The following is a 72,089-nucleotide window of genomic DNA, read 5'->3' on the forward strand; positions in this document are numbered from 1 at the left end:
GCGGTAGAAACCGCTATGGTAATGAAAGGGTTAATCCCTCCCACTATCCACCCGAGGAAACTTCCCACCCTGGCACAGCTACCCCCGTCACTTACCCCTTTTACCCCCCAATAAGCATTATAATACAAACACCAATAAAATACATTGAACCCGCCCACCCCCCTCCTCAACACATACAGTAATGAGCAAATCCCTATTATCCATACCTGCATAATAGCACATTTGCCCATTAAAAAATAAAACATAACAAAAGTATTACCTAGCCAGCATATAGTAAATTACAGTTATACTTACCCCTTCCAGGATAAAGGCAGCCCTCTCGTCCCCCTTGTCTTCCTCTTTTGGGTGTACTGACAGTAAAATAAAAAAAATAGATTCTGGCCACTAACCCTTTAATCGCTTTTCCAGTTACTATGGTAATTAACAAGTTAAACCCCCTCCTGCTGCCCACCGGGGAGGCCTAACAACCCTCCCCGGGGAAACTACCCCCACCCCTCTACCCATTGATTGGCACAGTGGTACTCCATCCCCATAATATAAACATGGTTTGCCACTATTGCTGTCAATGGGCAAGCTACACACAATAAAATAAAGCAACAAATAAACAACAGTAAATTTGATAAAAAAATGCTGATAAACCAATTGATTGGCACAGTGGTATACCATGCCCTTAATCTGAGCATGGTTTGCACTATGGCAATGAATGGGCAAGCTACAAATAAAAAAATACGTACCAAATAAAATAAATTTGAATAAAACCAAAAATGCCAATAAACCAATTGATTGGCACGGTGGTACACCATGCCTAAAATGCTAGCCGCTAAGGTAATGAAGCTGCTTTTATTTTAATCCGATAGGCCATTCATCTGCATTCAAATAGCAGAATATTTTAGATTTTTGCTGGGCTAGCAGAAGAAAACATCCGCCCACATCTGTATAATGAAAAAACAATTTGTCTCCCCATGGAAATGTTAAGCTTAATCAAAGACATTACTGTACCTCTGTGGTTTCTGAAATGATCTAACAGCAGACTCCCAGAGGACGGTATGCAATATAAATATTCAGTAATGATTTTTCAACTGCCATTACCACGGACCCCAGTGTCCAGGTATGATGGTTTCAGTCCCGGCACACAGGTATGTAGAGATTTGTTCTTGATTTTGATCCCTATTAATTTTAACCACTTTCAACTTCATTGAATCAGTATTTTCTTGAACGGGACAGATTGGTAGTCAAGTGGTGTTTTAGACAAATTGAATAATTACAATTTTTTTTATTTGTAGATACACTGTATGAACAAGTTTTGCGGAAAACTTAATGTACAGTAGAGGCAACGTTTATTCTAACCGTTTATTCGTTTATTCGTTTATTTGCCGTAAACTAGCCGGGTTACATTCTGGGTATGTGCTGGGTATGTGCTGGCTATGTTCTGGGCTAGTTTGAGGCACATTTAAGGCATTTCTGCACTGACTAACGACCCAAAGGATTAACACAGCAGGGATCCCTGGCAGTCCAATTCAGCTTGAATGGGACTGCCAGGGACCCCCGCTGTTAATCTGATAGGCCATTAATCAATGCAGAAATGCTGGGGCTAGTTTAAGGAAAGTTTAAGGCATGTATTCAGAATGTACCTGGGTGTTTCCTGGTTTTTTTGGGGAATTGCCACTGGTTTTTGTTAGAATAAGAGTTGCCTCTACTGTATGCAATCTTTGTTGATTTGTGATTGCTAGTTAATGTAAGATGTGAAAACTCACCTGAAACATGACTGGCAATTAGAAGAGAATGAAAGAATTTGCCGTGGATCACACATGGATTAAGCATTGTTGTCAATTCCTCTAAAAAAACAACTTTGCATTGTTTGTGTGGCATAAAAAGGAGTTGAAAACTGATTAGAAAAGTTTTCCGTTTACATTTTTGACTATTTGTCTATTTAAGTAAATCGTATTGTGTGACAAATGGGGTTATTCATTAAACTGTGAGTGTGCCGATGGGGCATAATCGCTTGAAAACCTCATATACTGTACATCAATGGGAGTTTCCATGCAATATCGCCCCTATTGGCCCTATCACAGTTTAATAAATACCCCCTCTATGAATAATTTGTTGAGTAGCAAAATGTTTGACAAATGGAAAAAGATCTAGACCCTTATTTACAAAACATGTTTTACAAGTAATATAAGTGATAGAAGCATAAAGCAGGTAAAGTGTTTTTTGTGAATAAAACCCATAGAGGGGAGTAGTATATAACTAGCAATATTGGTAGTGATTAGTCTAGTGGGAAAGAAAATATTCTATATTCAATGAAGATACAAAAATATATACAATAAAGTCAATAGTTCGCTAAGGGCTTATAAAGGGTTATTTATCATGACAAATTTTATTTTTGATTACATTTCTTACTCCAAAAATACATGTACATTTCTTATACACAATTTAATTCTTAAATTAATTGTTTTCCATTCCAATTTTGAGTGAGAAAATCAGCCTACATTGTAATTAATAAAAAAAAAATACCTTAGCAAATTTGACCTGGATTAATTGGAGAACCATAATTACTAAGCAGCTCTGCAAAATAAAACATTTTACCACATGACATTGTAAATATGAACTGTTAAGGCCAGGTGAATTGAAAGATGTCTCCTAGCATTGGAACGTTTTTAACGGAGTAGCATTACTTGGCAAATATGGTCTTCTATATTTAATGGAATAATTAATGCAGCATCACCTTAATAATTTAGCTTGCCAAATCAGCATGCAGGCCTTTGCATACATGATTGTTTTGCCACATCTATTGGTGCCATGTGATTGACACTGGTTCCTAAGTTAGGGTATTGGAAATCTGAACACCCTGTTTAACGCACACGGAACCGCAGATAAGGAAGACCCGCCATCCAATGCGCACACTGCTACATCTGGCTTCTTGAGCAGCAGTAACATATTAACCTGTGACAAGAAATACTGGTAAGATGAATGGAGCCATGGGATAAATGAAGTACTGTATGCAGAATGTAAACTTTAACTAGCAAAACACTGGTGAGAATGACTCAACTACGTATATGTAATTTAGAATAAGGCATACATGCAAATGAAAGTTTAATCAAACTGGTACAGTACAGATGTAACATTATACCCACTTGTGTGCTATGGTGGGATGTGTTATGATATTTTGCACCAACACTGCCATGACATGGAAAATCTGTGATAATCTGTTATGATGAGTAGAGATGGGCAAATCCGGTTTAAATCCGTGTCCTGGATTTTCTCGCATTTCCCTCCCCCTCCCACCCCCCACCCGCCCAAATTCATTTCACGGTGTGAAATCCGCAAACGAATTTGGTCTGATTGAATCTACACTGATTCATTAAAAATCGCCATTACACACAATTCTCTGAAGGATTTGTAGAATCTAATCCCCGGATTCAGCAAGAATTGCAGGACCCGCAGATTGGATTCTACAAATTTGTCAACGGATTGTGGAATTCGCGGAGTGTATTGGTAATAATAATAAAAAAAATCTGCCAAACGCGAATCCAATTTTTGAGATTGATCCGCTGAAATCCGCGGACCAGAGGATCCGTCCGATCCATTGTGGATCCAAATCCACCAAAAAAATATGCCCCAAAAATATACCCTTTTTAATAATGAGATATGTTGTGTTATGTGCTACATCTGGAAACAACAGATGATAGGGGCGTCCTTACATCTACATAAAGTGAATAATGGATCCAGCCGTTGCTCAGCACATGGAAAGAGGTAAATAAAACAACATAGTGTGATACTGTTATGAGACAATGCTCCTAATATTAATCATATGAAAAAAATGACCATAGAGAATAACCAAAAAAAAAATAATAATAATAATTCAGAGTGATAGAGCAAGCACTAAAAAATACTGAATAAAAATCTATTTATTAAAAAGACAAAAATCTAAGAACACAAATCATTAAAAATCATTAAAAAAAACTAAAACATCCACTTGTCCTGCATCCGGCAACTATAAGAATCCTACTTACAAGCTGCAAGTAGGTCAAGCGCATGTGAATATATTCTGGATGACTGCTCCTCCGCCTCAGATATACTGCAGGAATGTCCTCTCCTTCTCCTGCCCAGACCTGCTGGGTGTTCGGAAGGGACCTCCGTCTGCTGGGGAGTTGTTTGAAAGCCACCAGACCTCTCCTGCTCAAAACCTCGGCTCCACTGCCAGCAAAACGCTCTGCCTCACCCTCTCTTGCGAGATTGCGCTGTCGGAGGGAGCTGATGCTTGCTTAGCTCCAAAGATCCTCGATGGTAGAGGGTATTAGAATAAGTGTTTGAAGCCGAGACGCAGGGTGTGTGACGTCACCCTACGCGTTTCGCAGATTGATCCGCTTCTTCAGGGGTAAGACTTATTCTACATCTGTATACTTTTTTTATTTTTGTTTTACGAGGTTATCCAGTTTACATCCTACTGTTTTCATATTGCTATCCAAACATAAGAAACGCTAACCCCAGTGACATAATAAGTGCATTATGTTACATTCATAGATATATTCAGCTGCAGCAGCTGTAATTCAAACACTTCACGCGTTGTGTACATCGGAATACCGATGTCATGACATGGGATGTCTTACAACCTTACCACCTTAAGACGCAAGTGCGGCGAGTGCAGAAAATGGCATTTTAGAATTCTGTTTTTTAAACACCTTAAATTGACACAGTAGGACAGTAGCACAGTGACACAGTAGCACAGTAGCACAGTGACACAGTAGCACAGTAGCACAGTAGCACAGTACTGTACACATTACAATTCATTAATTTCATTGCACACAAAGAAATAGAATCCATGAAATTCAAACAAAGCAATTGGGATAAGTGCGCGTGCCTTGGGGTGATTGGCCGTGCTCATGCTGCGTGGAGTACAGCAGAGCACATGAAATCGGCACCGCGATTTGTTTGGATAACGGCCGCTGTAGCTGTACATACATGTTGATAGTGAAATTAGGGTAATGTGATTCCAAAATCTTTCCAGAAATCAGTAAAAGGATTTCTTGTTGTATAAAAATGTTAATAGTCAAATGTAAAGTGTAGTTGCAGCTCGGGCCTGTAGCAACCCAACATAGGAAAATAGCTACTGTATAGTGAAGTCCATTTAGCAACAAATGATATGTGTGAAACGAGCCCAATAGATACACTCACATGGGGTCAGGATAAAGGAGGTGTTTTGGTATACTGTAGATCCGGCAGCTTGAAACTGCTCCTCTGTGCTTCCAGATCTTACTTGCTGTGTTTCACTTAGAGAAAGACTAATTTGTGAAAAAGATTTCCATACCAATGATATAGAGTTGATAAGCCTAATGCACCTAATGGCTGGAATGGTGTCCTGGTGTCCGTCAGACATAGCAGGACTAGATCCCACAACCACTGCTTTTCTAGGCAGCAGCTCTAGCAATGTGAGCTAAACTAGCACATGGGTAACATAACTGTGGCATCATACTTTTGATCTGCTCACTGCTCACACATGTAGCTAATCTAGCTATTAGTATAACTCACAAGTATCTTAGGTAGGCTCCACAAGGAACATTAAACTGGCAACCAGAATGTTGAAGTGGTTTATTAATGAAATCCGGGGAGGGAGCAACCACAGGGATGAACACTCATTTTTAACTACATGGCGGATATGCACAAATGTGTCTACAGTATAACATAAAAGGGACAAAAATATTGACTATGCCATCTCCAAGAGTGCCAGACACATCCTGAATTTAAATACTTTATTTTAAAATAAATAAAGCCCTGCAAATGGCAGGAAGTGGTTGCTTCCCATAAAGCACAGTAAACAATTTGCAAAGAAACCTGTAAGGGTTGGCTACTTCCCGGGTCTGCCGAGGTCTGATCTGCTGAGCTCTAATCCGTCTGATCTGCTGAGGTCTAATCTGCTGAGGTCTAATCTGCTGAGCTCTAATCTTCTGAGGTCTAATCTTCTGAGGTCTAATCTGCTGAGGTCTGATCTGCTGAGCTCTAATCCGTCTGATCTGCTGAGGTCTGATCTACTGAGGTCTAATCTGCTGAGCTCTAATCCGTCTGATCTGCTGAGGTCTGATCTGCTGAGGTCTAATCTGCTGAGGTCTAATCCATCTGATCTTCTGAGGTCTGATCTGCTGAGGTCTAATCTGCTGAGGTCTAATCCATCTGATCTTCTGAGGTCTGATCTGCTAATGTCTGATCCATCTGATCTGCTGAGGTCTGATCCATGTGATCTGCTGAGGTCTGATCTGCTGAGGTCTGATCTGCTAAAGTCTGATCCATCTGATCTGCTGAGCTCTAATCCGTCTGATCTGCTGAGGTCTGATCTACTGAGGTCTAATCTGTTGAGGTCTAATCCGTCTGATCTGCTGAGGTCTGATCTGCTAAAGTCTGATCCATCTGATCTGCTGAGGTCTGATCCATGTGATCTGCTGAGGTCTGATCTGCTGAGGTCTGAAGCAACAGACACTTGCAGATTTCCTAACAAATTGTTGCATATTTTCTCATTTTATACTTGATACCTTGTGATGCATATTAAATATATTTGTTGCTATATAATATATTATGCCCAGCTCTCCATTTTATTTCTGAGTGAAACACTGCAGGTACGATCTGCAAGCACAGAGGAGCAGTTCCATGCCCCAGGTGCTTTACTAAAATGCTTCCTTTATCCTGACCTCATATGAGTGTATCTCATGGGTTTGTTTCCCACATATACTTTGGTGACAAATGGACTTCACTATATTTCTTTTTTCTATTTTGGGTTGACTCACCTGCGCTCCCCATATACAAATCATGTTTTGTTAAAAATGTTACAACAGATAACGTGCCCTTTATCATTTACCCACAATTATAGTCGAGTACATTTAAGAATCTTATTTGGTGTAGGTTATAATAGATCAAAAAGAGAGTTCTTTATAATTTAAATTATAGCATATATAGATGTCAAATATCTCTATCATTATAAAATGGTTTCTACAGTACTAAGCTTTGGCCACTTACAGTACCTAAAATAATTTTATACTCTTGTATTGATGCACCGGACCAGTTCTTTTTAGTACACCTTTGGCCACTAAATATTCTTTTCAGAAAATATAGCAAAGGAAAATTAGAACATATTAATTAATAACTCAAATATCATAGTGTAGGATATTTTGATTGTATGTATCTATGTATTCTAATGTATGTTTTCTGTTCCCTCAGGTGCTGTAAATTATGACTGTGATTCTGCATGACTCCAATAATCCAGCATCTAAAGTGGTTTCATACTGTATTTAAAGAAAACTAATTATTACAGGTCGTTTGCAATTTTTAAACTACATTATCAATATAAAAAACAGATTAATAACCCTAATTAATAAAATATTACATTAGGTTGCATCAGAAGGGAAAACATGTAAATCTACAATACATACAATATATGGTCTATCTAAAACAAATGAAAATGCTTCTGTGATACTATTAACATTTTAATATTTCACAGAGTTTTACACAACAATATGAGTGGTGGGAATACAACTCTAGTGACCGATTTTATTCTTTTGGGGTTTTCTGGTAGTTATGGTTTTACGTTAGCTTTGTTCATTATATTTCTGTTTATCTATATCCTGACAGTCATGGGGAATACTGCTATCATCACCACTGTCTGTAGTGATACTCGCCTGCATACACCAATGTATTTTTTCTTAAGTAACTTATCATTTTTGGAGATATTGTACACATCTAACATTATTCCCAAGATGCTCTCAAATATCATTACAGAGAACCGAACTGTGTCTTTCATAGCATGCATTGTACAGCTGTATTTCTTTGGGTCCTTGGGTTCTACTGAATGTTTCCTTTTGGGGGTCATGGCCTATGACAGATACCTAGCAATATGCCAACCATTTCACTACTCAGTACTCATGAATACTAGGGCAAGTGTACAACTTGCATTCTTTTCCTGGATCACTGGTTTCATAGCTACGTTTGGGGCTATCATCTTGGTCTCTCAGCTGCACTTCTGTGGCCCTAATGAAATTAAACATTTCTTCTGCGATCTTAGGCCAGTCTTGAAACTCTCCTGCAAAAACCCATTCACCATGGAAACTGTGGCTGTGACCTTAGCTTCCACAATTCTGTTGGGCTCTTGTATTCTCACTTTGGCATCTTATGTGCAGATCATTGTAACTATATTAAGAATCCCCTCTTCTGAAGGTAGACAGAAAACCTTCTCTACCTGTGCAGCTCATCTTACCGTGGTTGTCATCTTTTATGGTGCTATGATCTTCATGTATGTCACTCCAGAAACAGTTTACAGCTTTGAATTCAACAAGCTCCTAGCCTTGTTATATACAGTGGTGACTCCATTCATGAATCCCTTCATCTACACACTGAGGAACAAACAAGTGAAAGAGGCCCTTAGAAAAGCAACTATGAGATTGAGACTGCACTACAGTTAAAACAAGATTTATGTGAATTTGTCCCCAAAAAGTGTGCACCTCATCCACAGAGTCGCCATTCACCACGCCGCACAGAGCCCACACTGGGTCTCCATGGACTTTGTTTGTGGTCAGACAGAATTATTATTTGTGTTGTTGCAGTTCAGTGTGTGTCCAGCAGGTGGCGCACTGAATATGTTTTCCAATGATACTCTGAATGCTACAGTAGAGGTGTCTAAGGAGGAGAATGTACATGTCTCTTTGTCTAATGACTTTATACAGTACTGTACATATCTACTGTTGCAGTTTTACACTTTATTAAAAAAAAATATGCATTTAAGTAATCTGTGTCATAACTTTTGTGCTGTGCATGCCATGGGACATGGCGCTTACTCCTTGCCAAACAAGACCAGCTTGTAGTTATGCCTATATTATATATTGCGACATTTACGTCAGGGCAGATAAGAGTGCAACTCTATCTGAAATCTATGAGTAAATCTTTGACAAGTACAAATTCTACAAAGAAACACCAAACTTTGATGGGTGGAGGAATTCAATTAGACACAGATTGGCCAGGACCAAGAGATTGAATAATAGACCTTCTCAAACAAGTCTGGCCAATCTGCCTCCAACTGAGTACCTGCTCAAACCTGTGTCTGCACCAATACCATTACCAGTAGGGACCAACCATCTCTGAAAACAAGTTGAACCTATACAGTATATAACAGTGGTTGTGAAAACATTATGATTTACAATTATTATGTACTGTACTTTGGTATAGCTGTCAAGAGATAGAATATATATTAAGTGATTCCCCTGTCTTTGGTAGTACAACTTTACACTATATTCTTTGGTGGATTTAAACACCATTTTTATTTGAGGGAGACAAATGTGATTAGGTTTGAAAGGAAATACCACAGGTTCCTTTTGGGGTCTGTGGGAATGGACCTGAGGAAGGGGCATTCTGCCCCCAAACTTTGCCCCCCTTACTCTACCACATCAGCTCTGTTCAGTTTTGGCTTTCACTGAATACCCTTTACCCTTCACTCTTTTTCCCCCTTGTGAGTCCCGTTCTCTCCCCCTCTCACCTCCCTCCTCAAACCCACCAGTATGGCAACTGTATGTACTCTTAGATCCTAGGCATGATATTTCTGTAGCATACGTGACATTGTATTTTATATATTTGTTTCTATACAATATTTTTTTGGCATATTCCAGTGTTGAATCTTTATTTTTTTTCAGTGCTGGTAACACCCCCAATTTCTTATAAAGCGAGCTGTCCATGTAAGGAAGCCCTCAAATGTCTCTGAGTTGAAGCAGTTCTGTAAGGAGTAATGGTCCAAAATTCCTCAAAACTGATGTGAGAGAGGACCAGCAGTTGCAGGAAATGCTTACAGTAGTTAAAGTCGTTGCTGCTGAAGGGGGCGCCACTAAGTACTGAATCTAAAGGTTCACCTATATTTTAACACATGGATATTGAATGTTGAATCATTTAAGATTACACGTTGAAAAATGTATCATGTTTTTATGTAATTTGTTTAATCAGGTTATCTTAATTTATTGTTAGGATAGATTAAGATTTAATAAAATGTTATGTTTGAAATATGTGAAATATGTGAAATATGTGAAAATCCTAAAGCATTCACATGCTTTTACTCCAAACTGTACAGTACATGCACTTCTAAAAGAGCCTGTGGAACAATCCCTCCTCAGTCTCTCAGTGTGAGCATCACAAGAACCCCTGCTGGCCCTGCAATCACTCTCGATAAAAAACAAAAATAATCTCTCTCTTGTGATGTTCTGCTCCCTGCTTGTTACCTCCTATGCATGCCTGTCCCGACTCCCTAAAGTCCTTACCTGCTGAGTGAGATGGAATGGGGTATCCAGTCTTCATAATAAAGGTGAAGCTCGACTGGTTACCCTTGAAAATTGTGGGTCCCTGGCAGCTTAAGTAGCACCATAAGCCAGGGACACTATAATGTATAACTAAGACATGTCCTTTTCTGGGTTTTACCTGTTCACCTTTCCCAATAAACATGAGACTTTGGGAGTGGGAGTTTTAGGTGGGATATTGGGTCAAAACCTATCTTGTTTCCAGGAGTTCGGGGGACAAAGTTACCGGTAGTCCCGTAATTCTCCATGCCGCGCAGTCATGATTTGTGGGTCAGCAAGGTGAATTACACCGGGGCAACACAGTGTTCCCCAGAGTCCTGGTTTTCGAGCTCAAATGTCCTAGACCCATATCCTCCACATATATAAGGTTCCCCAAGAGATATATGTTTAATAAAGCAGTGTAGTATGTTTTATAAAATATGTAGAGCTGAACCCCATTATAATGCGGTACTCCGGGTCCACATAATGAGACGTGTTATATTTTTTGGGGGCAAACTTTAATAACACATCACGAGGCTCTGTCAGGCAGCGAGCATGCTGGGAGATAGTCTTTGGATGTCAAAAGCCATAGGGGAAAGGACAGGCAACAAGAGCCTTATTTAAACAGAACACACACACTCGCCGAAGCTGATGAAGCAGGAAAGAGCTGCAGATGCCAGGTATGTCCTCACATAACACCTGATCGCGGTGGTCATTTTGTTTAAAAAATATATATATATTTTAAACGGGAGCTAAGCTGAGACTGCATTATATGCGGATCCGCGTTGTAGCGGATCGTGCTATAATGGGGTTGAGCTGTATTAATGTCTATACAGTCAGCCCGGGCATTAATGTATTAATGTCTATACAGTCAGACCGGGCATCACCTGGTGGAGCCTGCCCAGTAGAGGGCAATGGGTTGACTAGGGGAAGATATCTCATTGGCCGATTCATATTTCCCGCTCGCCTAGCTTTTCGAGCCAACTTGGCATGCCCCTTCCTCTGACATCAGCAGCCAGATGATCCCCATTCTGAGTGGCTGTTAGGGAAATTTCCCACGCTCTGACTGGTCACCGCTCCAACTTCCATGCTCGGATGGAATGTAAGGAGACGCCTGATCAGAGAACCAGATGATCTGTGGCTTGAGTCGGTGAAGCAAAGGCAGACTTTTCAAAGTTGCTCTTTACTAATTTATTTATTTATTTTACCAGGAAGTAATACATTGAGAGTTACCTCTCGTTTTTAAGTATGTCCTGGGCATAGAGTTAAGATGACAAACAATACATGGTTACAAATACAATTACATAAGTGAACAGAGTATACATTATATACAAGACACAGCATGCACAGTTAGAGATAATATATATTATAAGCATATGTAACAGTTACAGACCAGATTAAAATGTGAGACAGCTTTAGTTTTGAAAGAACATAGACTGCTGATTGCTGTGAGAGTCTCCGGTAGATTGTTCCAGTTTTGGGGTGAATGGTAAGAGAAGAAGGAGCGGCCAGATACTTTGCTGATCCTTGGAACCATGAACAGTCTTTTAGAGTCGGATCTCAGATGATAAGTGCTGCATATGGTAGGGGTGAGGAGCTTGTTCAGATAGATGGGTAACTTGCCCAGAATCTATTTGAAGGCAAGACAGTGTGAAAAGCGTGAATAGATAAGAGTCATCAATCTGAGGATCATTTTGCAGAATAACAAATACGTTTATTGCGGTGTACGGTGCACACGCAGAGGAGAGTTTCAAAATAAAACTCCCCCAACGACATGGTGGCATACAGGCCTTATTTATACACAAAATACTAAGACCACGCCCCCTAAACGAGGTTGCATGTGCGTCACTACGTACTGCTGCGGCCGAGTTTATTCGAGCATTTGCCCGTTCTCGGCCGCAGCAGTAACCTGGCGCGCGCCGGAGGGTGCCGGGCGCGCGCCGAAGCAGCGGAGGAGCGCCCTCCGATCGGGGCGCTCTCTCTCCCGCTGCCGGGTCCGCCGGGTCCCCCGGAAACCCCTGCCGCCGTCCCCCACATCGCGGGACACCAGGGCTCCCTCGGGGAGTCCTGGACGCGCGTGCAGGGGGCGCAGGCACCCGATGACGCGTGACCGCACATCGGTGATGCGCGGCACGCTGAGGGAGTGCGGCTAGCACGCCGGGGCATCCCCCGGCTTGCGGTGCTAGCCGTGCTCGGATAAAACGTGTCGGTAGTGTAAGCATATAAGATAAACAGAATATGAATATGAACACATTGAGTTAACAGTATTATTATGGGATTCATATTAGAACTGAAATGACTCAGCTAATATTCCTTATACGGGCCGGTGACTTTTCCACTACATACGGGACTTCATGGGCACCTTCCTCGGAATGCGAGACATGGTGTTATCTATCTTTTATTTTCATAACATTCGCACTTTTGTCTCCTCTTAAAGGTCTTGTGGCTTAGTTGAACAGCTTAATATCATTTAAGACTTCAGGAGCAGGAAAAATAAAAATGTCTTTAAACTAACTTCCATACCAACTTTCATACAGACAATAGACAATATCAGGCACCTAAGATGGATGCTGACTTAAAATGGCGGCGTAGATCCCAGTGCTGTTTATGTCAGACCTCCCTCCCCCCCTCCTTGCATGATATTCTCACTTTGTCAGTTCCCTACTTTTTTATTCTAAAAACATGCTTTTGAGAATTAAGTTTATGATGTTAGTCCAGGGGTACATAGACAGACTCGTATTGTATACTGGGGTGCTCCATCATCTGATACTGCTCATTGGCATGACTCAGAGGACAAGGGCGCACGCCCTTCACTGTCATAGTCTCGTAAGGCGCTGTGGCCAAATTATTTTCCAGAGGTAGAACACTGTACTTGGCATCTTCTTTCTTCAAGGGATTGCTGTTTCTGGCATCAGCAAAGAGTGGCATCTGATTGGAGGGGGTGGCAAATTTGTGGATCATACCTCTGCAACACGTGACACACACATATGACAACAAGTAACACTCCCACACACACCAAAGCATTCGTACGTTTTTGCTCCAAGTGATTTAAGTCATCCATCTAACCCCAAGGGGTGATATTCTGTCCCTTCCCTTTGTAAGCCTCTTTTGAATCTCTTTATTTCATCTAGTTCATGCTGCACATTGCTACTCTGATCTTGAATGAAAACACAACATTGTTCTTCAACTAGGACACATACCCCTCCTTTTGAAGCTAAAACATAGTCTAAAGCAATTCTGTTCTGTAAGGCCATAAGCCTAATCTGAACCTGTTCTTGGTTTAATGATGAAATTAAAAAGTGCAAAATTAAGGCCACATCCTTCCTGTAAATTGTTATCTGACTAAAAATTCATTTTTACACAGGTTTCATGGTTGGTGGAGACACTTGACCCATAAATTGATTCTTGTTCCTAGTGTGTGATACACCCTTAAAAAAATGGGAAAATACAGAAATTATACACATAATACTAAAAACCTTATTTTATGCAAGCAACCTTTCTTTGGGTATGCAGTTGCTAGATAAAAGAAAATGGCATCTATCTCTATCATTATATATTTTCAGAATCATCACAACATTCTATTACTGAGAATTGAAGGGGTTTGGTATCTGTGGAAGCGGATGCCTGATCATCACCCCTGCATGCACTGTATACATCATTCACTCAGAATATCAGAACAGACGATGTCTGCGATGGGTCAAAATGGCTGACTTATGATCCCTTCCTTGTGGCTGACACAGGCCCCTGGGTGACCCCCTCCTTTCGGTGGAGGTGCAACACACTTCTGGATCAAAGTTTTGCTGCACATGACACATACATAGAGAGTGATGAGTACTGCCAAAACACATACAAGAGCTTTCACAAGCCACAGTTCCAGGAAACCAATCCTCCCATCAAGGCTCAATTGTAGCTACATCTTAAATTTCTAACTTAACACACTCTAAAAATAAAAATATTGAGTCTTTGAAAAGTGAAGCTAAATGTTCGGATTAAGACCGGGCCTTAGCCTGGTGTTTTAATTTCCTCGTTGGTTAACGGTTAGAGTTTTGACTCGGCAAGACGTTAACTTGATGCGGCTGTGCTTTAGGTGACTTTGGTCTTTGGTGGAGCTGAAACGAGCTTTACTGTACTTTGGGTCCAGTGAAAGAACTCTGCCACTTTAATTGCTGTATTGATGGTTAGTATAGGCCTTTTCACCTGGGATGAAGAGCATGCTTACGTAGGACATATTTGACTATTAACCCCACCTCGAGTAGGTGCACTTTCAACTTTGCCTAGAGAGACTCAAAAAATGTATTAGTTGCATCCGACTTATTGTTTTATTACCAATAACATGGTCCTTAATTCGTTCCTTTGGACTGCTGATAGTCATAAGTCATCCCATAGTTTCTCATAGGGAGATAATTTATACCTAGGAATAAATTCTTGTATCAATGTGTTTACTTCTGTCTTAGCATCCGCATATAGACAGAGGTATTCCCTTTTAATGTTCCTCAAATTAAAACTAAATAGCCAATGTGAACCTGACTTTGATACAATCTAAGTTCATAAGACTTGATGCCCCATCCATTGCCCAACTAATTTGTATATTCCTTATACGGGCCAGTGACTTTTCCTCTACATACGGGACTTCATGGGCAACCCCCTCGGAATGCGAGACATGGTGTTATCTATCTTTTATTTTTATAACATTCACGCTTTTGTCCCCTCTTCAAGGTCTTGTGGCTTAGTTGAACAGCTTAATATCATTTAAGACTTCAGGAGCAGGAAAATAAAAATGCCTTTAAACTAAATTCCATACCAACTTTCATACAGACAGTAGACAATATCAGGCACCTAAGATGGATGCTGACTTAAAATGGCAGCATAGAACCCAGTGCTGTTTATGTCAGACCTCCCCCCACCCTCTATTCTCACTTTGTCAACAGGAAAGGTGAACTTTGCGCCTAGACTCAAGTGATGGCCACTCTAGTTCTTTGAGTATTTCGCAGTTGTGTGTGTTGCAGTTACATTGGAGGACAAAATGGCATATTGAATTGTAGAAGGTATCAAGTTTGCTAAAGTGGGTTTGGGGTGTCGAGCCATAAACTATGTCCCCATAGTCGATAATAGGCATTAGCATCTGCTGTGCGATACGCTGTCTGACCAGCAGACTTAGGTAGGATTTGTTCCTGTAAAATACACCTAGTTTGGCGTACGTTTTGGATGTGAGGGTATCAATGTGCATCCCGAATGTTAAATGGGAGTCAAACCATATGCCCAAGTATTTAAAACTAATAGCAGGGCAACCAGCTTCATTTTTGGAGCTAGGAAAGCCTGCCCACTGTAGCTGAGGCTGTCAGACGCGAGGACCAAGTTCTCAGAATAAAACGTAGCAGTCGTGGTTGGGTTTTCTACCCAAAAAGAGTACCAAGAAACTTGGGACGTGGTCCCGGTCAGGGTAAGCTTTCTGAAGCAGGCCCCCTGCACCTATTTGAGGCTAGTTTTTGACCCCTGACCCCCAGTAAGTTTGTATTCTCTCTGTATTTTGTATATCCATTGTGTGTATGTGGGTTTCACCTGAATAAACCTCATTTTTTTCCACTATCTTGTTTTGCCTATTGAATTATCCCAGAAGGTATAAAGTGTTAAAAGTGCTGTTCCTTCGTGACACTGACACACAAACCCAGCCACTATGCCACACCCTGCTCTCTTCACTCTCAATCACAATGTGAACAACAGTGAGAAAGTTGGAGGGCCTTAGCGCGTGTGCATGCGAATCACAAACAAACAAACAAATGGGTGGATTTTATGACATTCTTAGTGAAAGGAAAATGCAAGTGTAATCAAGAGCATTCATCCGAATCTGTTACTGTCCAAACTGCCTACTAATACAGTATCCATTTGCTGATTACATTTTGGTCAAAAGTCTGCAATGAATTTGTAGTTTTAATTGTGACATTTACCATCTCTATTAAAAATGTTGTACTCAACTGGGAAGTGAAATTTCCCCAATGTTACCTCTTTTCGTAACCCAAACTTTACTCCGGGCATGTCCTCTCTGGATTTCATGTTATAGAGCTGAAGTAGGGTCAATAAAATGTACAATCTTTTGTCTGATACGAGAGTAGGACAATTAGGAACTGTATATCCATTTCTCTGCTGAAGGTGTCGGACTAATTGTTCACCTTTTCCCTGTGCGGTTGACTTTGTTGAGGTTTTTTGCATTTTTTGCAGGGAGTTTTTTACATGGTCAAAGGAAGTAGAGTACCATTGGACTTTATTTTTTGCCCTTTGGGAACGGGCCTGAAAATGGGGTCCTAACCCCGAAATGTTACCCCCCTTTCCCGCATCTTCACGTTGTTTGCACCACCTCCTCCCCCCTGCAAAGCCCTCCCTTTCCCTTCACGTTGTTTTTTCTTTCTCCCTGGTCACATTTGTTATGGTATTGTGATTTACTTATACTCCTTATGGGTTTGTGCTTTTCTTCTCCATTAAAACATTTGGCATATACTGTACCTTTTCTATTTATCTTTTATGAGTGCTGGGAACATTGGATTTTACATATATTTCATGTTTTGATTGTTATAAGTTAACTGTTGGCAGGAGTTTTATGGCGAATGTTAGTCTGGTGTGTTAAGTGTTAACTCTTGGTCGTAAGGCAAAGTAAAGCTTTGTCTATCTATCTACAGTATCTATCTATCTATCTATCTATCTATCTATCTATCTATCATCATTTACCTTTAGGCCAGTAAAGCTAAAGTTGGTGATGCTTTTTTTTTTATTATTAAAAATGGATATATATTATTAATTAAATAAAATTATATTATTAATAAAGCTGTCAGCTTGGATATTTTTGAGAAATTGTATAACAGACTTGTATAAAGATGTGTAAATCATAATCAGGTCCCTATTTTTCAATATAGTGTAATATTTATGTTATTGTTTCCCCTTCCCTTGTGTTAATGCTCAGAACCCCTTCACATCAAATTTTAAAAACCTGCAATAAAATATGAGATTATAACAGGTTTTTCCTTATTTAAAATCTCATATATAGTATTGGTGGGGTGGGAGGGGGAAGCTATTTTTGCTTCTGTAGAATTTCTGCCGAGTTGTTGTATGTTCTCAAAATCACTTCAGAGACACACATATCTTCTTTTTAAATTGAATTTGCCTGGCTGGATCTATCTCATCAATACAAATCCTTTTATTTTACTCTCTAGGTTCAGAGAAGACCAGAAATGTTCTATAGTAGGTTCAGTCTTACATGGGACCACAGAAAATGTTTGACAGTTAATGGTTTGGTGGGTTAAATCTCTGTGATTAGTACAGATTTACATGTAGCAGGCTTCATGTTTCCACCAAGAAACACAATACACAGTAGCCCACTATAAAGCAGTATATCACAGAGTTTGCATAGTGTTCAATGGACAATGAAAAACAAACACCCCTGTTAATATAAATCATTATAAATAATTATGGGTGCCAAATGTGACACACTTTTAGGATGACAGTCCTTTATCCCTTCTTTTATTTATTTGAACTATATGGATTGTAGATTTATGATTAGCCCAGAGTACAATCAAAAGGATCGGGCAAGAGATATACTGTAGAAATGTACTGTAGCCATACTACGTTTTTTTTTCTGATGGGAATCCTCACTTTGGGTGGTCCCATTCAGAAATAAAGAACAGTCCACAGTGTTTTGCTTTTTATGTCACGATTTAAAGAAAACACAGTCTAGCTACATCTGTAAATGATAATTTTAATATAGAGGTAAAGAATCCCCTATAAACATGCAGTACTAAGATTATTATTCAGGTGTGGGACAATTCCTGTTTTTATAACCCCATAATTATGTAATTCAATTCACATAAGTCCTTTCTGTGAGAAGTCAAACTTACTTAAGTAAGAGATCACTGAAGCAAGTCACAGGAAAATTGAGAAGATTAATAAAACAAACTCCCTAATCTAATGTTATAACATTTACAAACAGTTACTGTACAAACCAGCATTACAAATGTTTTACAAATAGTTATACAATACTTATCCAACCAACGGCAACTAAGACTTAAACAATAGAACATATTATATAACTGCCAATGTTAACATGATCCTATTTGGGATAATGATCGCCCTTCTGTAAAAGATGGTTTAATCCAGTTTTTACATCTTGGATTTAGGGCCATAATTACTAAGCAGACTTATGCTACCCTGCACTTTTTGGCATTGGAAAACACCTTGCAGCACATTGAAGTCAATAAGCTGTAATGTGTCTGTCAGTGCTGCAAGGTGTCTTAAGGCAGGAGACTGCTTAGTAAATATGGGCCTTTATTAAATTGTGCATAAGGTTTATCTGGTATCAAGGTGTGCTTCCCTTTATGGTGAAAGAAATGAGTACATTATAGTACAGAATTTAGGATAAAGCTGATCCGGTGCTACCGCACAGAAAACTTAGTTGTCTTCGATGTGGCTTTCCGTGCAGTAGAGCCAGGTCAGTGTTATAGCACTTTATAGAACAAGCCTCAAAAATGAATTTTTCCATATTACCTTTCAAATTAGTTCATTTATCACTGACAAATTATAAGAGGAAGATATTATTTCATTAAGATATGGAACATATTCGTTACATAGTAGATGAGGTTGATAAAAGATATTCCATACATCCAGGTCAACCTATGCTAAATGTAGGCGACATATACTTTATCCTATATCCGTACATACAGTATTTTGATCCAGAGGAAGGCAAATAAACAACCACAGTGAAATATCATCCAATGATAGCTCATAAGGGGGGAAATAAATTCCTTCTTGACTCCAAACTTTGCAACCAGATTATTCCCTGGATCAACATCCTTCCCATGTTTACTTATTTGGTATATCCCTGTATACCTTTCCTTTCTAACAAAACACAAAATAAACAATATAAACCGGCGCCGATACAGTCCAAAGGTGAATATTAAAGTCCAATGGTATTAAAGTCTCTAATGGTGGATATCTGTTTGTATGACTTTCCAGCTTTTCCTCAGGATGTTACTCCATACATGCAGAAAAGAGACAAAGAAAACACATCATAGTGCAAAAACGCAATGTTGTAACATGCAGGACAAACAAGACAAGACAAACACTACATAGAACAAGCAAGGCTGACTAATATTAAAGAGTTGATTTATTACACACAATAAAAAGCTGTAGCAGATGTGGGGAAACCTCTCTGGCAATCTGACTCCCCTGCAGCCTCTGTGTGTGTCTCAGCAGCTGCGAGTTGTTCCAGTGACATGTTTCCGGCGGCAGGCTGATTGACAGTCCCTGGAGAGCTACAGAGTCGCCTGGAGCGACGTACTTCCGGTCGCAGAGCGAAGGAGACCCCTGGATGTCACGTGCTCGGACGGAGCTGCAGCCGGTCACCGTCCACCCATACCTCTGCTTATGATCTGTGGCAGTTCTGTAAGTAGGACTCTGGTTTTAACACACCGGATCCCACATCTGCTACAGCTTTTTATTGTGTGTAATAAATCAACTCTTTAATATTAGTCAGCCTTGCTTGTTCTATGTAGTGTTTGTCTTGTCTTGTTTGTCCTGCATGTTACAACATTGCGTTTTTGCACTATGATGTGTTTTCTTTGTCTCTTTTCTGCATGTATGGAGTAACACTCTGAGGAAAAGCAGGAAAGTCATACAAACAGATATCCACCATTAGAGACTTTAATACCATTGGACTTTAATATTCACCTTTGGACTGTATCAGCGCCGGTTTGTATTGTTTATTTTGTGTTTTGTTTCACTAACTGTGTCTTGGAGTTAGTACCACCTGGCAGCCTAGTTTAATTATTGTATTATTAATAATTTTTGATTCTGTGCAGGGTCACATATTATTTATCACATACACTGTATTGTTATTGCATTATCTTATAGCGCTATTTACACCAATCTTTTTCTTGTTCTTTCCTTTCTAACAAGATTCTTTAAGATATCTATGGTGTCTGTAAAAATCTATAACATCTTTGTCAACCAATATGAAACATTTTGGCTTTTTAAATAGAAATACAGTACGAGCAAAATTGTACTTTTTTTCTTTAATAAAATAATAGAACAGGCACAGGAGACGTTACACACTCACTACAGACGTTTTCTACAGTATCTTGTTTTTGTCAATTTCACTTCACCAGTTTATACTGTATATACTGTATAAAAAAAATACAACTTTTAACATTATTTTGCAGTCAAAAGCTTTCCTTAAATATCTGGAACTCTCTATATAAATCTTCAGTATCCTTTTTTGAAGCCATTGACCAGGACACATTTATACCACTGCACATCTTTAATATCCCTTCCTCAAACAGCAGCAACGTTTGTCTCTTGTTTCCCTACCCAATATTATGAGAAGAAGGATAGAGAACAGATCTTGAAGCATCATCCCTCCACTTGAGTTGAAGTTGATGTATCATCACCTTTGGATTACCCCAATTTTCATCATACTCAATAGGTCTTAAGCCACTTCTCAGTCTTTTTAACAGCTGTAGTCGTGGACAGTAATGCAGCTAAATTCTCTGTCCTTCTTTAGACCTGTATTCTCTGCTGCGGAGGTCATTGGAAACACATCAAGCAACTTGAGAAAACATCTACCCTTGCTTAACAAGGAAAATAAATAAGAGTATTTTTTTCATGGCCACTTTCACATCTTTGTTTCTCAGGGTGTATATAAACGGATTGATTAATGGAGTCCCGACACAATATAGAAGTGAAACCTCCTTTCTCAAATTTAAAGAAGGACATACATTGAGGAAAACATAGCTGAAAAGACCTGTAAAATAAAAGATCACCACCACGATGAGGTGGGAAGAGCAGGTAGCGAAATGTTTCTGCAAGTTCTTGGAGGTTGACATCTAACAGACTGTGCAAGTTATCCGGACGTAGGAGAGGATGGTTACACAGCAGGAGCTCAGTAACACAGCTGCCGCAAAGATGGAACTCACAAGTTCAGTGTTACCATTGTCATTACAGGACAATCTCAAGAGAGGAGCCAAATCACAGAAAAAATGATCAACTTTATTGGAACCACAGAAGATCAGCTTGCATGTCATTACTGTTGGGACAATAGGAGCCATAAACCCAGCAATCCATGAACCAGATGCCAATTTCAGACAGGCATTATTGTTCATGATGGCAGAATATCTTAGTGGTTGACAGATAGCCATATACCGATCAAATGCCATAGAGGCCAAGAAAAAATTCTCAGTGCAAGCCAGCGAAAGAAAGAAGTATAACTGAGTCATGCAAGCTGTAAATGATAGAGATGTAGTTTGCATTAGCAGCGCCTTCAGCATTGTGGGGAAAATTACTGTAACATAACATATTTCTAAGAAGGATAAATTGACCAGGAAAAAGTACATTGCTGTGTGAAGAGCCCTTTCTGCCTTGATGACAATAATTATCACAGCATTGTTGAAAATGGTGATAATGTAAATAACAGAGAACGCTGTTACAACTAAAATCCTCAGATTCTCGTGTAATTCAAAGCCTAAGATAAGGAATTCTGTCAAAGCGGTTTGATTCTCCATGATGATCTGACAGTCTTCTTCCTATTTTTTTTAACTCTAAATTGAGAAGTGAGAGAAACTAACACAGAGGGAAGACACAATAGGCCCAGACAGTGATCTCAGATTCTAAATCTACAGTATAGTATTCGTCCTATTTCTAGTTGAGTCTCTGAATTTCTTCATATGATTCTTGATTTGATTACTGATATAGTGAAAAGATGTAGTAGCTGGTTCAGTTCTAGAGAGCTGGAGATCTTTTGCCAGCTCTGATATAATTAGATCAACAAGACAGTTCTTCTTACATGAACCCTATGTACATCGTTTTTAAAACACTGCTGAACACCACTGTTTACAAGGAACACTCTAAAATGAGACCTATATGACAGATATGGAGACCGATATCATACATGCACAAATTCAAGGCAGTAATAAAACGGCATCTGTTTTCGTATTGCAACATTCAAATCTCACTTATATTCCTATTACTAAATTATGTTTTACTACGAGTGATGAGAGGTTGACTGGAGAAAATACAGCACAAGCATAGAAATGCTACTTGACTGCTGATTTCGGATTCATCAATAGTCATCTTTCTAAAGTTTTCTGAACAGTCAATGAAATCTGCTGAAACAGAAAATAAGCAAAAAAAAGAAATAGCTACAGTTGAAAATTGGTGCATACACATTAAAATACATGTACTAAGCATTAAGCAGAATTAGCATTACAGTGCCTAAGCATACTGTATATAGTATGCCACTCTTATGTCGTACTGTGGATAAATGGGCATCAACACTTAACTTTTAAGAAGATACGTATCCGTGGTTGCAGATGGGATTTATTCTATTAAGATGATGTTTCATTTGTATTGTGATCTATGTCATTAAGCTATACAGTGGTTCTTGGAGCTAAGAGACAAGCTTTCCAACACAATATTATATTCCAATGTACAGTATACTGTAAAAATGGTATGGTGGCACACATTCATATAAAATAACACTTTGCATTGCATTACAGGGCAATCCCCAGGGTAAATTGATATAAATGGAAATTGTTTTTATGTGGTAGTTTACTTATTACAGTTACATTTACAATGAAACACTGACTTTCTTCTTTTGATGCAAATACTAATATCTAAACCTTAAGCCCTACATATAGTTACAAAGTTACATAGTAAATTAGGTGTAAAAAGACTTACTGTACTTCCATCAAGTTCAACCTATGCTAAATTTAGACGAAAGACCACAGCAATCATGCACATTGCAGTATTCCCTTTGATTTCCTCAGATGTCACACTGATGGTGCATTTTTAATGTACTATATAGTGATATGTTTATTATTTGAGCTCACTTTTTTAGATTTAATTCCTACTGATCTCTTTTTTTTAATCCTGTGGAGAGAGGAGAGAGAGAGAGAGAGAGAGAGAGAGAGAAAGAGAGAGAGAGAGAGAGAGAGAGAGAGAGAGAGAGAGAGAGAGAGAGAGAGAGAGAGAGAGAGAGAGAGAGAGAGAGAGAGACAGAGACAGAGAGAGAGACAGAGAGAAAATATATGAATAAAACACACATACATGACATAGGGAGAGAGTAATATGCCACTGTATCAGAACAGCCATTTATTACTCCCAATGGTGTGTTGCAAATGGACATACACAACGCATCAGAGGGAGAAGTGGCCTTTGTTTTGAATCAGCCGTGAAGCAGCAGGGCTGAACTTGCTATTTCCCAAACTAGCACCCCAGCAGGAATAATAATGCCTACATATGTAAGTACAGTTTGCAGTAACCAGTTTTACTGAAAGAGGAATATCCTGTACTTTAAGTATCAGACAAGATACTATACAAAGATATTACTTATTTAACGATACGAGAGATAATAAGCTCACCAGATGGAAAGAGTAAGCCTATATACTGTACCATACAGTAGTTTTATATCCAATCTTCTTAAGCAAGAGAAGCTGTGTTTCACCCTTTATACATTGGAGAAGGTCTCTCTTGGGAAGAGCTAGATAAAAAAAATATCTGCAAGAGGAAAACAATAACACAAATGGGAATGATGCACTTTCTCAATAATAAAACAATACAACACAATACGCAGAGTATTCAATTATGATTAAGTGAAAATACTGTTGTTATGGCAAATTATGTTGTCTCTGCTTGTACAATAGAACAATACAGAATATATATATATATATATATATATATATATATATATATATATATATATATATAACAAAAAGCAGCAGCCAGCACTCCAAGCAACAAATGTAAAGTCAAGGTGCATGCTCCATAGAAATCAATATAGAAACCCTGTCTTCCCATAAGAGAAGGCACAAAAGCAGCAACACTCAGATAAAGCAAAAAGACATGTATTAGCAGTTACAAAACAGCACACTATAAACCCAAAGGGTTTATAGTGTGTTGTTTTGTAACTGCTAATACATGTCTTTTTGCTTTATCTGAGTGTTGCTGCTTTTGTGCCTTCTCTTATGGGAAGACAGGGTTTATATATATATATATATATATATATATATATATATATATATATATATATATATATATATATATATATATATATATGCATTAAATAAAATCATTTCTTGTTTGTTACAGCTTCAGTATATGTCATGTTTTGATGGTTATAAGTTAACAATTGGCTGGGAGTTATAGGTCAGATGTTAAAGTCTGGTGTGTTAAGTTCAAACTCTTGGTCATAAGGCAGAGTAAAGCTTTATTTATTTATTCATTTATCTATTTATCTATCGTCATTTACCTTAAGGCCAGTAAGGCTGAAGTTGGCGATGAGTTTTTTAAGTGAAACTTCTTTGATGGCACCTACTGTACCAAACAAAAATTTCTGTTGGAATAAATCGCCTACATGGTGACAGAAGTGACGTCACTGCTGGCAGAAGAGGCCGTCGGCGATGTCGGTGTTGGCAGCCAGGCACGCATGCGCAGAGGCCTCCCGTGCTTGGCGCGCATTTGTAGATGCCTCCCGCGCTTGGTGTGCATCCACAGAGGCTTCCCGCGCATAGAGCGCATTCACAGAGGCCTCCTGCTCTCCACACGCATGTTGTGCATGCGCACAGGCCTCACTCCCCCAGCGCACATGGCGCAAATGCGCACAGGCCTCCGACACTTGACACGCATGCGCAGATACCTCGTGCTCGGCGCACATGGCATACATGTGCACAGGCCTCATGCGCTTGGCACGCATGCGCAGAGGACCCCACAATAGCAGCATAGGGACACACAGAGAGAAAGAGACACACACACATACACACAGAGATACACACAGACAAACACACTGACAGACACACAAACATAGAGAGGCACACACTCATAGAGAGACACACACACATAGAGACACACACACACAGACACACATAGAGAGACCCATACACAAAAACATTGAGAATCACGCAGACACACACACACACATATAGACACACACCCACAGGCACACACAGACACACACACACAGAGACACACACACACAGAGACACACATAGACAGACAGACACACACACACAAGGAATTCACAGTTAGTATAAATATAGAAGTGCAAATAGCTAAAACAGGGGCGGTTTGCCAAGCACGCTCATTCTAAGTCATACTTTTTTGTGTTTTGTCACTGAAATTGTGTTTTGATTTTTCATTGAGAACAACACCATCACAAATACAATTTCTGTGACAAAACAGTGACAAAAGGCAAAGAAGTTTCACTTAAAATGCGCATGCTCGGCACACACTTTATTACACCATTTTCTATATAATTACAGGTTTGTCTCATTATTTATTTAAATTTAAGGTGCACATGTGTTCAGGGCAGGACCTACAAATCTAAACTGTTCTCTGTGGCTGGAGGTCCTAGCCAGAGTTTATATAATAAGCTTACGGTTAATGGTAAGTAGTTAGGATATTTCAAAGAAATTGTATAACAGAGACTTTTATAAAGATGTGTAGCCAAGATCCCTTAGGCTACTAATTCTCTGGCCCCTCTAGCACTTTAAGTCCCAGTAAAGAGTGGGCAGTGTTTGGGAGCAAATCCTGCATGGCCTGGTTGTAGTGTTATGTGTGTGTTACCTAATAAAGTTCAGGAGTAGCCAGGTATTACAAGGGGGGCCTATGATTGATAGGAGACTGCTTACAAGCCACTCTCCTTTGAAGGAGGGTTTTTTTCTCTTTGGGTTAGAGATAGTGTTTCTGGGAGTTTGTTTGGTGCTGCCCTCCCTGCTATGAGGATGCAGCAGTTAGCCTCTCCTGGGAAGGGAGTAGGCGGAGGCCTTGCCCTTTTAGGGGGCAAGTTATGATGAGGAGGGCTGCTAAGGGCCTCATTGCCTTATGGGAATGATGCCTGTAATATTGTACTGAACCAAATAATGCCCAGTTATATCATCTCGGAGGTGATGCATGATGAGAGAACAACATTAGAAGAGTGCCCCTGAGGTTCATCCTGGCTGCCCCAGGAACTTCATGGGCTGGAGGCGCTGCGCTGACTTAAGAACCATCCCTGATAGCCTGTCCTGATGTCTAACCCATACCATTGCGGAGATCACAGGCCTTCTGTTCCACCTCACAGGTATGCACCAGCACCAGAATACAATTGGTAGCGACATAATCTCACTTAGGGAGGGGGAAAGGTTGCTACAAATGGAGGCGCTGCTGAGATAGCATCAGGACAGGCTTTTACAGCAAGTGAGAACAGAAGGAATTCACCTATTATGCCAAGTCAGAGGGCCCATGGGTGTGTAGTGTCTATAAGGGAACCCTATGGGATCTTAAGGACCGGGCTCCCCGGCCAAAATGGAGCTTTCCCATGAACCCCTCCTATTCAAGTACATGCACATGTAGTATGTGTAAGAACTGTGTCATAACTAAGAAGAGGTGCAGGGATAGTGTCTTGAGGCTTCCCCGAGAAGACTATGGCCTGACCGTGCTATTATAACCAAGAAGAGGTGTGGGGGTAGTGCTTTGAGACTTCACCGAGGAGACTATGGCCCACCCGGTGCTATTATAACCAAGAAGAGGTGCGGGGGTAGTGTCTTGAGGCATCATTGAGAAGACTACGGCCCGACCATCCTATTCCATTTCCCTGGGTACATGCCTACAGGGAATGATGCCTGTAATATTGTAATGAACCAAATAAAGCCCAGTTATATCATCTCAGAGGTGATTCTAGATGAGAGAACAACCTAAGAAGAGTGCCCCTAGGTTCATTCTGGCTGCACCAGGATTCTCATGGGCTGAAGGCACTGCGCTGACTGAAGGGGAGTTAACCCCTTCACTACCATAGTGGTGGGAACGGCTATAGTAATGAAGGGGTTAACCAGTCCCGTTACCCCCCCGGAAGGCCTAAACATCCATCCTTGGGGCTACTACCCCCTTCACCCAATCCTTCTACCCCCAAGAAACAAAAATAAACACATTAACCCTACTAACCACCTCTTCTACTCCCAACAACCGTGCCAAACACATGCAGCACAGTAATGGGCAAAATGACTATTATCCAGATGTAACCATGTTTCCCCCAGAAAACAGGAAACTACTAGTGCTGCTCTTATACCTATTGGCTCCAGGAGCCTGAGCCTCTGCCACGAAGAGCCTGGGGTGTATACTTACTCTGGTGCAGCGCCTCCACCTATGAGGGATCCCTGGAGAGCAGAAGCAGCCCCTCACAGTACACAATAATTACACACACACTGTATAAAACTAACGGAACCTTTACAGTAAATGAATAGCATATGCAAAAGGAGGACTCTCCCTTATGGTTAAGAATATATATGTGCGCAGAGATATTACCCAAAACCGTGTCGCACACCGTGTCCAATATTGCATATCTCACACAGAGTTCCCAAGAGTCCCACAGTAATGTTTAATCCCTTGGTCACTAGTCCCACAGTGTCCCCAAAGAACCAACCCTTATAGACGTGATCAGTGCCTGGGTATATACCGGTATGTTGGTGCACTTGTTGACTTTTACCTGCCAGGCACGGCAGCACCTGGTCTGATGAGACTTCGCAAAGGATCCGCAGATACTCACTCCTACACCGACGTCGTCAGGGTGATTCCTCCCAGGTAGTGTCTCTTTAGTCTCTTTGGTGAGGCCTGGTCCCAGACCTCTCTTCAGGGAGTTCAGCGTCTGCTGTGTCCCTAGCTATATATACTACAGAGATCTGTTCCCTATAATAGGGCCTGTCCCTGTAGCAGCCCCAATCTAGATTGACTCAGGGCCTATCTTGGTCCTAGGGGGTATTTGCTGGCCTAGTGCAGAGGCTTTTTGCCTCTTTCTCTGCATGGACCCTCTGTCCCCTACCTCTGCCTGTGTTCGCACGCTTTTCCACTGCGCCTGCACAACATAGAATGGCTGCCGCTGCTCATCTGCGCATGTGCAAGCTTCCACAAAATGGTGGCTCCTTCCGCAACCACCAGAGCCCCCAGCGACGCGATTGCTGTCCCCGCACACACCGCATCTTGTCACCGCATGCCCCCTCCCACGGAGCTCCTGCGACACGTGCACGTGCCCCCGCACACCCCCAGCAACCGGCCGCAACTCTTCCAACCGCATGGAGGTAATTACTCACAAAGGGGGACCTGGCTACACCAATATGGATAATAGTGCATTTGCCCATTATAAAATCATACATTCGCCAGCCAGCATTAATAAAGTATATAAAACGTTCAATTACCCCTGCCATTATGAAGGGTGTCATTGTCAGCATACTGCAGGTCCATGTCCTCCGATGCCAGCAAGAACACAAGAAAAAATACAATCTAATGGACCCTAAACCCTTACTCAACTTAGTGGTTAATAACCGCTATAATAATTAAGGGGTTTACCCACACTCAACCTCTACCCACCCGGGAGGCCTAACCACCGACCCTGGGACCACGATACCCATCTTGTACCCATTGATTGGCACAGTGGTATCATACCTACAGTATATAATATAGGCATGGTAAGACACTATATCACTCAATGGCACAGTGGTATATCATACCTATATAATATACGCATGGTAAGCCACTATATCAATCAATGGTCAACCTAATACAGTAAAAATAGTGACTGGGTTTATTTATTTAATTGATTGGTTGGATAGATGTTTATTTATTTGTATTCTTATGTTTTGGAATAACATAATTGTAATTCTTTTGCTGTTTTAGTGATACTGTAGATTATTGTAATTGATGTGTAGTTGAAGCTTTTTAGTTCTTTTATTGTTGGGTGTTTAGGTGCTTGAGTATTTCTTTGATTATTGTAGACTTTTGGCCTTAATTATTTTTATTAGGTTGACCATTAAGTGATATAGTGGCTCATAATGCCCATATTATATGGGTATGATATAGCACTTGCTAATCAATGGGTACAGGTTGAGTATAGTGGGTCTGGGTGGGTGGTTAGGCCTCCCGGGGGATGGGGGTTAACCCTTTAATTACAATAGTGGTTATTAACTGCTATCGTGGTTAAGGGGTTAGGGGCCATTAGATTGTATTGTTTCTTGTATTCTTGCTGGAGGACATGGACCAGGAGTATGCTAACGAGGGCGCCCTTCATGATGGCAGGTGTAAGTTGAAAATTGTATTTACTTTATTAATGCAGGCTTGCTAATATTTGATTTTATAATGGGGGGTAGGTTTTTTGGGGGGTAGAGGAGGTGGATAGTAGGGTTGTTGTGTTTTATTGCGTGTAGCGCGGATGGGTGAAGTTTGCATTTGGCCCTTGGTGGGTGTGTATACCTACCAGGTGGGTAGCAGGAGGGGTTAACCCTTTCATTTCCTTAGCACTATTAATCACTAGGGTAATGAAGGGGTTAACTCCACTTGCAACACCCACCAAGGTCCAAATACCACCTTCACCCACCCCCACTACCCATAATAAACATGCAGTGGTAGCTAACCTCTTCATTGCCTTAGCGGTTAGCCGTTAGCGGCCTCCAGTGCTGACATTAATGGGTTTCAGCTCCGGAGACTCCCGGCATGAATCTGATGCAAATAAAAAGTATTTTTTTTTTTCTAAGTCCTCTCTCACCGCCTTATCGGCAGGTTCTCACCACCATCACGCCAACTTTTCCTGAGCTTTGATTAGCTAAGATAACCTATTCGAGGTTACTAGAATTGCACACATGTAAGAACCTGACGATAATTAGCTTATATCGGCTTGCCTGGCAATTTTTTTTTTTTGGAGAAAAAAAAATGCAGATAAAGGTTTTTATCGGTCACTTAGGCTTACTGAATAGCAGATTGCCTTTTTGGTTAAAAGGCCTCGATAAGTGGCTTATCGAAGCTTATGGCATAGGCCCCTAAGTCTTGTTGCTGATGAGAATCCTCACTTTGGGTGGTCTCATTCAGAAATGATGAACTGTCCACAGTGTTTTGCTTTGTATGCCACGGTTTAAAAAAAAACTCAGTCTGGCTACATCTGGAAATGAACATTTTAATATAGTGGTAAAGAATCCCCTATAAACATACAGAATTAAGATTATTATTCTGGTGTCGGACATATCCTGTTTTAAAACCCAATAATTATGTCATTCAATTCACATAAGTCCTTTCTGTGAGAAGTCAAACTTACGTAAGTAAGAGATCACTGAAACAAGTCACAGGATAAGAGAGAAATGAATTTAAAAAAAACTCCATAATCTAAAGTTATAACATTACAAACAGTTACTGTACGAACCAGCATTACAAAAGGTTTTACAAATAGTTATACAGTTCTTGTCCAACCTAAGTCCAACGACTACTAAAACATAAACAATAGAACAGATTATAGAACTGCCAATGTTAACTTTATCCTATTTGGGTTAATGATAGTCATTCTGTAAAAGATGTTTTAATCCAGTTTTTACATCCTGGATTTAGGGCCATAATTACTAAGCAGCTACCCTGCACTTTTTGGCATTGGAAAACACCATGCAGCCCATTCAAGTCTATATGTCTGTCAGGGCTGCAAGGTATCTTATGGCAGGTGACTGCTTAGTAAATATGGGCCTTTATTAAATAGTGCATAAGGTTTATGTGGTATCAAGGTGTGCTTCCCTTTATGGTGAAAGAAATGAGTGCATTATAGTACAGAATTTAGGATAAAGCTGATCCGGTGCTACCGCACAGAAAACTTAATAATAGTACATTATAGGCTAAAGCTGTAAAATTCCAGGCATTATTGAAATCCCTGCTCTCTGATTGGTTAAAATTCCGGGCATTATCCAATCAGTAATGCCCAGCATTTTTGCAGACTGCAATGTGTTTGTTTCCAGCCAATCAGCTTTTAGAACAGCTCTGAGACAGGGCAGGGGATTGGCCAGGAAGAAGCAGAAGGCAGTGACTCATCCCCCTCTCTCTGTGAACACAGCTGCCAGACTTAGTTGAATTGGGGAAGGAGAGAGAGAGTGTGTGGCTGCAAATTAAGTGGCTGTCTGCAGTTTGTTTGTGGCTGCAGTTTCTCTGTGTGTGTGTCAGCAGTAGCAGCAGCAGCAGTAGTGTTTATGGGTGTAGCAGTAGCAGTGTGTGTGTGTGTGTGTGTGGCAGTGTCAGCAGTAGCAGCAGTAGTGTTTATGGGTGTAGCAGTGTGTGTGTGTGTGTGTGTGTGTGTGTGTGTGTGTGTGTGTGTGTGTGTGTGTGTGTGTGTGTGTGTGTGTGTGTGTGTGTGTGTGTGTGTGTGTGTGTGTGTGTGTCATATCAGTGACATATCATTCAATGATTACTCATAAGGGGAAAAATAAATGCCTTCCTGACTCCAATAATTGGCAATTGGATTACTCCCTGGCTCAACATCCTTCCCATGTTTACTTATTTGGTATATCCCTGTATGCCTTTCCTTTCTAACAAGACTTCCAACCTTTTTTTTGGAAGATATCTATTGTGCCTGTAAAAATCTATAACGTCTTTGTAAACCAATATTACACATTTTGGCTTTTTAAATAGAAATACAAGCAAAATTGTACATTTTTTCTTTAATAAAAGAATAGAACAGGCACAGGAGACGTTACACACTCACTACAGCCGTTTGCTACAGTATCTTGTTTTTGTCAATTTCACTTAACCAGTTTATATATAATGTATAAAAATAAATATAACTTTTAGCATTATTTATCCTTTCTTGAAGCCACTGACAAGGACACATTTATACCACTGCACGTCTTTAATATCCCTTCCTAAAACAGCAGCAACGTGTGTCTTTTGTTTCCCTACCCAATATTATGAGAAGAAGGATAGACAACAGATCTTGAAGCATCATCCCTCCACTTGAATTGAAGTTGATGTATCATCACCTTTTGATTACCCCAATTTTCATCATACTCAATAGGTCTTTAGCCACTTCTCAGTCTTTTTAAGAGCTGTAGTCGTGGACAGTAATGCAGCTAAAGTCTTTGTCCTTCCTTAGACCTGTATTCTCTGCTGCGGAGGTCATTGGAAAGAATTTGAGAAAACATCTAGCCTTGCTTAACAAGGAAAATAACTAAGAGTATTTTTTTCATGGCCACTTTCACATCTTTGTTTCTCAGGGTGTATATAAACGGATTAATGAATGGAGTCCCCACACTATATAAAAGTGAAACCTCCTTTCTCAGATTTAAAGAAGGACACACATTGAGGAAAACATAGCTGAAAAGACCTGTAAAATAAAAGATCACCACCACAATGAGGTGGGAAGAGCAGGTAGTGAAATGTTTCTGCAAGTTCTTGGAGGTTGACATCTTACAGACAGTGCAAGTTATCCGGACGTAGGAGAGGATAGTTACACAGCAGGAGCTCAGTAACACAGCTGCAGCAAAGATGGAACTCACAAGTTCAGCGTTACCATTGTCATTACAGGACAATCTCAAGAGAGGAGCCAAATCACAGAAAAAATGATCAACTTTATTGGAACCACAGAAGATCAGCTTGCATGTCATTACTGTTGGCACAATAGGAGCCATAAACCCAGCAATCCATGAACCAGATGCCAATTTCAGACAGGCATTATTGTTCATGATGGCAGAATATCTTAGTGGTTGACAGATAGCCATATACCGATCAAATGCCATAGTGGCCAACAAGAAAGTCTCAATGCAAGCCAGCGAAAGAAAGAAGTATAACTGAGTCATGCAAGCTGTAAATGATAGAGATGTAGTTTGCATTAGCAGCACCTTCAGCATTGTGGGGAAAATTACTGTAACATAACATATTTCTAAGAAGGATAAATTGACCAGGAAAAAGTACATTGCTGTGTGAAGAGCCCTTTCTGCCTTGATGACAAATATTATCACAGCATTGTTGAAAATGGTGATAATGTAAATAACAGAGAACGCTGTTACAACCAAAATCCTCAGATTCTCGTGTAATTCAAAGCCTAAGATAAGGAATTCTGTCAAAGCGGTTTGATTCTCCATGATGATCTGACAGTCTTGTTCCTATTTTTTTTTAACTCTCAATTGAGAAGGAAGAGAAACTAACAAAGAGGGAAGACACAATAGGCCCAGGCCTGTCATCTCAGATTCAAATCTATAGTATTCCTCCCATTTCTAGTTGAGTCTCTGTATTTCTTCATATGATTCTTGATTTGCTTACTGATATTATGGAAAGATGTAGTAGCTGGTTCAGTCCAAGAGAGCTGGAGATCTTTGCAAGCTCTGATTCAATTAGACCAACAAGACAGTTCTTCTTACTGTACATGAACAGTATGTACAAAGTTTTCAAAACACTGCTGAGCTCCTCTGTTTACAGGAAACACATGAAAATGAGACCTATATGACATACATGGAGTACGATATCATACATGCACAACTTCAAGGCAGCAATAAAACTGCATCTGTTTTCGTATTGCATCATTCAACCCTCTCTCATTTTCCTATTACTAAATGACCCCTGCTACTAAAATAAGCAGAACAAAATGTTTTGCAGTTTCTTATGTCCTCTTTTTCCTGATTCTAACACTCAAAACTATACAGTATGTCACTCTGTTTTTCTATGAGCGATGAGTTTGACTGGAGAACATACAGTACAATACAAGCCCAGAAATGCTATCTGACTGCTGACGTAGGAGTCATCAAACGTCATCTTTCCAAAGTGTCTGAACAGTCAATGAAATCTGCTGAAACAGAAAATAAGCACACAAAAAAGAGCTAGTACAGTTGAAAATTGGTGCATACACATTAAAATACATTTATTAAGCACTAAGCAGAAATATTAGGATTGATGCAACGGCAAAAGTGACAGCTAACCCTAACCCTAATAAATATCTTAAGCGGCACTGAAATGTACTGCAGATAAATTACATAAAGTTATTTGAATAAAATGCTAAAATGACACAAATAGCATTACAGTACCTAAGCATACTGTATATAGTATGTCACACTTATGTCGAACCGTAGATAAATGGGCATCAAAACTTAATATTTAAGAAGATACGTATCCGTGGTTACAGATGCGATTTATTCTATTAAGTTGATGCTTGGACCATCAATTTCATTTTCATCCTTTACATTAATGTGTTATGTGATCTATGTCATTAAGCTATATACAGTATGGAGTAGTTCTTGGAGCTGTTAAGGGACAAGCTTCTCAACACAATATTATATTGCAATGTACAGTATAAACATGTTATGGTGGCACACATTCATATACTGTAGTATTCCCTTTAATTCCATCAGACATCACACTGATGGAGAATTGTTTATGTAATATATACAGTTGTGATATGTTTATAATCTGAGCTGACCTTTTCAGATAGTTACATTCCTACCGATCTCTTTTTTAATCATGTGCAAATCTGAGAGAGAGAGAGAGAGAGAGAGAGAGAGAGAGAGAGAGAGAGAGAGAGAGAGAGAGAGAGAGAGAGAGAGACAGAGAGAGAGAGAGAGAGAATAATACACACATACATGACATAGGGAGAGAGTCATATGCCACTGTATCAGAATAGCCATTTATTACTCCCAATGGCGTGTTGCAATTGGACATACACAATGCATCCGAGGGAGAAGTGGCCTTTGTTTTGAATCAGCCATGGAAGCAGCAGGGCTAAACTTGCTATTTCCCAAACTAGCACCCCAGCAGGAATAATAATGCCTAAATGTGTAAGTACAGTTTCCAGTAACCAGTTTTACTGAGAGAGGAATATCCTGTACTTTAAGTAACAGACAAGATACTATAGAAAGATGTTACTTATTTAAAGATATGAGAGATAATAAACTCACCAGATGGAAAAAGTAAGCCCTACAGTAGTTTTATTTCCAATCTTCTTAAGCAAGAGAAGCTGTGTTTCACCCTTTATACATTCAAGGAGGTGTCTCTTGGGAAGAGCTTGATAAAAATATATCTGCAAGAGGAAAAGAATAACACAAATGGGAATGATGCACTCTATCAATAATAAAACAATACAAAACAATAAGCAGGGTATTCAATTATGATTAAGTAAAAATACTGTCGTTATGGCAAATTAAAAAAAATGGCAACTTATTTAAAAAGAAAAAGGTCACATATGAAACTATACTATATAATGTTTGGCTTTGAGCCATTTGTTGCAGTTTTTTTTTCTTGCGTGCTTACCCTGGTTTTGTTGCAACAGATTTTGATACATTAGCACCAAATAGGGCAATTTCATGAAATTGTGCTGGTCTCATAATATCCAAATTAGAATTTAATGGGGATAATTTATTAAAGTCTCCCATTTGCAAATTGGTGCCATAAAAAGAAGCACTAATTTAATCTACAAACACCTTTACCATTAAAACTAATACAGTTTTTCTCTTTGGTAAATCTAGTGTATTTCCTTTGCATTAATTTTGCTTGAGATTTGCTGTTGGGAAACTTACTCCCAATAAATAACTTCCAATTACTTCAATTGAGATTAATTACATAGTTACTGTACATACAGTAGGCCATGACATGTATTGATTGTCACTGTGGCTACCTAGGCCCTTAAAGGGGGCATAGATAGCCACATTGGCAATCAATGTAGACCTTAAATAAATAAAAGTACTGCTTACTCCTGCTGGGATGAAGGCCATCCTCCACATCATTAGGGGCACCAACAGATGAATTCAATAGAGGGCCTATGCCCAACTATAAAACCAAGAAACAATCACTTCCTAATGACCAATAAAAACACATAAAACATGCAAAATAATCATGCTATTGGACAATAATATAGAGGGGAGGTAGTTTTGTTTGGGGGGTATTGGGAAGGGGGGTGGGTGAACTGGGTTATTGCCCCATGGAGGGTGGTTAGGCCTCCCAGGAGTATGTCAGGGTTACATAGTTACAAAGTAGATGAGGTTGAAAAAAGACATACGTCCATCTAGTTCGAGCAACTACCCCCTTCACCCAATCCATCTACCCCCAATAAAATTTAAAAAAACAACAACAACACATACAGTACAGTAATGGACAAAATTGCAATTATCCAGATATGGATAATAGCTCATTTGCCTGTTCAAAATAAAACATTATGCAGCCAGCATAAAGTAAATAAAACTTCTACTTACCCCTGCCAGGATGAATGCCGGCCAAATCACCGCCCTCCAAGTCCATGTCCTCCATGGGCTAAAAAGGTATAATAAAAAATACAAACTAATGGCCCTTAACCCCTTAATCACCTAACAGTTAGTAAACACTATAGTAATTAAGGGGATAAACCCCCCTTTGCTGCTATCCACACAGCCTCTACCCATTGATTGGCACAGTGGTATTTCATACCCATATAATATGGACAACAAAAGACTGAAAAGCCAAATGCTACATCCAATATGACAAAAATACACAGTAAAATTCCTATACTGTATATTCTCTTGAAAAAGGTAATTTAGTTAAACCCTTTGGTCAAAGTGTTAAAAGCCTGCAAGCCACATCAAGGCATGACCATTAGAAGGTCCTAACACTACCTGATTAAAATTCTCATTTACTTCTATATTTGGGGGGAGAATGATCACAGTGGATCTGTCCAAACCCACTAACATGAAAAAGACCTGAAAGACCTGATACCTAGGAAAGTGGGGAGGGGCAAGCTTAAACCCTGGGGGGCATGGGGGGCACTAGCCTACAAACATCTGAGATCAGCTGGAAAAAAGTTAATAAACACACAGAATCCCAGCAAACTCAAGAGACCCCAAAACCTAACACTATATATATATGTGTGTGTGTGTGTGTGTGTGTGTGTGTGTGTGTGTGTGTGTGTGTGTGTGTGTGTGTGTGTGTGTGTGTGTGTGTGTGTGAGTTTGTGTGTGTGTGTGTGTGTCAAAAGGAGTGCTACTGGGCCCTGGTAGGATCGAAACCTAAAACATCTGCCGTTGCAATCACTGAAAGGCTTGGTCATTTTGATCCCCAGTGATACCCAGGGTATGAAGTGGTGAAGCTTGAGTTTCCAAGAAAAAAACTGGAGTAGAAGGAACATTGATGGTGGTGGTTCTGATGTCCAAAGCAAGGAATAAACTGGGGCCATAATGTCATGAATACCAATATTTTAGGACAACTAGCAAAATGGTGCCAGACCATTGGGGATTACCAGACGATTATGGTCAGATATTGAACATCCATCTCTTGTGTTCGAGGGCATACCAGCGGATGGTACAGATGGTGCTCCATCCAGAAGCAGAGTGGTCTGTTAAGAGCAGAGCAGAAACTAGCCAGTGGGGGTTGGGAGTTAGCGCAGCTGGTGTCTGGTCAAACGAAGAAGGACATATGCAGGCTTTGACCCCCATATGCAAAGAGAAGAATGACCAAGCAAGGGCTGAGCAGGTGAGCCCACAGAAGAGGTGGCGGAATTGATGAACGCCATGCGAATGGATGGGAGAAGTAGCTAATACGAATAGCAGAGCGGAACACCGGGAAGAAGCACAATTGTAATCCCATAAAAAGCAAAACTCTAGGTGGGGAGGAAATCGTGGAGAAAGCCTTGTTCCAAAACCAGAAGGCCAGATTTCTGCTCTGGGAAAGAAGGACACTATGCCAGTCATTGCAGGAAAAGAGAAAATCTTCCTCAAGTGGTGAAGCAGTTAATCCGCTCTCGTCATGCCTCGGGAAACAAATTTGGGAACCAGTGATGGAGCATACTGGGCCTTGGGAGCAGAAAGGCTCTCTTAGGATGGCACCAGCAAGAGATCACTCTACCTCCAACTTATCCTTGGGACTACTGAGGCCATCAGCATGAATAATGGTGAAGATTGAGGGACAAGTATGCAATGTCCTCTTGGATAGTGGATCGGGGAGTGGCTCAGTGAGTAATGACACTGAATGCCACTGAGAGTTTGAAGCAGGGGAGCCTGGTTCAATTCCTGGTGTTGGCTCCTTGTGACCTTGGGCAAGTCACTTTATCTTCCTGTGCTCAGGCACCAAAAACATAGATTGTAAGCTTCACGGGGCAAGGACCTGTACCTGCAAAATGTCTCTGTAAAACGCTGCGTACAACTAGCATCCCTATACAAGAACATGCTATTATTATTATCACAAGTATCCATTATTTTAAAACCCTGGTAGGATCAAAACCTAAAACATCTGCCGTTGCAATCACATTTGGGCCTCAATGAAGCCAGCTACCCTTATATAGGATATGTAGTGGTGAAGCTTGTTTCCCAAGTAGAAAACTGGAGTAGAAGGACCATTGATGGTGGTGGCCCTAAAGTCCACAGCAAGGAATAAACTGGGGCCATAATTGTCATGAATGCCAATATTTTAGCAAAATGGTATACAGAAAATACATATGACACTCAACACTAATGTAGTGAATAACTAAAATAAATCTTTAAAAGTGTATTAATCGTGAAACATAAATATATTATGTGTTGTATATGTGAAGTGTTTAAAATATAGCAAATGTGATAAATGTGAAAAATCACTAGAAAGTTGTGAAAATGGATGAACCCCAGTGTAATAACAGATAGGTTCAGAAAAAAATTAGGAAAAGAAAATAATTTTGATACATATACTCCTCCACTCAGAACTCCTCCACAATCAGCATCCAAAAAACAGGGGGGTGGGGGTGTATAACCAATGGAGAAAGAGAAAAAAACAAAACAAAAAAACAACATACTGTAGAGCAGTATTGCAGAACCCAGTAGGTCTTTAGTTAATCAGTAACCTCCAATGGTTATACTCACGAATAGCAGGAAAGTAAAGGGCAAGCATGGATGGTGATAGGCTCAGTACAGTAGAACTCAAGAGAAAAAGAAGGGAGACCAAATATATATATATTTTTTCAAAGCAAGTATAAACCAACCTTACACTGATGATACCCATCAAGGTTGAAACATGTCTGTGAGAGTTTTGTACTTGCTTTGCTAGTCCCATGCTGTGCTTAAAAGCTGTGTGAACGGCAATGCATCTGCTTAAATGGGCTCCATGTGAATGTATATTCCAGGCAAAAGGTGACACATTGTGTGCTCATTTGCATGTCATTTCCCAGAATCCCTTGCAGCAGTGGAAGCACTGTATGCTAGGTGATAATGGTTGAAAGGCAGAATTGCAAACCTGTCTGAGACATGTGAATGTGCTCACAAGTTATATTCTTTATTGGTTATGTTAACGGTGGAGGTTTAATGTCTAATGGTATACACCATTGTGACAGCCAAGAACAGTGAAGAGACAACGTTTCAGGTCCCATATGGAAACCACCCGTTGAAAGGTTCATATGGTACCTGAAACTTTGTCTTTCCACTGTTCTAAGCTGTCACATTAAATAGAGAACTTCATTATGAACCTGTAAGAATTTGTATCTCTGTCTTAGAGGAGAACTGCATTTTAAAGACATGGTTTTTCTATGTTGTGTTGGCTGCACAAGCAGGATTCTCCTCGCCTGAAACTGTTTTGCTGCAATTTGGAATTATGCTATTCCACAAGACATCTTCCAGCACTGGAAAACAACTTACAGCCTACTCACTTGAATGGGTAATAAGCTGTCTTCTGGTGTCAGACAGTGTCTTTTGCATAGAACCGCTTAGTTAATATGTGGCTGTATGTCTTGTAATACATGATGTATAATTAAGGCTAAAATAGCTCGGAACAAGACTTTCCAAGAAGTTTTGCCATTTGTCATTTGAGAGTGGTAACAAATGTATTAATTAATATGTGAAAAAATATACAACTGTACAGTAAGTACAGACTCAAGTTTGTGCCATCAAAGGTAAAATGGTTTGCCATTGAATACATACATTATATTATTGAGTTGTTTATAATGATGCTAAATGCATGAAAAAAGTAATTAAATTAAATATTTGTGTTAAATAAATGTTACATTGTTCAGATAATAATGTGTTACTGAGCATTCTTGTCAATTCAGGGACACAATTAAAATGTTGAGAACAGGATACAGATTTACGTTTCTTTGATTATGTGGAATTAAAAGTGTTATGACAAATCAGGAATATTTCAGATCTGTTTACTTTAAAGGAGTTTGCATTTTCCTGAGCAAGAGAAGATGGTTTCACAGCATATTGAATAGAGAGTCCTATGTGTGCATATTGCATTATAGGATAATTTTGTGCAAGCATATTTTTACTTGTTAATATCCCATTTGTACTTCAAAATACACTTGCATCTAGGAAGTAATAATACAGTTCATTCACACTGTTTGCTAAAGATATAGTCTGTGTACTGTATATCCAGGTGCTTGTGGGATGTCCACACTTCTTTGACACTATACCTGAAGTTGAGAATTACAGTATTTTTCCATGAAATGTTTTGCATTTTTCTGCTACTGTATATCAATCAAAATTCTAAAATGTCTTGATAGACTGGCTTGTGTTTTTTTTTACAGTTGAACACTTACATCTGGAGGTAAGACAACATGCGTGTGTAACCGGTAATCTAGTTTAAAAATAATTTTTTGCAAGAACAACCGTACTGCAATTCATATAATTTATCCTTTTTCTCAATCGGTACTGTAATGCAAAGAATAGTCTGCTGGTTAACCTGTGTTTGTGTCTAGTTACTACAGTACTTTAATCAACATGGCGCATTAGGAGCCCACCTGTCCCTACCCCCAAATAATGACAGACACGTTGTGTTTGGGGGAAAAACAAGGCCACACCTTTATTTAAATTTTAACCTGAGTTTTATCAACTCTTCTTTACCACTTGCCAGGCTGACTGTAGTACAGAACCCCCACAGCATTGCCATGGCCCGTGACTTGTAGTCCCACTTGTAGTACAGAGTCCCAATGGCATTTACGTGGCTCATGACTAAAGAGCACCAGCGCCATCGCTGTGGCTTGTGACTACCACTGCTCACCATACCAGGTGTAGCATAATTATTCCAACCAGCCCCAACGAGGGCGCCATTATAAGAGGTATCCTTATACCTCTTAGGCTGCGATTAAAGTGGCTGCGTGCACGCACGCGATATCTTGCGCATGAATGCAAATGTGTGTTCCTAAATGAGGCCGCCATAGTGCTTGCGTGCGAGCGCTGCAGAGTGTTCACGAGGGCGATTTTTGAAAATTCATTTGTTTTCTTGCACGACGTCCGCGTTATAGCCGCTTCACGTGAGTGATTCAGCCAATGAGGGTGAACCAGCCTGGTGACGTACTAGCCAAGCCTCCACCATGCGTCTCCATCACCTCCAGATTGCCTCCAGCTTCAGTGCATGTTTCATGTGAGCGACAGGCCCACGTGATATCATTCCCCCCCATTGCTTGCACGCGCACTGCAACTATAATTGCTGTCTTAGTCTCATCGAGCCTGGCAGGCCCACCACCCGCGTACTGCAGTGACAAAACCTATAACGAAATACATATTAGTATCAAACCCCCCTTTTTAAATTATTATCATTATTTTAATTTAATTCTATATTTCTTTTCTTAAAAAATAAAATACAACATCTAAACAGTAACATTATAACAATTAAATACAAACATAGGGAGAACGGGTGGGAATCTTCACTCTCTGGCGGGCCGCGTGGAAATAGGCCCCCCTTCTAGCGCTTTCCATACATATAACCTCCCTTCCTTATTACATCACTGCCAGATGGGAGGAGTGGAGCAAAGTGAGGCAATGTGGAAAGTCCCGCAGTGGAGAAAAGGGGGGCTCGCACCCGCCATGAGGCCCCTGCCTTAGTGTAGGGGGTCGACTTTATAGCTGCTACGGGTATTATCCTTTTATACAGTATGTGTTTGATTTTCTGCTTGTCAAAAAACATTCTGGTGTCAAAATTAAAAAAATATGCTACAGTACTTTATTGACATTTGTACTCTTGGGCAGTGATCAATGTTACAGTAGTCACATGACCATTGGTTTCACTCTTCCTTAGCCTGAATGCAAGAAGAAGTTATTCTCATATGAGCTGCTGGAGTGCATATAAGCTGGAATGGCACAAAACTGTGTGTCATTCATAGAACTAAAAGGACAAGTGTGTCTTGGCTCTGATTTCTTGACTTAAAGATGCCCCATTAACCCCACCCCCTTCTCCCCTAAACCAATAATGGACACCAATTATATGCCACACTTTCTGGGGTTTAACGACAACAGCTTTATTTATATAACAATCGTCGTGACATACCCATTTAACACCAACTCGTGCAAGACTGCCCATTGCTTTATCTTGAGCCCATGCATACTCGTTACCTCCAGCTGTCCGGATAACCAGCTCAGTCCACATGATTTATATTACATTGTGAGAACACCCATTCCATTGGCCATGCTATCTTCCACCAAGCCAATGTTGACTAAACTGTGTCTAATTCTTTGTGAACTGAACTGTGACACATTTGCCCATCTCAACTCATTATACAGTACCAGCAATCTATTTCAAAAGTAAATATCTATCTATCTCTTTAAAGTATATGTTTCTTCTTGGGCTCCATACAGTATGTGTGTAGGATTTCTAGTATTATACTGAATGCAATTATCTTAGGCAAAAAAGAGAGAAACCAACAAGTTATTAAAGCAATATTATATAAAAAGGAGCATATAAATAATACAATAAAAAATATGTAACATTGATCACTGCCCAAGAGTACTTTTACACTGCTAGTGTACATTGAGACAATGTTTGAAGGGAATCATCCATACTAACTCCATGGTCTGTTTTCTGGATTGTAGTAGGAATAGTAAATGTATACCTTATAACACTCATGCACAATTGAGGTTACATTTGCAGATTTCTATACTTCCATCTGGTTGGTCATCTACAAAGAGCTACTGTAGGACCGACCTCTGAGGTCCATGACTGGGGGTTGGAGTCCAGGGAGCATCTTAAGGCTGGAGATCAGTGTTATAGTATGCAGTAGCTGTCTGTTTGCTGTACTCTTTATGGTGAAGAATAAAGACTGTTCCTGTTATCAAATATACTCCTGTCTGGGTTTGCAGTCTGTCAGGGGGTGTCTGTATGAGAGAGTTACTTTATTTCGCAGGGACTGACTTTAGCAACCTTTGAGTATGCAACAGATGGAGGCGCTAACCAAAGAATGAAAGGAAAAAAGATATCACCCCTAAAGCCTGTCATGTTTCCCCAACAACATCAGTGGGATCTCAGGCCTTATGTGCCCCAACAGGAACTCAACATCACTATACACCTGGTAGCCTGGGAAACTCCCAGGGGGTTGGGGAAACACTGCTACATATGTTTTATCACTTTTTATCCTTTTCTCTCATTAGTGCATTTTATCACATTTTATATTGATATTTAAATACGAACTGAGTGTGTAATAAAATCAATCTTAATTTTATGTGGTATATTTTTGCTCTCTACCACCATCTTGTGGCCTTTTTGCTAATTACATTAAAGTTTGAATTCAATATGATAAAGCTTCAAAAATCTACCATTCCATTTATTTTTTTTAAATTGAATTAATTAAAGGTTGTTTTATCACAGATATTAGGTACTGTACATACATTCAATAGTCCTTGTCATCCCACAATCCCTGATGAAGCTCTTCCCTGAGTAAAATGCATTGGATTAAGACTTTTGTCAAGTTTCTCTGACCCTGAGCGTCTCTCCAAAGTGTTCTACCTCCAGCACTGAAACACAGTAAGTATCAAGGTACCAAGCTGCATCACAGAGTCACGTTACTCCAATCGGACACCAGATCGGAGAAAAGCGCCAGCAAGGCAGTGCGCCACACAGAGACGCAGGGAGAACCGGCCAAACCAGAATAAGGCTGCAACAAGAAGGACCAAAGTGATAGACCTTTCCTAGGTTTATATACCGTAATGCTGTTTTACTGTTATATGGTATGGGGTGCTGGTATCTCCTTAATTATTTAAATCCCCCGGACACGTGACCTGGATTATTTAAAAATGGCGGCAATACGGCACACGATGCCCTATACCGGGGCCTGTAACTTGGGAAGCAGGGGGTCCCTGAGGTAGAAATCAAAGTGATTCTATTCCGGAGACCTCCTGCTCCCACACACTACAGACAAGACAACGAGTATTCCAAAGCTTGCCTTAAACTAGCCCGGTTACATGCTGGGTACATGCTTGGTGTAACCTGCCTAGTTTAAGGCAAGTTTAAGGCATTTCTGCATTGACTAATGACCCATCGGATTAACACAGCAGGGGTCCCTGGCAGTCCCATTCGGTTGAATGGGACTGCCAGGGACCCCCGCTGTTAATCTGATGGGCCATTAGTCAAGGCAGATATGCCTTAAACTTGCCTTAAACTAGACACAGCATGTATCCAGCATGTACCTGGGTCTTTTTGGTGATTGCCACTGGTTTGTGTTAGAATAACCGTTGGCAATACAGAATTAATAAAAATAACATTAAAGCAGCTTCATTACCTTAGTCGATAGCTGCTAAGGCAATAAAGGGGTTAAGACAAAATAGCAGGTTTATTGAAGGAAGAGGGGGTGAGTGAAGGAGGTACATGGTCCTTCACTCACCCCCTCTCCCGAAAATAAACATTACAATATTTACTACCCACCAATACACAACCCACTCACTCCCTATGCCCCCACATAAAAACATTTGTATTTTTTTTCTGCACAGGATTGATGCCAGAGACCGGCGGTGGTCCCTGGGTAGTCCCTGCAAGTGTCCGTGGGCCTCCAGGTGGTCCCCACAGGTGTCCAGGGACCCAAAAGGAGTCCCCGCGGGTGACTGGGTGTCCTCGGGGGGTCCTCACGGGTCCCTGCTGGCCTGCGGTACCAATCCTGTTGCAAATTTTTTTTAGGAATACATTGCAATAAATATACTTCCCCCCACCCAACACATACAGTACAGTAATGGGCAAAATTACTGTTATCCAGATATGGATAATAGCTAATTTTCCCCATTATAAAATTAAACATTAACCAGCCAGCATAAATAAAGTAAATAAAATTTTCAACTTACCCCTGCCATCATGAAGGGCGTCCTCATCAACATACTGCAGGGCCATGTCCTCCATTGCCAGAAAGAATACAATAAATAATACAATCTAATGGCCCCTAACCCCTTAATCACCATAGCGGTTAATAACTGCTATAGTAATTAAGGGGTTAACCCCCGTCCCCCTATACCCACCCATGAGACCAAAGCACCCACCCCGGACCCAATATACCCACCCAGATTAGAAATAATGTAAAATTCTATGCATTGTACAATAAAGTATTTAAGATACCAATAATCGTGTTGTAAAGTATTTATAGATACGAAAATTGGGAGCCACGCTTGCCCCGTGTTATAAGCGGATTCGCGTTGTAATGGGGTTGAGCTGTATTGTAATGTTTATTGGGAGCAGAGGGGGTGAGTGAAGGGCCAACTACAGTACCCCCTTCACTCACCCCCCCTGCCCCCAATAAAGCTGCTGTTGTTCCTTAACCCCTTCATTGCCTTATCAATGGGTATCAACTCCGGTAGGGGTATCAGCTCCAGTGACCCCCGGCATCAATCTGATGCAGGAAAAAATGCATTTTTTTTCTAAGTCCCTCTCTCGCCGCTTATTGGTGCTTCTCATCACCTTCCTGCCAACTTTTCCTGGCGGAAGGATTTTGAGAGGAAATATCCATTCTAGAGCTGCGATTAGCCCCAATAAGCTAATCGGGGAAACAAGAATTGCACGAGTTTGAAAACCTGTCGATAAGATGCTCATCGCTGCTTGTTTGGCGATTTTCTTTTCTCGGGAAACAAAATGCTGAAAGGGGTTTTTATCGGCGACTTATCGGCGCTTACTGAATCGCAATAGGCCTTTTTGGTGAAAAGGCCTCGATAAGTGGCTTATCAGTGCTTAGTGCATAGGCCACTTTGTCTCTTTGGGAGCTGCACAGCAACCACATACTGTATGTTTATATCTAATAACCTTCTTTTAGCCATATTTTGTAATTAATTTGCGCTTATTTTTCACTTCACTCCTATTGTACTTTTGTTTCTTTTATAAGCTGCACTAAATTATTTAATTCTATAAGCCAGGTTGCACCCTTGTGCTTTTTTCTCCAAAAAAATGTCAGCGGCGGAACGTAACTACGATATCAGTAATCGCAAACTTTTGGCTATGAAACTTGCATTAGAAGAATGGAGACACCTTCTAGAAGGTACAGAGACGCCTATTGCAATCCTTACAGATCACAAAAATCTATTATACAGTACATCGAAGGAGCTCGTCGTCTAGGATCCCGCCAAGCCAGATGGTCACTCTTCCTTTCAAGGTTCAACTTTGTCATCTCCTACCTTCCTGGGACAAAACATATCAAAGTGGGTGCTCTGTCCCGTCAATTTTCACTGGAAGATAACTCCGAGGATCAACTCAAGTCTATTCTTCCCTCTAAACTCATTCTTTCCTCCACGAACTTTGAGGCTTTAATGGACATCGTTCTTCAGCAAAATCAGATCCCTGATAACCTTACAATCCCAGAGGGTCACCTTTTTACTTCTCCTCTCCGCAAACAAGTCCTAGAATGGGGACACTCTTCTAAATCGGCGGGTCATACCGGGGCAAAGAGGACATTGGATCACATCTCTCGGACTTTCTGGTGGCATCCGATGCAGAAGGATGTTAAGGACTTTGTACTTGCGTGCCCAACTTCTGCCAGGACTAAGACTTCTAGAACCATTCCTGCTGGATTACTTCAGCCCTTGCCGGTCCCGGTTTGGCCATGGACACACTTATCCATGGATTTCATGGTGGATTTACCTAATTCCAAAGTTATGAACGCTATTCTCGTAGTAGTAGATCGGTTCTAAAAAGCAATCACATTTTGTACCTCTCAAAGGTTTGCCTAGCTCCCCCAAAATTGCTGAAATATTCATCAAGCACATCTTTCGCCTCCATGGGGTTCCCACAGCGATTGTATCTGATCGAGGATCGCAGTTCATATCTAAATTTTGGCGCTCTTTTTGTCTCCAGTTAGGCATATCTCTTCACTTTTCTTCGGGGTATCATCCGCAGACCAATGGACAGACAGAAAGGACTAATCAGTCTTTAGAGCAATTTTTTCGGTGTTTCGTGTCTGATTCCCAGGATGATTGGTCGGAACTTCTTCCAAGGACGGAATTTGCACATAATAACCTTCTGTTACGCTTTGCTCACCACGGACATGGAGGGACCCCGAAACTGAGGTGAGATGGGTAACAACTGCACCCACAGCTACGGGGACACGCCTGGAAAGTGGAAAATAGGCGTCTGGAACCGTCTGGGAGTATAAGATAACGTAAGATACTCGCCAGATGAGAAGGGAGGTTCCAGAAGATAGCTGGTACCGAGAGCCTGGGGTCCAGAGCCGGGGGGTAGGTCGGAATCCGCAAGCCGAGGTAAAGGGACAGAGAGTTCAGGAGGTCAGGGTACAAGCCAAGGGTCGAAGCCCAGAGCGGGTCCACAGCAAAGCCGGTTCGGTACACAAGGGATCACTAGGGAAGACAAAGAGACAAGAACTGAGGCAGGCACGACCGTGGGTAACACAGGTCACACAAAGCTATGCTCAGCCAAAGAAGGAATGGCTGAGCAAGGTATAAATAGGAGGAAGGACCAATAGGAAGAGGGGGGGTGACAAGGGAGCGGGCCCAGGGAAGATAGGGATTGGTGGGGAGAAGATTGCCACAGCTGCGCTTCATTCGAGGCTTGTGGGCGGTGCACGCGCATCAGGCGTGTGCGCCGTGCGGCCTGAGCTGGGGGCGGGAACTCCTCCTGAGGGAGGACGTAAAAGACCTCGATCATGCGCGCGCATGCGCGCTTTCAGCAGCCACCGTGGGAAGCGGAGCGGAAGGAAGATCCTGCCCGCGGCGGTGAGGGAGCAGGACCGGAGCGGGGGTAGGTAAAGTCGCGGGAGGAACCCCCTTAGAGAGAGGTGTTCCCCCGGACCTTACAGTATCCCCCATTGAGGAGCGGCCTCAGGATACCCAAGGGTACCCAAGACCTTTCCTCTGGGCCAAAGCCTTTCCAGTGAACCAGGTACTGCTCCGAACCCCTCGGCCTCCTGGAATCCAGAATAGACTGAATCTCAAACTCCTCCTGCCCCTGAACTATGACTGGCTTAAGGTCAATCGGTGTCCTATGGAACCGCGGCATCTGGGACACAGGTTTCAGCAGTGACACGTGGAACACAGAGGGTATCTTCATGGATGGAGGAAGTTCCAGACGATATGCCACAGGATTGATCCGTTCCACTACTGAGAATGGGCCCAAGTACCTGGGGGCCAGCTTGTGGCTCGGAGTCTTCAGTCTAATGTTCTTGGAGGAGAGCCAGACCTTATCCGCTGGCTTGAAGACTGGTGCCTGACGGCGGTGAAGATCTGCCTGTGCCTTTTGTCTGTGGGTTGCCTTTCTCAAAGCCTCTTGGATCTTTTTCCAGGATTCCTGAAGATCCTTGATTCGGTCATCGGCCCTGGAACCCCGGAAGGAACTGAGGTGATGGGCAGTTGACCCAGGTGAAAACCATAATTAATGAAAAAAGGGGATTTCAACGTGGAGCTGTTCTTTAAAGAATTATGGGAGAACTCTGCCCACGGAAGTAGATCTACCCAATTGTCCTGGCTGTCTGCGATGAAGCATCAGAGGTATTGCTCCAGAGTCTGGTTCATTCTCTCGGTTTGCCCATTAGTTTGGGGATGATACCCGGAAGAAAAGGGGAGGGTGATATCCATCCTGCGAGCGAAGGCCCGCCAAAATTTAGAGACGAATTGTGTACCTTGATCGGATACGATGGAAAGAGGAACTCCGTGAATGCGGAATATTTCCTTAACAAAAACGTCTGCCAGGGTGGCGGAATTGGGTAGGCCTTTAAGAGGGATGAAATGGGCCTGCTTGGAAAAACGATCCACGACAACCAAAATGGTGTTCATCCCTTTAGAGGTTGGAAGTTCCACCACAAAGTCCATGGACAGATGACTCCATGGGCGTTCTGGTATAGGGAGGGGTTGTAGAAGGCCGTACGGCTTTTTACGAATGGTTTTAACCTGGGCGCAGATTGGACAGGTTTTTACGTACGCCGAAATGTCCTGCAACATGGTTGGCTACCAAAAGGTACGACCAATGAGGTCAGAAGTTCTGCTAATGCCTGAATGAACGGCTGACCTAGAAGAATGACCCCACTCAAGAATCTTAAGGAAGCGTGGAGCTGCATACAGACGGCCGACCGGCACCTTAAGACCCCTCGGGAGGTTAGATTGTGCTGCCATGACCTGATCCAGGATATCAAAAGAGTTGGCCGAAATTATATATTTGGAAGGTAAGATTGTTTCGGAGATAACTTCGGAATTGTCCTCGAACAGGAATTGACGTGAAAGTGCGTCTGCCTTTAGATTCTTTGAGCCAGGAATGTAGGATATGAGATAATTAAATCTCGAAAAAAAAAGAGACCATCGAGCCTGACGTGCCCCAAGGCGACGTGCACTCTCAATGTAAAGTAAATTTTTATGATCAGTAAAGATTGAAATGGGGGTCTCCGTTCCCTCCAGAAGATGTCTCCATTCCTGAAGGGCGAGTTTAATACCCAGGAGCTCTCTGTTTCCGACGTCATAGTTCCGTTCTGCCAATTAATTTTTTTTTGAGAAGAACCCACAGGGATGAAGTTTGGCCTGTGGGGACTGTCTCTGAGAGAGAATGGCGCCAGCACCGACATCGGATGCGTTTACCTCTAAGGTAAAGGGAAGCCCGGGGTCAGGATGACGCAAAATAGGAGCAGAAGTGAAAGATTTTTTGAAGGGAGTCGAAAGCTTGGAGAGCTGCAGGAGACCAAACTGCTGTGTTAGCTCCCTTTTTGGTAAGGGCAGTAATGGGGGCCACGGTAGAAGAAAAATTATTGATGAATTTACGATAGTAATTCGTAAATCCCAAGAATCGCTGTATGGCTTTCAGGGAAGTGGGTTGTGGCCATTCTAAGACAGCTTTGAGTTTGACTGGGTCCATAGAGAAGCCAGTGCTAGAAATTATGTAACCAAGAAAGGGAATGGAAGAAAGATGAAAAGAACATTTCTCTAACTTAGCGTAGAGATGGTTCTCCCGAAGGCGGGACAGGACTAATTTGGTGTGCTGAATGTGGTCAGAGATGGATTTAGAAAAAATAAGGATATCGTCAAGGTATAAGATAACGAAGCTATCGAGGAGATCGCGGAAGATCTCGTTGACAAACTCCTGGAAGACCGCCGGATCATTGCACAAGCCGAAAGGCATGACTAGGTATTCATAATGCCCATCCCGGGTGTTAAAGGCGGTCTTCCACTCGTCGCCCTGATGGATGCAGACAAGGTTATAGGGTCCGCGGAGATCAAGTTTGGAAAAAATTGTTGCCCCCTGTAGACGATCGAAGAGTTCGGATATAAGTGGCAGGGGATAACGGTTCTTGATCGTAATTTTGTTAAGACCTCTGTAGTCAATACAGGGGCGCAAGGAACCATCCTTTTTCTTCACAAAAAAAAATCCAGCTCCAGCTGGAGAGGAAGAATTGCGGATGAGCCCCTTCCTGAAATTATCCTGGATATATTCGGCCATGGCCTTGGTCTCGGGTATGGATAGAGGGTAAGAACGGCTCTTTGGTAAGGTAGCACCGGGAAGAAGGTCAATAGGACAGTCAAAATCTCTATGGGGAGGTAACACTTCAGAACGTACCTTATCGAAAACGTCCTGCTTGGAAAAACGATCCACGACAACCAAAATTGTGTTCATCCCTTTAGAGGTTGGAAGTTCCACCACAAAGTCCATGGACAGATGACTCCATTGGCGTTCTGGTATAGGGAGGGGTTGTAGAAGGCCGTACGGCTTTTTACGCATGGTTTTGACCTGGGCGCAGATTGGACAGGTTTTTACGTACTCCGAAATGTCCTGCAACATGGTTGGCCACCAAAAGGTACGACCAATGAGGTCAGAAGTTCTGCTAATGCCTGAATGACCGGCTGACCTAGAAGAATGACCCCACTCAAGAATCTTCTTAAGGAAGCGTGGAGCTGCATACAGACGGCCGACCGACACCTTAAGACCCCTCGGGATGTTAGATTGTGCTGCCATGACCTGATCCAGGATATCAAAAGAGTTGGCCGAAATTATATATTTGGAAGGTAAGATTGTTTCGGAGATAACTTCGGAAATGTCCTTGAACAGGAATTAACGTGAAAGTGCGTCTGCCTTTTGATTCTTTGAGCCAGGAATGTAGGATATGAGATAATTAAATCTCGGAAAAAAAAGAGACCATCGAGCCTGACGTGCCCCAAGGCGACGTGCACTCTCAATGTAAAGTAAACTTTTATGATCAGTAAAGATTGAAATGGGGGTCTCCGTTCCCTCCAGAAGATGTCTCCATTCCTGAAGGGCGAGTTTAATACCCAGGAGCTCTCTGTTTCCGACGTCATAGTTCCGTTCTGCCAATTAATTTTTTTTTGAGAAGAACCCACAGGGATGAAGTTTGGCCTGTGGGGACTGTCTCTGAGAGAGAATGGCGCCAGCACCGACGTCGGATGCGTTTACCTCTAAGGTAAAGGGAAGCCCGGGGTCAGGATGACGCAAAATAGGAGCAGAAGTGAATGATTTTTTTGAGGGAGTCGAAAGCTTGGAGAGATGCAGGAGACCAAACTGCTATGTTAGCTCCCTTTTTGGTAAGGGCAGTAATGGGGGCCATGGTAGAAGAAAAAATATTGATGAATTTACGATATTAATTCGCAAATCCCAAGAATCGCTGTATGGCTTTCAGGGAAGTGTGTTGTGGCCATTCTAAGACAGCTTTGAGTTTGACTGGGTCCATAGAGAAGCCAGTGCTAGAAATTATGTAACCAAGAAAGGGAATGGAAGAAAGATGAAAAGAACATTTCTCTAACTTAGCGTAGAGATGGTTCTCCCGAAGGCGGGACAGGACTAATTTGGTGTGCTGAATGTGGTCAGAGAGGGATTTAGAAAAAATAAGGATATCGTCAAGGTATACGATAACGAACATATCGAGGAGATCGCGGAAGATCTCGTTGACAAACTCCTGGAAGACCGCCGGGGCATTGCACAAGCCAAAAGGCATGACTAGGTATTCATAACGCCCATCCCGGGTGTTAAAGGCGGTCTTCCACTCGTCGCCCTGACGGATGCAGACAAGGTTATAGGCTCTGCGGAGATCAAGTTTGGAAAAAATTGTTGCCCCCTGTAGACGATCGAAGAGTTCGGAAATAAGTGGCAGGGGATAACGGTTCTTGATCGTAATTTTGTTAAGACCTCTGTAGTCAATACAGGGGCGCAAGGAACCATCCTTTTTCTTAACAAAAAAAATCCAGCTCCAGCTGGAGATGAAGAATTGCGGATGAGCCGCTTCCTTAAATTATCCTGGATATATTCGGCCATGGCCTTGGTCTCGGGTATGGATAGAGGGTAAGAACGGCTCTTTGGTAGGGTAGCACCGGGAAGAAGGTCAATAGGACAGTCAAAATCTCTATGGGGAGGTAACACTTCAGAACGTACCTTATCGAAAACGTCCGCCAGGTCCAGTAGACCGTTGGGAGGGAAGTTTTATACTCTGCGGGTAAATCCACTCCAGCAACATCTGTTTGGGGGGAAGACAGGTCTTGAGGCACTGGGGGCTCCATCATATGGGTTCTTTATTAACCCAATCCAGTTCTGGGTTGTGTAGTTGCAACCAGGGGAGTCCCTGAATCACATCTACCGATGGAGTGTGGATCACGTCCAAGATAATCTTCTCTTGGTGACCGTCCTCCGTGGAGAGGGATAGAGAACAAGTCTCCAGGGAAAAAGCTGGTTGGAGTGCACGCCCGTCTATGGCCTCCAGACCAACTGGAACAGCCTTAGATCGGAAGGGAATCCCATTCCTATAGGCAAAACTTTGATCAATAAAGTTTCCCTGAGACCCAGAATCTATAAATGCGGAGGCGGGGATCAGGGAGTTATTCCAGGACAGAGAGATAGGCAGCATTATTCGAGTGGGAAGTTCTTTTGGAGAAGAAAGAGGAGAAGAGATTACACCCAACGAGACCCTCTCATACCTTATTGGGTCCTGGCATTCCCCGGACGCAGAGGACAGCTTACCAGCAGATAACCAGGGTGACCGCAGTAATGGCACAGTCCACCATCTCGTCGGCGCTGTCTCTCAGACGTGGATAGCTGATGACTTCCGAGCTGCATAGGCTCGGGCTCATCCATGGGTTGGGGACCGTAAGGGACGAGACTGCGGCTGGTAAACCGAGAGGAGGTGGTACGAGGAAGAGCACGTTCAAGTCTTCTCTCTCGTAGCCGCTGGTCCACGCAGATGCAGACCGCAATGAAATCCTCCAATCTGGTGGGTCTCTCCATAGTGGCCAGCTGGTCCTTTATGGCGTCCGACAGACCCTGCCAAAAAGCTGCTGAGAGTGAGTCATAGTTCCAGGAGGTCTCCGTCGCGATGGTCCGGACGTCCAAAGCATACTCGGCGACAGGACGAGTACTCTGGGAAATATGAAAGAGAGAAGAATCTGCCGTAATTTGGTGACCAGGCGTATCAAATACTTGCCTGAATTCTCAAAGAAAGTGAGGATAGTCACGTGTCATGGCAGGCTCCCGCTCCCAGATGGGGGATGCCCAGGCTAGGGCCTTTCCATTCAAGAGAGACATAATATAGGCCACCCTTGAACGTGCAGTAGGAAAGCGCGAAGGAGATAAATCAAATTGAATCTTGCACTGATTAAGAAACCCTCTGCACTCATGGGGGTCCCCTGCATAGCGGTTGGGAGCCGGGAGACGAGGATCCAAAGCCACGGGAAGACTCGGAGAGGGAAACTCCACAGCTGCCATAGCAGAGGGGCCTGGGGAATGCTGCAACGAGGAGAGTCTAGAGAGCTCCTGCGTCATGGAGGCAAGCTGCACCTCTAGCTGGAGAAGTCGCTGCATGGAGGGCTTGGTCGCTCAACCTATTCGGGGTCCATGTCCATTTGGATGAGCATAACGTTACGCTGTGCTCACCACGGACAAGGAGGGACCCTGAAACTGAGGTGAGATGGGTAACAACTGCACCCACAGCTACGGGGACACGCCTGGAAAGTGGAAAATAGGCGCCTGGAACTGTCTGGGAGTATAAGATAAAGAAAGATACTCGCCAGACGAGAAGGGAGGTTCCAGAAGATAGCTGGTACCAAGAGTCTGGGGTCCAGAGCTGGGGGGTAGGTCTGAATCCGCAAGCCGAGGTAAAGGGACGGAGAGTTCAGGAGGTCAGGGTACAAGCCAAGGGTCGAAGTCCAGAGCAGGTCCACAGCCAAGCCGGTTCGGTACACAAGGGATCACCAGGGAAGACAAAGAGACAAGAACTGAGGCAGGCACGACCGTGGGTAACACAGGTCACACAAAGCTATGCTCAGCCAAAGAAGGAATGGCTGAGCAAGGTATAAATAGGAGGAAGGACCAATAGGAAGAGGGGGAGTGACAAGGGAGCGGGCCCAGGGAAGATAGGGATTGGTGGGTAGAAGATTGCCACAGCTTCGCTTCATTCAAGGCTTGCGGGCGGTGCACGCGCATCAGGCGTGTGCGCCGCGCGGGAGAGATATGCACTGCCTGAGCTGGGGGCGGGAACTCCTCCTGAGGGAGGACGTAAAAGTCCTCGATCGTGCGCGCGCATGCGCAAGTTCAGTAGCCACCACGGGAAGCGGAGCGGAAGGAAGATCCTGCCCGCGGCGGCGAGGGAGCAGGACCGGAGCGGGGTTGGTAAAGTCGCAGGAGGAACCCCCTTAGAGAGAGGTGTTCTTCCGGACCTTACACCTTCGTAGTAAATCAACCACAGAGTCTCCCTTCTTCATCAATTACGGATTCCATCCAGCTACTCTTCCCCTTACAGTGGCTACCTCAGGGGTCTCTGCCGCTGACTACAGGATCAGGGAACTTCAAGCACTATGGAGAAGGACCCAGAAGAATATGAAATCAGCTGTCGAGTGACAGGCCGATCGCCATCGCATGCCAGCCCTTAAATTCAAGCCCGGTGACAAAGTCTGGCTGTCTTCGAAAAATATTAGGCTTAAAGTTTCGTCTATGAAATTCGCCCCCAGATTCCTTGGCCCATACTCTATCTCTGAAAAAATCAACCTGGTAGCCTATCGCCTCTCTTTACCTCCCTCCATGAGAATTCCTTCTGTGTTTCACGTATCCTTGCTCAAGCCGGTGATCCAGAATGCGCATTCTATTTCCGTTCCTCCCACCACTCCCGTTTTGGTACAGGGTCAGCCCAAATACGAGATCCAGTCCATCCTGGATTCCAAGTTCTCTCGTGGCTCCCTACATTACCTCGTCCATTGGAAAGGATTCGGCCCTGAGGAGAGATCTTGGGTTCCCAGTCGTCAGATTCATGCCGCAAGGCTGGTCAGAAAAGCTTCATGGAGTCGCCCGGAGGTCGCTCCTAGAGGAGGTATTTTCCTTTCTGGGGCTTCTCTCCCCTTAAAACTCTGCGCTCACCTGTTCCCCATGGCACTCAGGAGTAGTGGGTACTGTGCTTGTTCCCTCAACTTTGCCTGCCCCTGGTTGCGAGGCACGTGCCCGTTCTTCCATCCACGATGCGCGACCCCTAACCACCTTCCCTGGGACAACTACCCCCATTCCCCACCCCCTCTACGCCATCACCACACATACAATTGGGCAAAAGCACTTGTAGCCAAGTATGGCTAATAGCGTGTTTGCCTATTCGTTTAAAAAAATAATTAAATATATACACAATAAAATAACATTTACATAACAGTACAATACATTACACAGTAGGCAATAAACCAAGTGATTTTCACTGTGGTAAACTATTCCCACAATGGGGGCAAGGCTTACCACATGGCAATGAATGGGCAACCTAAAAAAGAACATCCACAAAATGAAATACATAACAATAAAATAAAAAAAAACATTTGGCAAAAAATGAATTGATTGTTAATGTGGTTATCCATACCCTCAAATGGGCATAGATAAACACATTTCCAATCAATAGGCAACCTGAAAAAATACATTTCAATTAAATAAATCATAATCAATGTGTTTCTTACTTTTGCCGATATAAAGATTCATCCTCCTCATTGTACTGTGGAACCAAGTCTTGCCCCACAAAGTAATGATCCTCATAAGCAAGAATATGAAGAAGTCCACGATACTCAGTTGCTTACAGAGGAGTCCCCGGTAAGTAGATCTTCTTTCGTCTTTCTTTTCTGCTTCTTTTCTTTCATTTCTTCTTTCTGATATTTAACAGGTCCAGGATATGTCTATCCTCTGTCTTATTTGGGTCAAATGAGAAGTGATAGGCCTTATACTGTATAAGTTCTGTGATGTCACATTTGACTGACAAATGGTACACTCACCAATCTGATTGGTGGATGTACAGTACCATGTGATGGCTTCCATTTTTGTTTATGTTGTTATGTCACCAAAAAGGGAGGGCAGCATCCAGTAAGCTACCATGCCTCCCTTTTTGGTAACGTCACATATCTCCAAAAGAGGAAGGCAAACAAAAATCTCCGGTGAAATATTATCTAATGATAACTCATAAGGGGAAAAATAAATTCCTTCCTGAATCCAAATATTGACAATCAGATTACTCCCTGGATCATGCAAAGTATTTTGTTCTCCTTTTTGTGTATATGGCATGGTCAAACAGGACAGTGCTTGGGAAAAGTTTGTATAAGAAAAGGAGTAGGCAAAACAAGGTGGTTTTTTAATTTATTTTCTTAACACATTTATCCTTAAGGCGATATAGAGCTTGAACTACAATAGAGTATTCTCAGAAAATCCCTTTCAAGAAAAGTTGTTTCATATCATCCAGAGCATATGCTTTTTTATTAGAATCACTTACAATCCTATAGAAAGCCCTGACCAATTAGCTGATGGAATATCTCCCAGGCTCTACACCCCATCAAGCGTCGGCAGGACATCAAAAGAAGAGAGGCCGGCGAAGTGCCGCTGCAGGTGCATCTACTAAGGTCCCAGTGTAGGAGGTGGGGGGAGAGAAGAACTCAATGGAGGTCTTATCCCCTGGAGTGGCTCATCCCCAGGGGCAGGAGGAAAGTGTCCTGCAAAGGGAATGATAAGGGAGGAACCAGGAAAGCCAAATCCAGGCTGCAGCAGGGCCTTGAAGACTACAACTAGGGCCGCCAACAGATTTCTCGGGGCCCAGGACTAGAGTTTGACTGGCCCCTACCCCCTATGTTGGTGATCTTGTGTGCCCCTCCACCCCTCTTTTCACACTTCCTCGTTGACCCCTCTCCCAATGTATTTCAATCCCTCCCTCTCTCTTCCCCCCTTATATTCCTCCCTCTCCCTCACTCACTCTCTTACACCCACTCTCACACTCTCCCCCACTCCACCTGTCACTCAATTATCCCCTCCCTCAATCCCCCCCTCCCAGTGGATGATTTCCCATTAGGCCCAATAGGCCCGGGCCTAGAGCGGCAAACATTTCCACTCCCATATACATAGGTTGTGTGGTATATTGGTGCATCACCACAATATACATTTGCCATGCTCTCTGGCCTATCGGGCCTCATGGGAAGGCACTTACATGTGGCGGCTGCCTCCTTGCTGCCACCCACTTTCTCCTTCTAAATCACAGTGTCAAATGACACCATGGACCAACGTGACATCACACAGCATCTCGTTGCCATGGCAAGGTGACATTGCGACATCAAATGATGTAATGACGTTGTGTTACCATTGCAACGAGATGCCGTGTGACGTCACATTGGTCATTTGACAAACTGGGGCGGTGGATCTTGAAATCCGCCACTGCCCCCTCCTCTCATTCTTATTCCCTCCCTCACTCGGCCACAAACACACATTTACCCCCACACACAATCCCCATGATTATGTTTGTTGCCCTATGGATAATATATATTCCCCATTCTAACTCTGTCATTTTGATATCCATTTGTCTGTTTATTTTATTATTGTGTAGTCTGATTACTCTTGTATTCTGTTACTTTCCTTTTTTGAAAACTCAATTAAAACATTTGACAAAAAAGGGAAAATGGACAATCCTTTTGCAGCTGAAGTATAATATATTTTGTTAAAACTGTTTTCTCATTTGATTTACAAAACAGATGAGGTAATTGCAATAAACAACAATGTACTGAAACACTGTTGGGATTACAGTTGTCAGCTAACTAATATCTGGGGAACACTGTTAATACAGTACATGTAATTAAAGCTACTTCACTGAGTTTCCTATTAACAAAGTTTTCTGAATTGTCCCAGTGCGTCCTTAATTCCAATTAAATTCATAAACTATAAAAACAAACTCAGGGATGATTACACCAAGGAATAGTCAGATGATGAACCAAAATAATACAGGACTGTGTCTTATGAGACCTATTATTAATTATGCATTCAGTTGCAAAATGCAATCTTAACCCATTTGTTGTTAGATATTTGCAATCCAGCTAAACACAATAATGAAAATGTAAATGATCAATATTTATAGTATGCACTGCAATGCATTGCAAATCATTTCATTATGACATCAACTAAATTGACTTAAAGTGTTTATTATTACATGGTAGAAAATAATATTATTCTGTATCACTCAGTCCCTTTGGTCTCTCTGCACATTCAACTGTAAAAGACCAGGGAATGCAATGCAGTAACTAGGTAAAGCTGTCTCTTTCATTCAGAAAAAAGTAAATGCAGCAAAAGAAAAAACATATTTTTATGGACACACAAATAGCAAAGAAGACACTGCACTCTCAAAAATGTGAAATATATAAATATATATTTTAAAAAAAATGTTTTAAATGTGTCATAACAAATACAAACTAAGTCCTACCAAACAATATCCATAACACAAAAAAGGGACATCCTACCAATGGCGATAGCATGACATTTTGGGGTACCAACCCCTTTATCAGAAGCCACCAGTCTTCATAACAGACTATTTAATAAAAGCTGTAATGCTGGAAATATGCTTCCGTCCCTCCCCTTCTGCATCCATGCTTTTTCCTACAGAAATCTGTGCATCAGATGATGCTGCCAACTTGCCAGGCTAACACAGAGAAGCCACTCAAGCGTCCAAGAGTCCAACATCAGCTTTCCTCCTCACGTGAATCTTCATCCCGTAACAACACACTGCTTCTCCCAAAGGCCTAGATACAATAAAAATAAATAAAAATAAAAACAACAACTCAACAAGCAGAAGATAAAAAAAAAAAAAAAAAAAAAAGAATGACCACTTTTGTACATCTGCATATTTCCACAGTTGGTATAGCTATATTGATAGCTGCTTTCTTCTTTGGCAGGGTACAATTACTTATCAGAATCTGTTTTTTAGCTAATAGGTCCAGTGACACTGTGAATTTTCTTGATTTTATGGTAAGCATCAAATCCAACACATTTGCCACTAAAATTTCCCCCCAAGAAATGTACTATATTACTATTCTTTCCACCCTCTGTCTTTAATACGACCATTACTATATTCCCAAATTGTAAGATTCAGGACCCTTGTACCTTTAACTTGTGCCCATTCCATTTAAGAACCCACCCAAATAAATACAGGCACCTTGGCTGGGTACAAATACATAAAACACCTACACTGCTGGACCTGGTCAATACAATCATCACAATAAACATAAAACATGACCTTGATGGACGTATGTCTTTTTTCAACCTCATCTACTACTGTATGTAACTACAATGTAATAACATTACCCCATAAACCAGAACGAAATAGGTGACCCGGTCTGCAGGTAGCCCCACCCAGTTAACCTGATTATGCTCGCTTCTGCTACAGTACGTGACCTAGTGAGCACTCATGGTTCTTAACACCTGGGGTATTTCTTGAGAGTACACCCTTAGGTTCACTGCAAATGGTCCTGACCCAAGAGTACATCCCTTGGACTTCTCGAATTCTTCCAAATTAACCACCTGGGCAAAACTGACCAGTCATCACTACTCCAACTGTGAACATATTATAACACTACCAACTTTTACCATACCTTCCTCTTTTTACTCATAAAAATATAACTTGTTACAAAACAATCATAACAATAAAGTTAAAACATAACATTACTCTATAAACCAAAATCCCTAAAGGAGCTGGTGTGTGGGAACCTTTTGTGAAGGTGGTCAGAAAATGAGAGTTAGATCACAAGGCGACATCCCCTTTAATAATATAATCCTCAACCATCCTCCTAATACCCTACACATCACTCCATGGCCATTTGGACAAAGGGTCATGCTTCCCTTTCCCTAATTGGTCAGGGCTTTCTTGAGCCTTGTACTCTCGACTCTGCCCATACCACTTAATAACCCACTCAAATAAATACAGACACCTTGGTTGGTTACAAATGGCCATCAAATTTTACTAAACATAAACACTAACACTCCTGGACCTGGTCAGCAAGTAGCCCCACCCAGTGAACCTGCTTATGCTCATCACCACTTTATGACCCAGTGAGCACTCATGGTTCATAACACTTGGCTGACCGCAAGTGTTATGGCCCCCCATTAGGCCCGCCACATCTGGCCCCTACCCAAGAGTGCATTTTTGGATCCCTCACATTCCTCAAAATGAACCACCTGAGCAAAACTGACCAGTATGCACCCCTCCAATGCCAAGACCATTTGATCTCTCAAACAGCCTTGACCACCAAAAGCAGTTGTTTTGGGGGTTTCATGTTACTTCTGAGGGTTTCACACTCATGATGCCCATAGATCCATGCACAAACCGACTGGTTCCTTAAAATAACAAGATAATAGGGTTTTTTTTTCAATTAATTAACGTCCCCTCCATGCCAAGTGTAACATACAGTAATGTAACTCTTAAAAGGACTTGCCACGTGTTCTCTGAACAAAATCCACAACCAACCAGAAAACTCCTTCTGCAGCAGCACCATTGCCGCCTTGTACAGAAAACAGTGAAGCCAACAAGCGATCTCGTTGTTACGCCGGTGCTACCCGCAGACCAGATCCGTCCCCTGTGCTGAAGGGGTTAGTAAGGATACACACACCCGCAGCAAAGGGAGCGCATCCAGAGTGTGGAATAAAGCGTTGCCAGGCCTGGAATCACTGAGAGAATAGCACATTAGCTCCATGCAGAAAGCGATGAGTGAGGGAACAGGGATGCCTGATAAGGTATGAGAGACCAATCAGGGGTGGGGGGCGGAACAGGAGGGCTGCAGGAAGCTCCTGAGGATAGGTGTAGCTGAAGGTGTGCAGGTGAGCACTATAGAAGACAGGAAGTGTCCGTGCGGTGTAGGGAGGCGGAGACTCACAGCAGGAGTGGAGGATAAAAGACAGGTGAAGGCGCATGCACTGTAAGCAGGCGTGCACGTGTCCCATGCCGGAGGGAGGCGCATGCACGCACGTGGGACGGAAGGACTGCCTCTCCCGCCGAGAAGGAGGAGGAGCGGCGGAGCAGCCGAGGGAAGCGGGACCGCGGCAATGGCCGAGCTGAGGCCCCGCGGGAGTGGAAGCAGGTAGGGGGAGGTACCACTGTGCGCCCTGGGTAGTCCGAGGGTTGCGCGGATGGTGCAGAGGCACCGGTATCCTAACAGTACCCCCCACTTAAGGAGCAGACTCTGGATGATCCTCAAAAGGTTTCTCCGGAAATTTCCTTCTGTAGGCTCTAAGAAGCCTTGGCGCGTGGATGTCCTTCAAAGGGACCCAAGACCTCTCCTCGGGTCCAAAACCCTTCCATTGCACTAGGAACTGGAGTTGACCTCTGGACATGCGGGAACCCAAAAGAGAGTGGACCTCATACTCCTCATTATTTTGGATGGTCACTGGATCTGGCTTGCGCATCAGGTCCGGGAAGAAGTGACTGGAGATGAATGGTTTTAAAAGAGAAACGTGGAAAACGTTAGGAATCCTCATGCTGTGTGGTAGTTGGAGGCGGAATGCCACCGGGTTTATCTATTCTAGAATAGAAAAAGGACCCAGGAATTTAGGTGCCAATTTTGGGGAAGGTACTTTTAAATGGATATTCTTTGACGAGAGCCATACCAAATCCCCTGGCTTGTACCTGGGCGCAGAACGACGATGGCGATCGGCCTGGCGTTTAGATCGGTGGGAGGAATTGCGAAGGGTAGTTTGAATCCTGGACCAAGCCTCCTGGAGAGAAGAAATGTGCTCATCCACGGCCGGCACCCCAGAAGCAATGTTGTAGATGGGCAAGCAGGGAGGATGAAGCCCATAATTTATGAAAAAAGGCGACTCACGGGTGGCTTAGTTCTTGGCGGAATTAACAGCATACTCCGCCCAAGGAAGGAGTTGAGTCCAATCATCTTGGGAATTCGAAATAAAACATCTTAGATACTTCTCCAGGGATTGATTGATCCTCTCCGTTTGTCCATTGGACTGTGGATGGTAGGCAGAGGAAAAAGAGGAAGAGATGCCCAATCTCTTGATAAACGTTCTCCAAAATTTGGACACAAACTGGGACCCCCTGTCAGACACAATAGAAGAAGGAATACCATGAATATGAAGAATTTGATCGGTAAAGATATCAGCGAGGGCGGGAGAGGTGGGCAGTCCCTCAAGTGGAATAAAATGAGCCATTTTAGAAAATCTGTCCACGACCACCAAGATAGTGTTCATTCCTTTGGACTTGGGCAACTCCACGATGAAATCCATCGAAATATGGGACCAGGGTCGATCGGGGACCGGTAGGGGCAGCAGAAAACCTTGGGGTTTTTGATGGACTGACTTGTTCTGGGCGCAGGTAGGACAAGTGCGGGTATAATCCAAAATATTTTGGGACATCTTGGGCCACCAAAAATTCTGACGAATACGGTCAAGAGTTTTCCTGAAACCAGGATGACCTGCAGATCTTGAAGAATGACCCCAATTCAAGACTTCAGGGACAAACTTGGGAGATACGAAGAGTTTGTTGTCGGCAATCACCAGGTCCTTAGGAATGCATCTCTGAGAATGTACAATCTTATCAAGATTCTTGAAAGTAGATGTGGCGAGAATCCTTTCCTGTGGTAGGATGGTCTCCAAGGGCTCCTCATGTCTCTCCTCTGAGGAATGTTGCCTGGAGAGAGCATCTGCCTTTACGTTTTTAGTTCCGGAGATATATGAAAGATGAAAGTCAAATCGGGAAAAAAAAAGAGACCAACAAGCCTGTCGTGCACCAAGGCGTCGGACGTTCTCGATATAGAGAAGGTTTTTGTGATCCGTGAGGATAGTAAACGGCTCTTTCGACCCCTCCAAAAGGTGCCTCCACTCTTGAAGAGCCATCTTCACGGCCAGGAGTTCGCTCTTACCTAGGTCGTAATTCCTCTCAGCCAATGAGAATTTCTTGGAGAAGTATGCGCAGGGGAGTAACTTGTCTTGAGGTGTAGGTCTCTGAGACAGGACTGCCCCTGCGCCGCAATCGGAGGCGTCAACCTCTAACACGAAGGGAAGGTTGATGTACGGATGGCGGAGAATCGGGGTTGATACAAATGCTTCCTTGAGTACCTTGAAGGCGGACAGAGCTTCGGGAGACCAAGCAGAAGGGTCTGCCCCTTTCTGCGTAAGGGCTGTAAGGGGAGCTACAATAGAAGAAAAATTTCATATAAACTTACGATAGTAATTTGCGAACCCCAGAAATCGTTGAATGGCTTTGAGGGTATTAGGTCTGGGCCATTCCGTTACTGCCAGAAGCTTGCCAGAATTCATCATGAAACCCTCGTCTGAGATGACGTAACCCAGGAAATGAGTAGAGGTCTGATGAAAAGAGCACTTCTCTAGCTTGGCGTATAGATAGTGTTCACGAAGACGAGAAAGAACGTAGGAGGTGTGACGAATGTGGTCCTGGAGATTTTTGGAAAAAATCAAAATGTCATCCAAGTAAACAATTACAAAAATGTTGAGTACCCGATGAAAAACTTCATTAATAAAGTCCTGGAAGACTGCTGGAGCGTTACATAACCCGAAGGGCATGACCAGATACTCGTAGTGACCGCTACATGTGTTGAAGGCCGTCTCTCATTCGTCCCCTTTCTGATGCGTACAGGTTATAGGCTCCACAAAGATCCAGTTTAGACAAAATCTTAGCCCCCTGTAATTTGTCGAACAGTTCGGTAATAAGGGGAAGGGGGTAGCGGTTTTTAACGGCGATGCGATTCAAACCCCTGTAATCAATGTAAGGTCTTAAGGACCCATCTTTTTTCTTTATGAAGAAAAAAACAGCCGAAGCCAGAGAGTTGGAAGGGCGAATGAAACCTTTCTTGAGATTCTCCTGTATGTATACATCCTTGGCCTGAGACTCTGGCAAAGACAAGGGGTAAGTCTTGGATTTGAGTAAGCTATACCCTGGAACCAGATCGATCGGACAATCGTAGGGCCTGTGGGGTGGCAACAGATCAGACTGGACCTTATTGAAAATGTCCTGGAATTGGTGGTAAACAGGAGGAAGGTAATCTTGGGAGTGGTGGTATTGGCCAAAAGTTGGGGTGCTTCACCTGACCTCGGTTTCCAAGAGATGGGAAAAGAGGAGGTCCAATCAATAAGGGGGTTGTTTAGCTGCAACCAAGGTAGACCAAGGGTTATGGATGTACTGTACCAGGCGCATGAATGGCATCAAGACGTAATGTAATGTAATGTAACTCTTAAAATGACTTGCCACGTGTTCTCTGAACCTTTTAGGGACCTTTTATATATATATATTTTGTAATATTTTAATAATTATATTAATGTGAATTAAATCAGCTGTATAGTTTCTACTATCTTATCTGAATTAAATAATGTATAACAATGTCTATATGTTTAATATGTGATAAGGAGTGCTAAGTACTAACATAAGTTGGTAATTAGAACTAAAGAGGAGGTGCATATATAAGGAAGGGATAGCCGGTCTTTCATTGAAACCCTGACGAAGACATTTATGTTGAAACGCGTAGGGTTAACTATCTGAGAGAGGAACACTATTGGAGAGGATTGTCCCCCTGTCCTAGGTCTGTTCCACAGCAGACTAGGCTGAAACATACTGCAGTATCGATCGGACTTTAGACGGTGTAGTTTCTAAGTTGAACGTCTCGCGAGACGTGAAGAGGCTCCCCCACGTGATGCGGAAGCGGTGAGTGTGGTGGAGACAAGCCGTGCATCCGGAGACGCTGGAGGTACCGATTCCTAGTTCGGCTACAGAGGAAAAGATTGAGGTAGAGGGTAGCAGTGCATCTGGAGACGCGGAAAACACTGACATACAGATATATTGAAGTGGGGTGAGTGAATCGATGGAGAAATAGGAAGGAGAGGCAGGCTAGCCCCTTACTTCTCCCCTCCCCCTCCCTCTCTCCAACAGTATTCCACACTGCCAACAAGCAGATATATTACACAAACCCACCACCCAGAAGATCATCACGGAGGGTAAGGAGAATTACTACGATTGTTTTATCTGTGTGAGCATTATCTTATGCCACAGGAACTACGCGCAAGGAGGCATAAAGTCTTTTTAAAGACTTGGATTAATATTGGGACATTATTACTATTCAATCTACATAGATTCAATCTACATTCAATCTACATACCCTCTCTCATATTATTATTGTTGTTTTATTTTGTACCTAAGGAAGTTTTTATAATAAATTTCATTTCTAAGAAGACTTCAACACATCCAAGTATTGCACTGATTATACCATCTCAAAATTCCATTTGCTAGTGAATTAATCAACAGGTTCACCGAATGCAGCTATACTTTTTAACAGATCCAATTAGATACAATGACAAGTCCAAATGTTCAGAGATCCCTATCTACTAAAGTGCCTCATTGTTTTTCAAATTTAGTGTGGATTAATTTTGATTCCTACACTTCCCTGTTTCTTCTCATTTGCGCCTGTTGTCTAAATTTAGCATAGGTTGAACTTGATGGACCTATGTCTTTTTTCAACTTCATCTAATATGTAACTATATGTAACTATGTAATTATATGTATATAACGTACTGCTTTACTTACAGTACTACACTACTACAGTACTTACTAAACAATATACACACACCTCTATACATATAACATCTATGCACCAGTGGCCGTGGCCACACGTCACTTTGAATAGTGTCCTCCCACCACCGTGTCCAGTGTGACCGACCAGTTCCTTGGTCACTTAATCTTCCAAGAGTCCCCAAAGAACCCACCACCCCCAAGGTGGGATCAGCGCCTGTAAAGTTCCTGGTTTGTTGGTGCACGTGTAATACATGCCGGGCGTTCAAACACCCGGTCGCAGATTGTTCAAAAAGGATCTGCCTATCCAGCGAAGTCTCTCATGATGGGTTCCCACTGCAGGGGATGTCTCCACATGCTTAATTCTCCAGCATATTCGGAGCCCAGACTAAGAATGACCGGCTCCTCACCGCAGCACTGTGTCCCTGACTAACACACTCTAATAGGGAAAAGTCCCTACATAAAGGGGCTGTCCCTACAGGAACACAAACTGAGGATGACTCTGGGCCCTAACTGGGGCCTAGGGGGAATACTGGCCTATGCAGTGGGTCACTGACCTCTGCACCAGCACACCTCCTCTCCCTTGGCTCTCCCAGCACCAACTGTCACCAACTGCCTGTTTTCTCCAGTGTGCAAACTGTATCAGAATCAGAGAGCAGAGAGTTCTGACAACCCCATTGGCTGCTGTGACCACCTGGTATCCCAACTCCCTGAGGCTCATTGGACTTGTAGTCCCACACAGAGCCTTCCCTGGTTATGGCCGCCGCTAGGGATGCTCTTACCTAAAATGGCCACCTCTGCCTTCATGCACTGCGCATGCACAACTCTATAATGGCTGCCGCAACTACCGATCGCTAATGCGCATGCGCGCACATTTCCAAATTGACGGAATCTGCTAACCGGGTGCGCCACAAGATCCCGGCGACCGTCTCGCCTACTAGCCGCCCTCACAGCACCTCCCGCACATCGCAGAGGCAAGGGGAAACCGGAGGACCTGGCTATATATATATATACAAAACATTTGGAAATTGAGTAAATGTATGCATGTAACAAAGTATAGTAAAGTTCGAATTCATAAAACTCCAGTTGTAGAGAGTCTCAGGTGACAGAGATTTAGTCCTGCTGCCGAAGTCCTGGAAGGAGGGATTTGCACATCCCTCCAAAAGTAACTGGAACTATGAAAAGAAAAACGTATTTTGGCGCGAGGACTAAATGGACTTAATACATGGTAGAGAGGAAACAGTCAGTGTAATTGCAATTAAATGCAAGAATTGTTCATATAATTATTGAAGCACACTTAACTTGGATGTAGTAGCTTTCTCTATGATGAAGATGGTTAATGGAATCTGTTCTTCCTTTTACAGCCTTTCAAGATGTGTAATGGTATACTGCATCTTAGCTAAAAAATAAAACAAGAGGCGCACGCGCGAAGGCAAGGAGCATGGAAGCTTAGCCCGGAAGCTCCGTGCCTTACTCCCTGCATTTGCAAGAAAAACAAATGAATAACCGGACTGTACCTAAATAAATAATCAACATAAAACAGATAAAACCCTCGGGATGTCTAAGAAGATGCCCAAAACCCCTAGGAAAAAGGGGCTCCCGGAGTATTTCGGAGGAGGAAGATCGAGCAGGGCCACGGCAGTAATGGCGCCCACCTCCCGCACAGGATCGGAATCTGAGGGAGAGGGAGAACCCGGAGATGATCAAGGACTCCGACCTGTGAGACGCTGCGATTTCAAGCGCTTATATACAGACTTGAAATCAATGCTGCAAGCCGAAATAAGAGCCTTAGGCAAAGAGGTGGGGAGCCTGGGGGCAAGAACGCAAGAACTCGAGGTGAAGGTGGATGCTAATGCTAAAGTGGGTCAACGAAATGCAAAAAAAACAGCAGACTTACAGGCAGAGATTAATGAGCTCAAAGAGAGACAGGAGGATGCGGAAAACCGCGACCGCCGAAACAATGTCCGCCTGCGTGGGATCACAGAAAATGTGGGGGACTGTGAGGAGTTCGTGGCATGGTGGCTCGCGCATATGTGCCCTGATTCTCCACAAGACAAGCTGGTTATGGATAGATGCCACCGGGCGCTGCGGTCCAGGCCACAACCGACTGAACAGCCGCGGGATATCATCGTGCGGCTCCACCATTATAAGACCCGGGAAGAGGTGCTGCACCGCGCGAGGAACGCGCCCCTCGCGGAGTTTGAAGGCACTAAAATAGCCGTTTTCCAAGACATTGCTCCAACCACCTTAGCCCGACGCAGAGGGCTGTGGCCCATCACTAAACAACTTCGGGATAACGCGATCCGTTATCGGTGGACATTTCCATTCGGACTGCTTGTGATCCGAAATGGCCGCCCAATCAGCATGAAAGCCCCAGAAGAAGGACCGGAGTTCCTCAACGGGCGCCGACACAGAGGAAGCAGTCCCGGGTCCATCATGGACCACTATCGGAGGCACGGCCAGGGAAGGGGCCGTACAGGGCTGAAGAAACCCGCAACTACACAGCTCCACCACAGTTACAGCCTTAATAAAGTTGAAAAGTTTGTGGTTAACAGAGTTAAAAAAGATGCACCGATGCCCTGGACATTTGCATATAGAATCTTCTATTTACCCCTGAGAACGCTGGTGGACATTAGCGCAACCCGATCAACGAAGGGGCGCGGGCAGTAGTAACCTGCGGAAAATAATTTCCTTACCTTGTGGCTGCGGTATGGCGCCCAAGATGGCGGAGCAGGGGACTCCAGAGTGGCACGCAGAACCAGAAAAGAAGGTATGGGCGGGAAGAGCTGTTCGAGCGGGAAGAGCAGTCGACGACACGTCCACACAGGTGAGCCGCCCATTTCAACATGGCTGACAGAGGAAACGCGTCACAGGAAGGGGCGGTCCCCAGGGCGGCCATCTCGGAGGTGGCGGAAGACATGGGGGGCACCGGCAGCCATTTCATCAAGAAGTGCCGGATGACATCACAGCACCACTCGTGACCGCGCACTGGCGGCGCGTCTCCGACGCATGCCAGCACAGCTCCGACACCAGGGAGACAATAGGGGATGCAGGAGCGTCACGAAAACGGTGACTGAAAGCACCACACCACCACAAGGGATGGCACTCTGGGGCCACGGCCCCGGTAGCGGGCGACATAGGCACCAGCAGCGGCGCTAAAGAGACGCCCCATGGTTCCCGTCGCGGAGGCAACCGGCGGAAGGGCCTTGAGAACTGAGTGGGGACAGTAGCCCAAACAGAGAGGGCGGATGGTCAGCAAATAGGGACGAGAAGTATATCAAAACAAACCAAAAGAAAGCAGGATGAGGGCAACGAGAAGGCAGCGGACGAAAACAAGAGAGGACATAGACAGTAGGATGTGAAGAGGGTACAGTAGGTAGATGTAGTGGTAGGGGGAAGTGACCGATAGTGGGAGGATGGAGAAGAGGGGAGCTATGAGGAAAAAAATAGGAGGTGAAGAAGAATGAGAGGGGAGGTAGCCAAGGAGGAAGGAGATCGGAAGGAGTAGGTGGCGGAAAGGGACAGGGGAGAAGAAGGAAGAGTAGGTAGACAAGAAAGCAGGGGGAATTGCTAGATTAGAGGGCAAGCGTAGGTTAAGAAAGAGAAAGGTAAACTTACAGGGAGAAGGTGAACAAGTTGTTTTCTTAGAGAGCAAGAAAGGATGAGAAGCCGGAAGATGAGGGAACACTAGTTAAGACCAAAAGGCCACACATAGAACAAGAAAAAGGAGAGTTCAAAAGCAGGGCATAAAGGGTAAGGGTAAGCAGTGCAGAGGATACCCAAGACAGCCCCACACAGAAATGGGACCCCCAGGGAGGTCGTCACATAGGATAGTCCAGATAAGCTCCCAAGTGTCCCAGTTAGGTCAAAGCGGCATACACTACACAACGTCACCAGCCTCCATATACAAAACAAAATTGGGGCAACATGTCACCATAGAAAAGAGGGAAGATGAAGGTTAGCATGCAGGGGCATACACGGGGCAAAGAGATCGGTGCAGGAGAGCGTTATTCGTTTTGTTCATAGCTAATGTAGGGGCGGGGCCGGGCGGCAGGGTTTGAGCCTGCTCCGGATTCCGCATAGGCCAACAGCCGGGACGGGGAACGACACCAACCCAAGTGACCGGCAAAGTCCCCTGGAAGGGAATAGCAGTGAGGGAGGGGGTAGGGTGTATGGGGAGAGAGCGCCTGGCTTCCTACACTGATTACCCAGGGGCGAGGATTTCACAGCCAGGGTACTTGTACCAGGGTTCTGAGATCACTGTTTTTATGTTTGGTTTATGTTTGTCTAGATGTTTCCCTCCCCCCCTCCTTTTGTGTCCACCTTCCCATAGCACACAACTACAGTATACCAGAGATGGAGGATCCGCAGATATCCAGCAGAAGATGGAGCAGGCACAACACCAATCAGCCCCCAGGAAAGGATCATAACAGACAACGGAGCAGTCACCCAACGCAGCCAAGATGAGTAAAGAGCTAACAATGGTATCACACAATGTTAAAGGGTTTAATAGTCCTATCAAGCGTCGAATCGCATTTAAAGAATATAGGGCTCGATGCAGTAAGCCCCGATAAAATCTTTTCGGCAAGTGTGGCGGATAGGTGGCGGATAGGGCTTTTTGATACAGCCTGGCTCCCGATAAGCCTTCCGATAGGCCTTTTGTGCCGATTCGTGTTTGTAGCAGAGAGAGACAAGCCGCTCTCTCAGCGCAAACATCGGCAAAAAATAAAGTATTTATAAACAACTTTTACTGAAAGTGTACATGTGCAGGGGGTCTCCGAAGCTGAACCGCATTGGTTTCAGGTCGGGGGACCCCATGCTTCCTGAGATACAGGCCCCTTTATGAGGTGCCGGAATCTCTCTGCATTTAAAGGTCCCGATCACGTGACCGCGGAATGTAAACAAAGCAGAGGGATACCGGCACCCCCTAAAGTGGCCTGTATCTCGGGAAGCAGGGGGTCCCCAGACCTAAAACCAAAGTGGTTCAGCTCCGGAGACCCTCTGCAAATCTACACTATGAATAAAACACACATATCAATAAAGACTCGTTCCTAACCTTTGCGGGTATCTGCTACGGTAGCGAAGCAGCATGAATATTTATTTAATAATACTGTACAGTGAGCAGGGGGTCCCCCGAGCTGAACCGCATCACTTTGTGGACCAGGGACCCCCTGCTTCCCGAGTTACAGGCCCCGTAATGTGTCATCGGGTGGCAGTGTCGCCGCCATCTTTATAGCGTCCCATTCGCGACGTGCCCACTATAAATATGGCGGCGACACTGTAACCGATGTCCCAAACCGGGGCCTGTAACTCGGGAAGCAGGGGGTCTCTGAGCCATAAATTAATGCGGTTCAGCTCAGGGGGCCCCCTGCTCCCGCACAATAGTATTAAAAATACATAAATGCTGCTTCATTACCATAGCGGATAGCCGCTAAGGCACTGAAGGGGTTAAGGCAGAATTGCATGTTTATTGGGGACATTTGCCCCCAATAAATATTGCAATAAACAACATACACCCCCTGTGTATTTAAAATAGATTTTTCTGGAAGCCAGAGGGTCACGTGGTGATGACTTAGCTCAGATAGTGTCAACTCGGCCCTCTTTTCCAAGCACGACAAGGTCTGTTACTTTTCTTACTTTATTTTGGAGAAAGCAGGGAAAAACAGTCTCTTGTGTAGAGGTGTAGGTCTAAATATCTCTGTGTGTGCTTAGTAGTAAAGGGAGGTGAAAAGATAATCCTGCAGCACCATTACAGGGGTTACAGCAAGGTACTCACTCGTCCAGTGGTATGGTGGAAAGGAAATGGCAATGTATGCTGGGTAGTAAGATAGTCTGGGGACAGACCATCTGTGGGCAGAGCAGAGGGGGAGAAAGCAGACTAGCCTATTTGAGAGAAAGGCTGGGGCTGCTACGGCAACTCACAGGAGTGTCTGGGGAAGCTACAACATGTAGCAATAATGTTGCATCTCTAATACAGCAAGCTGCTGGGAGAGGGGAAATGGCACTGTATTTATCACACAAGCACTGTGTTTGTGTACAGAACCAAACACATACAGCTGGCACTAATAAGCTGGCAAGCAGGGCTGCGAGGAAAGGGGGAGGGTGAAACAGAAGTGCAGACAGGGGTATTC

At 42.8% G+C, this 72,089-nt stretch overlaps 3 protein-coding genes across 3 annotated transcripts; 1 reads left to right on the forward strand and 2 right to left on the reverse strand.

Moving 5' to 3' along the window:
• The first annotated feature begins 7,502 nt into the window (after window positions 1-7,502).
• LOC142464611 (olfactory receptor 6F1-like) lies at window positions 7,503-19,351 on the forward strand. The gene is given in 2 exon segments (XM_075567981.1): window positions 7,503-8,553; window positions 19,293-19,351. Coding segments are annotated over 2 exon segments (1,110 nt in total).
• Window positions 19,352-21,160: 1,809 nt separating this feature from the next.
• LOC142464612 (olfactory receptor 6F1-like) lies at window positions 21,161-21,835 on the reverse strand. Its single transcript, XM_075567982.1, has one exon. The coding sequence runs from the start codon at window positions 21,833-21,835 to the stop codon at window positions 21,161-21,163; it is 675 nt and encodes a 224-aa protein (XP_075424097.1).
• Window positions 21,836-32,239: 10,404 nt separating this feature from the next.
• LOC142464613 (olfactory receptor 6F1-like) lies at window positions 32,240-33,178 on the reverse strand. Its single transcript, XM_075567983.1, has one exon. The coding sequence runs from the start codon at window positions 33,176-33,178 to the stop codon at window positions 32,240-32,242; it is 939 nt and encodes a 312-aa protein (XP_075424098.1).
• Window positions 33,179-72,089: the final 38,911 nt, after the last annotated feature.

The sequence above is a fragment of the Ascaphus truei genome, chromosome 13, assembly GCF_040206685.1.
Source record: "Ascaphus truei isolate aAscTru1 chromosome 13, aAscTru1.hap1, whole genome shotgun sequence".
Lineage (NCBI taxonomy): Eukaryota > Metazoa > Chordata > Amphibia > Anura > Ascaphidae > Ascaphus > Ascaphus truei.

What these genes read in the sequence shown, in the direction of transcription:
- LOC142464613 (XM_075567983.1), bottom strand. Translation starts at nt 33,178, where the DNA reads ATGGAGAATCAAACCGCTTTGACAGAATTCCTTATCTTAGGCTTTGAA.
- LOC142464612 (XM_075567982.1), bottom strand. Translation starts at nt 21,835, where the DNA reads ATGGAGAATCAAACCGCTTTGACAGAATTCCTTATCTTAGGCTTTGAA.